General features: G+C 46.4%; 1 protein-coding gene across 3 annotated transcripts; it reads right to left on the bottom strand.

Moving 5' to 3' along the window:
- Nucleotides 1-28,745: 28,745 nt before the first annotated feature.
- Nucleotides 28,746-58,185, bottom strand: GPR20 (G protein-coupled receptor 20). Of its 3 annotated transcripts, none has more exons than XM_053395189.1 (2): nt 57,813-58,146; nt 28,746-30,593 (listed from the first exon to the last, which is right to left on the bottom strand). In XM_053395189.1, exon 2 carries the CDS (start codon nt 30,570-30,572, stop codon nt 29,535-29,537), a length of 1,038 nt encoding a protein of 345 aa, XP_053251164.1. In that variant the 5' UTR covers nt 30,573-30,593; nt 57,813-58,146; the 3' UTR covers nt 28,746-29,534. The 3 variants fall into 3 exon arrangements, 2 of the variants coding, with proteins under 2 accessions (XP_053251164.1, XP_053251163.1); XM_053395188.1 differs by lacking the exon at nt 57,813-58,146 and adding an exon at nt 44,219-44,304; XR_008331370.1 differs by lacking the exon at nt 28,746-30,593 and adding an exon at nt 44,310-44,415 and having other exon boundaries at nt 57,813-58,185.
- Nucleotides 58,186-72,089: the final 13,904 nt, after the last annotated feature.

Below are 72,089 nucleotides of genomic sequence, written 5' to 3'. Positions count from 1 at the left end.
CGAGGGATCCAGTGTACAGCTTCCGGGTCATGTGGCCAGCATGACTAAGCCTCTTCTGGCGAACCAGAGCAGCGCATGGAAACGCCATTTACCTTCCCGCTGGAGCGGTATCTATTTATCTACTTGCACTTTGATGTGCTTTCGAACTGCTAGGTTGGCAGGAGCAGGGACCCAGCAATGGGAGCTCACCCCGTTGCGGGGATTTGAACCGCCGACCTTCTGATCGGCAAGTCCTAGGCTCTGTGGTTTAACCCACAGCGCCACCTGCGTCCCTTACAGACTGCAGGAAGAGACCCATAATTCCTGGTTACCCTCCAGCTTCTCATTTTGGAGCTGTCCTTGGTACTGCAACCACCAGCCTTCCTTGCTGCCTTGACATCCACCCTCTGGGAACCTAATCTTGTACTCTCTGCATCCGTGTCCCCATGGGCCATTAGCTACAACAGGTGAATGTGGTCCCTTATATGGGAGAATAAAGGGATGCAATCAGACACACCTATGGGGCGGAGCCTAAACCTGCCCCGCCCCCTGCAGATGCCACCTATTGAGAACCCAACCTGCTCCATCTATTTGCATAGCCCCGCCTCTCCCCCTGTGCTGCTCTACCCGGGCTCTGGTTTTTGGTTCCACTGGGATGTGACAGTGCGTCGGAAGAGAAGACTGGGAACTGGCTTTGACACAGGCTAGCTGAGTACTATACAAATCTGGCAACCAGATGTTGAGATACTCACCTGACCCCCTAAAAGCTCACCTGTGTTGGTGCAGAGGCTGATCATTTCTGACCAGTGCGATGCAGTGACGGGGAAGCCTTTTCAGACGGAGGGCTATGCTCCTCCAGGGGCAACCCTGAATTCATTTATCCATTTATATACCACTTAATCGCCAAGGTGTCTTCTAAACAAGTTCACAAGTATAAAACCAATTGCAATAAATATTAAAAACACATAATTAAAATACACAAGGAAACAGTTCCGTCGTAAGGTTGCGATAAGCCATCCATGCTTAAAATATACAACAAAAGAGCCCGGTAAAACAGCACAGCTATTGAAAGAATTGAAACAGCAATTGAAACAGGAAGCTCAAGTCAGGAGATCAGGGGAATACTTGATCAGGGGCAACTTCTGCCACATGTATGGGGTGAGCAGGGGAGGAGCTCTCTAGTAGGCTACATTCCAGCCATGCAAAACATCAGAGGTTTCTATATGTATAACATCTCCCCTCCCCCAGCTGCCTAGGCAAGCATCGTGTCAGAGAAATTTCCCTTGTGGATTCTACTACTCCAAACTCCCAGTTAGTGAGACTTTATTCTGCAATGCATTACCGGAAAGAGTACAAGAGTCCATAAGAGCATTTCCAATAGCACACACCCTGTGCAGGAAGTATATACACAATTGTCAAGGGTGTTTCCCTGCCAGAGGAATGCACACGGCAGATAGTTAAGTATTTATTGTCAGAGATAATGCTTGCAGTCGTTTCTGCAACTCTGGATATCGATGCACAACAATAGGCAGCTATTCCCAGGTCTGTGATCTATGGAGCAGCTGCAGCAACAGGCGATCACTCCAGCAGTTTGTGTACCTTCTACCAATGGGATGCACACATGCAGGCAGAGACTACGCCTGCGTGGAAGTTGCCTCTGCTCTTCGCACTTCAGCTCTCTCCTGGTCCTGGGAGACAGTGGTACAGGAGAGGGTGGGGAAGCACCCAGTCCTTCCCTTGCGTGGCCTTCTCTTCCTCCAGCTCTGAAACTTCCCCTTCCTCTGATTCTTGCCTCCTGGCTGGTATAGGGCCCCACAAACCACTGCCCCCCTTTCGTGAGTCAGACACCAGCCCCCCTTCCCCAAATGCATACTCATCATCCATTACCAGTGCTGGATTTATGTATAAATGAAACAAGCTATAGCTTTGAGCCCCACTCTCTTGGGGCTCCCCCCCAAAAAATAAAAGAAAAAAATACTGGATGTACATTTCCAAAATACAAGATAAAAATAAAATAAAATGAAACCTACATAGAGCAACAGTGGCAAATGGCTTTAGATACCTATTAGGTCCATAAATTACCATATATTCAACACAAAATACAGCGACAATTTGTTGTTGACAAAGGACAGCTGGACAAATAAAGGGCCCCATTACCTTCAGTAGCTTAGGGCCTCATCAAACCTAAATCTGGCCCTGTCCATTACCCTTCCCAATTTACCTCTGGCTACTCCCACCTCTGAGAGGCACCCACAGAAAAAACGTTCTCCCCGAGAGAACATTGCGCTGGAAAATGTTCCCCACCCTTGCCTTATAGAAAGAACAACCAATATTTATGGATGAACTTCCTTCCAAAACACAACTTGTGCAACTGTGGTGGATAGACATCAGCGGACGCCTTGTTGACAGGATCAAGAAATGGGTGCAAAAAGGAAAGTTATTTCACTGTACAATCGGGTCAGGAGTGGTGAACCTCAGGCTCAGGGGCCCAATGTTGCCCTCCCGGCTGTGATCTATGGTGCAGCTGCAGCAACAGGTGACCTCTCCTCCTCCAGCAGTTAATGTGCCTTATGCTTCAGACTGAGATACTCAGCATTCACCATCCATGTCATCTTGGGAAATATGGATGTCCTGGTTTATATTGGTGCATCACTATTTCTTTTTCTTGCTATTTATTGTTTGTATGCTTTGGATGCCTGTTGTCTTTGTCCATGGAGAAAGATTGAGGTCCCAAGGAGAAGGGGACGACAGAGGATGAGATGGTTGGAGGCAGTGGAAGACAGGAGTGCCTGGCGTGCTCTTGTCCATGGGGTCATGAAGAGTCAGAAATGACTAAACAACTCAACAACAACAACAACAACAATGCTTTGTATATGGTAAGATGCAATACCCTGTGACGGCACTTTTCTGTTTGTAGTAATACTAATGTTGTTGAGTTGTTTAGTCATGTCTGACTCTTTGTGACCCCCTGGACCAGAGCACGCCAGGCCCTCCTGTCTTCCACTGCCTCCTGTGGTTTGGTCAAACTCATGCTGGTAGCTTCGAGAACACTGTCCAACCATCTCATTCTCTGTCTTCCCCTTCTCCTTGTGCCCTCCATCTTTCCCAACATCAGGGTCTTTTCCAGGGAGTCTTCTCTTCTCATGCGGTGGCCAAAGTATTGGAGCCTCAGCTTCAGGATCTGTCCTTCCAGTGAGCACTCATGGCTGATTTCCTTCAGAATGGAGAGGTTTGATCTTCTTGCAGTCCATGGGACTCTCAAGAGTCTCCTCCAGCACCAGAATTCAAAAGTATCCATTCTTCGGTGATCAGCCTTCTTTATGGTCCAGCTCTCACTTCCATACATCACTACTGGGAATACTAATACTAATACTAATACAAATGCTAATAATGCTAATAATAATAATAATGCAAATGTTAATGCTAATAATAATAATAATAATATGAAGCAGCAGCAACTGAACTTTAAACACACACACACAAGTTGTCACAGTTAAGTATTTGGGGAGGGGATGAGGGAGGCATGTGACATAGGGAAAATCTTTAGGGGCAAACTGGAGACCCACATTTGACCCTGGGGGCCTGAGGTTCCCAACCCCGATGCAAAGGCAACATCATCACAAGCAGCCGAGCTAGGGTTGGAATCACTCAAACTGCCATTATGACTCATTGACAGCAGTGTGTTGTGTTGACGGCTCACTCAACTGTCCTGCTGTTGCCCTGCAGTGAAGGGGGGAGGGAGGGAAAGCACACAAACACACACCCTTGTGTTTGTTTAATGGTTTTAAAAAGAGTAATTATTCCCAGCCCAAGAGTTCATCGTTTGTTTTTGTTTTCGCATGTGCTTCTTTCCCCCCTAAACTTGCTCCAAACCAGTTTTGCTTGGCAGATCCCAGTGAGGAAAACAAAAGAACCCATTTATCTGGGCGCAGCAATGTTAAATATAGCTCCTGCCACAGTGGAAGCGTGAAGACTGAGTTCACCCCACAACTGCACAGTGCCTCAAAAAACCCCAGGCCTCCAAAATGACAACAAGCGGTGTTTCTGTTCAGAGAGCCTGGGATCTCCTAGATGTTTGGGGTTTATGTCAGAGCAGATTTTGGTGGGAAAGGAGACGGGTGGATGACCCAGACATGCTGCCTCATGCGCATTACGGGGCAGATGTAAGAGCGGGCGCTCATCCACATGGTGCAATGCTTGGCTGGGATGATGTGCACCAGATTACTGTTGTGTTGAGTGCTGTTGCATTCGCAAGCCCCCAGAAGAGGCCGCCATGAGAACAGGAATGCAAGGGAAGATGGGCCTTTGTGCACATCTAGCAGCCTGTCAGAGAGTGAGCTGGAAGTATATTGCACTGTTCAAAGTTGGAGCTAACTCGTTATTAGCCAAAACACGATCTTAACAGACTTGGCTGAGTGTCCAGGCCAATGAGCACAGTAGATCATCCCTGGTAGGTCTGGCCCCATGAAACGGAAAGTCCCCACCTCCCCATATCTGTCTATGTCCCCTGCTCTCCAGGCTTCCACCAAGCATTTGCAGACGACGCCTGTGTGCAGCCAACCTTTCCTCTGCCCTTTTCATGCCTCTTCTGGTTCTGGGAGACAAGCTGGGTGGGGAGGGGAGCTTGCTGCAGTGCAATGGGGAGACACCCATGATTCTTCACCAGCCAGACTCATCTCTGCCTCTTGACCTCCTTCATCCCCCTCACGTACTTCCACTTCTGCTCTGATTCTTGACTTCTCTCTGCCACATACTCTCCCTGCTCACTAAAGCCTGTTATCTCTTCAGCTTCCTCCTCCTCCCTGTCTTCTCCCTCTGACCACTCACCATCGTCTTCCCACCCCCAGTCCCTGGGCTCTGAGCCTTCTTTCCTTGGTGGTTCCTCAGCTGGTTCCTCTCACTGTTCCTCTGCATCCAACCAGACCAGGACAGCCAGACTCTTTTCCTGTTTGCAGCCTCTTCAGCCAACAGCCAGGATCGTTCCCCCACCCCCAATTTTTTTTAATTGATTTTCCACATTTATCACAAAATGACATAACAAAGAAACACAAAGCACACAACCAAGAAAAACACATTACAACACAATAAAATTAAACACAAAAAGAAGTTATTTCTTCTAATACCTAATTCTCATAACATTGACAACTGACTTCCTCGAATCCCCTCTAACTGAATTTCATTATATCACATTTAGTAGTAGTAAACACTAAGGACTGGAAGATTAATAAAGGAGAAGAGATTAGTAAATGAAAGGAGTTAATATCATTAGAAATATGAATTTGGAGAACTGTTATAAACAGGCAGGATGGTTTAGGCGTGCAGAGACATCACCTTGCCAACAAATGCCCGTATAGTCAAAGCTATGGTTTTCCCAGTAGTGATGTATGGAAGTGAGAGCTGGACCATCAAGAAGGCTGATCGCCGAAGAATTGGTGCTTTTGAATTCTGGTGCTGGAGGAGACTCTTGAGAGTCCCATGGACTGCAAGAAGATCAAACCTATCCATTCTGAAGGAAATCAGCCCTGAGTGCTCACTGGAAGGACAGATCCTGAAGCTTAGGCTCCAATACTTTGGCCACCTCATGAGAAGAGAAGACTCCCCGGAAAAGACCCTAATGTTGGGAAAGATGGAGGGCACAAGGAGAAGGGGACGACAGAGGATGAGATGGTTGGACAGTGTTCTCAAAGCTACCAGCATAAGGTTGACCAAACTGCGGGAGGCAGTGGAAGACAGGAGTGCCGGCGTGCTTTGGTCCATAGGGTCACGAAGAGTCGGACACGACTAAACAACAACAACAACAACCTAGGGTTGCCATCTTTGGTCAGGCAAAATAAGGGACAGGTTGGGCAAAATATGGGACATGTCAGCAGAGGAGAAGAAAGCAAGGCAGAAATAAGGGACAATCATCCCTTTTTATAAGGGACAAGTGGCAACTCTATGCCTCACAGCTCATGGAGGTCTGGTTTTTGTCCTTCTTTATCCCAGCAAACTACCTGCCAAAAATCCAGGCCTCTTGTAAAACAACACTTTCCCCTGTCACCTCACACCCTTCCCTGTCACCCTGGCAACCCCTGTTTTGCACAGACCTGAGAACCTTATTTGATATGTGATGTGTTAGATGCCAGGCCATTGTTTCATAATGGCTTGCAATCAACCAGCCCGGCTAGGCTGGTTTGAAAAGGACAAGGATTCCTTGTCCGGAGTAGTTTTGTACTTTCTTCCTATCCCAAATATTAGCTCTATTTTTGGTCCAGTATACCTGAGTGTCTCCACCCACATCGTTCAGCCCGGACACTGAGGTCCAGCACCGAGGGCCTTCTGGTGGTTCCCTCACTGTGAGAAGCCAAGTTACAGGGAACCAGGCAGAGGGCCTTCTCGATGGCGGTGCCTGCCCTGTGGAACACCCTCCCATCAGATGTCAAAGAGATAAGCAACTACCTGACATTTAGAAGACATCTGAAGGCAGCCCTGTTCAGGGAAGTTTTTAATGTGTGACATTTTTATGTACTTTTAATCTTTGTTGGAAGCCGCCCAGAGTTGCTGGGGAAACCCAGCCAGATGGGCAGGGTACAAATAATAAATAATAAACAATTATTATTCATTAATTGATTTGGATTTTTTGGTGGGGGTCCCCTCCCCCAAACTTATAACAAGATGAATTCATACTACTACAACTAACCTGGGACATGGGTGGCGCTGTGGGTTAAACCACAGAGCCTAGGACTTGCCGATCAGAAGGTCAGTGGTTTGAATCCCTGCAACGGGGTGAGCTCCCATTGCTCGGTCCCTGTTCTTGCCAACCTAGCAGTTTGAAAGCATGTCAAAGTGCAAGTACATAAATAGGTACCGCTCCGGCGGGAAGCAAAATGGTGTTTCTGTGTGCTGCTCTGGTTCGCCAGAAGCGGCTCAGTCATGCTGGCCACATGACCCGGAAGCTGTACGCCGGCTCCCTCGGCCAGGAAAGCGAGATGAGCGCTGCAACCCCAGAGACAATCACGACTGGACCTAATGGTCAGGGGCCCCTTTAGCTTACTACTACTAATATTTATACCCTGCCCGTCTGGCTGCTTCTGATAATGATGATGATCATAGAGAGCGAAATAAACCACTTGGTGGCCTCATACATAGCTGTGTGATTTAGCAGTAGCCATATTTGAATGCATTTATTTACCCAGGCTGGGGCCTCTTCCTAGGGCGCCTCAGTCGTCACTCATCCTGCTTCTGAATGACTCTCTTGTTGGGTTTTTCCCGAAGGCTCCAGCACAACTTTCTAACGCTTGTTCGACCAGATAATTTGACAAGCCTTCAAGAAGCGACTCCCCTTTTCAGCCAGCCCTGGGTCTGAACATTTCCAAAAGGAGAGAGTTTTTTTAAAAAAGATATTTATTAAGATTTTCAAAGTATTACAAAATGAAAAAAGAAAAAAGAAAAATACAAAATAAAAATAGTTAAAAACAATTCCATCTTTCCATTACTTATCTTTCATTTGCTTGTTTCCCGGACCTCCTCACACCTCCCTTTTTTGTATTCCAGTTCAATTTGTTAGTTCAGCAAATCCTTTCCCTCTTTGTTTATCCTAATCTTTAATCTTAAAATATCATAACATTAAATTTTTACCTATTAATAATCCATTTTTTCATATTCCTTATAGCATTATAGCTAAAAACCACTTAACTTCTTATCCAGCATCATTCTAACATTCATTAATTTTACAGTATTTCTGTAAGTAGACTTTAAACTTTTTCCAATCTTCTTCCACCGACTCTTCTCCCTGGTCTCGGATTCTGCCAGTCATTTCCGCCAGTTCCATATAGTCCATCACCTTCATCTGCCATTCTTCTAGGGTGGGTAGATCTTGTGTCTTCCAATACTTTGCGATAAGTATTCTTGCTGCTGTTGTGGCATACATAAAGAAAGTTCTATCCTTTTTTTGGCACCAATTGGCCTACGATGTCCAGGAGAAAGGCCTCTGGTTTCTTCAAGAAGGTATATTTAAATACCTTTTTCATTTCATTATATATCATCTCCCAGAAAGCCTTAATCTGGCTTCTCCTCAGATCGTATAAATCTTTTGCCTTTTACAAAAGGAGAGAGTTACCTCTCCACCTGCCCCAATATCGTCCAGGGCTGTGTGGCCCTGAGAATGAGAGGGGTTGTCCCAAGATAAGGGACACCCATCGTTTCATCCCTTTGATTGATAACAGAGGACTAAAGGTGGTGGAAAAAGGAGCAAAATTGCTTCGAGCTCTGGCATTCCTGCGGGTTAACATGAAAGATGGAGACTATGTCTGCTCATATTCCACAACAAAGGGCATCATTTAGGAAAGGCGGCGGAGAATGTTGGTGCCTGGGACTGGGACCCCCAACTTAAACTCCCCCATGCTGTCTACAAAGATTCCTTCCAGTTTTTAAAATTGAGGGTGGGTTTTTTTAAAGGGGATTTTGTTGCTGTTGAATAGAGTTGACTGTTTTCTTTTTTGGGTTTTCCAATTTTTGGTGGTGGCCTGTTTCATCATGTGGTTTGTGTACAGCTATGTTGCTTTTGGGTGGGTGGGTGCATTTCCAAGCGAGCACCACCCGTTTTTCCTGTGAAATCAGTCTTTTGTGGTCCCCGTGGCAGTTTCTTAGATTTCCAGATGTTTCCCTGTACCCAAAATACTCAAGGGTCCCTGGCTTAGGAGAACGTATATTTCAGGTCAGCTGACTTGTCATTTGTCTTGAGTAATTATTGCAATTATCAACAAGACGTCAGTGCCAAAGGCACAACTCCGTTTAAAAGGGGGTGGGGGGAAAATAACAACAACAAGAAGTGATTGTTTGACCTGTGTTGATAACATTTGCCATAGTTGTTAAGGGATAAAATTAAACCAAAACAAGTGCTCTTAAAATAGATTGCTTTGACACAACAGTTTAACCTTGAATGTACACACACAGACACACAAGTATGCCTTTGAAAATGCCATGAATCTCCCATTCCTCTTACTAAAATTTCTTTGCCCTTGTCCTAAGTAAGAAACGGGCATTTTCCTGCCTCCCAGACAACACCCCCCCCCCCCGCCTCGCTGATGTGGCCCAAATAATACGTGTGGCATCAGCTGGGCTGCAGGAATTGTTGAAAGGAGGTGTACAAGTTGCTCTCTGAACATCTTAAGAACTCTGCTTCAGAATTGTGTAGGGTTTACTCCTTAGGGAAGGGTCAGCAAATGTTTTTAGCAGGGGGGTGGTCCACTGTCCCTCAGAACTTATGGGGGGCTGGACTATATTTTGGGAAGAAAAACACGAACGAATTCCTATGCCCCACAAATAACCCAGAATGCATTTTAAATAAAAGCACACATTCTACTCATGTAAAAACACCAGGCAGGCCCCACAAATAACCCAGAGATGCATTTTAAATAAAAGGACACATTCTACTCATGTAAAAACATGCTGATTCCCGGACTGGATTTAGAAGGCGATTGGGCCGGATCCGGCCCCTGGGCCTTAGTTTGCCTATCCATGCCTTAGGCTTTTCTTCTCCCAAAGACATCCTGCAAGGCAGTGGAGGTTTAGGATCAGAGTTTTCTTTCTGCTAGATGGGCTACCATCCCAGGTTGATCCGGACACTGAGGTCCAGCGCCAAGGGCCTTCTGGCGGTTCCCTTGCTGCGAGAAGCCAAGTTATAGGGAACCAGGCAGAGGGCCTTCTCGGTAGTGGCGCCCGCCCTGTGGAACGCCCTCCCACCAGATGTCAAAGAGAAAAATAACTACCAGACTTTTCAAAGACATCTGAAGGCAGCCCTGTTTAGGGAAGCTTTTAATGTTTGATGCATTACTGTATTTTAATATTTTGTTGGAAGCCGCCCAGAGTGGCTGCGGAAGCCCAGCAGATGGGTTGGGAATAAATAATAAATAATAAATATTAATAATAATAATCTAGGAAGGTAGAGGAGAAAATAAGGCACCTTCTCTGGAAAGTGGGGGAAAACATTACGGTGGTACCTCGGGTTACAGATGCTTCAGGTTACAGACGCTTCAGGTTACAGACTCCGCCAACCCAGAAATAGTGCTTCAGGTTAAGAACTTTGCTTCAGGATGAGAACAGAAATCGTGCTCCGGCGGCACAGCGGCAGCAGGAGGCCCCATTATCTAAATCGGTGCTTCAGGTTAAGAACAGTTTCAGGTTAAGAATGGACCTCCGGAACGAATTAAGTACCGTATTTTTCGCTCTATAAGATGCAGCAGACCAGAAGACGCACCTAGTTTTTGGAGGAGGAAAACAAGAAAAAAAATATTCTGAATCTCAGAAGCCAGAACAGCAAGAGGGATCACTACACAGTGAAAGCAGCAATCCCTCTTGCTGTTCTGGCTTCTGGGATAGCTGCATTCTGCAGCCTGCATTCGCTCCATAAGACGCACATACATTTCCCCTTACTTTTTAGGAGAGAAAAAGTGAGTCTTATAGAGCAAAAAATACGGTACTTAACCCGAGGTACCACTGTACATTCATGGCCCAAACGACACCTACTGCAACTTTGCAGGGATGGTGAAATTGAAATAACTATTTCAGCTCAGCTATTAAACCACCACTCTCGTTGCCCTTATTATTACCCCTTCAGCTCTCCCTGCGAATCAAAGGCTATTATTAAGGCACCATCCGTCTTTTCTTGGGAGTGAAAGTCCCCTGTAGGCCTCAAGAGCTTTCCGAGGGCAGCCAGCACAATCCAACCAGGCAGTAAATTTCTTACAGATGCTGGTGCAACAGATCCCGATATAATCTGATGTTTCATAAATGTCTTAAGAGATTAAAGCATCGTTTGCTGTCCAGCTCTCTGGGAAGAGTCACGTCCCGGCAGAATAAACTCTTGGCAACGATCTTGCGTAAGAGGCAGGAGGCGATAGCTAAAGGTCTCCTCTGTGCATCCTTACAAGGGCAATTACATAATCGCAGGCCTTCATCTATCAGAGGCGATCCTTTTCATTAAACAAAATGGCCCAGAGAAATGGAGCTCACATACATCCAATCTGGAAACAGGCCAGAAAGGGAAGATAACAATCAAATAAAGAAAAGTTTAACCCTGAAGCGTAAAACGACTCTTAAATTCTAATTCTGACCAGTTTTTTTGGTTTTTTCTTAATGTCCTACCCACTGAGAGCCCTTTCGCCTTCCATTTGTCTTCCAAGGAACTTATATTTAGGGAATACTTATGTTTAGGGAAGCTTTTAATGTTTGATGTTTAATTGTGTTTTTAATATTCTGTTGCGAGCTGCCCAGAGTGGCTGGGGAAACCCAGTCAGGTGGGTGGGGTATAAATAATAAATTATTATTATTGTTGTTGTTTTAACAAAAGTTATTTTAAACATCTTCTTCAGTTATTATTAAACATGTTCTTCACTTATTGGAGCTTGTTCTATACATTTCTGCCATTTTTGCAGGAGTAATATACCATCGATACATCCATTTCATATAATTCTCCAAGTTATACAATCAGTAAATTTTAAATTCACATCCCACTGACACCTTCTTCTTTTGCCGTAACCAAAACAGGTAGCTGGGCTTCCTCTTCTCCTTATGTAACAGGGTTGAGCCTTGTTGACTTATTAAAATTCATCGGTCAATGCCGTTCTTCTTTTTACAGATGCTCTTTTTCCTCCTCCGTGTTTCATGCCATCTTTGCAAACTATGAGGAAGCAGAATTGTTTTTCACCATAGCTATGTGCAAACTTGCACATCAGGAAGAGATCACGGGAGACTCTGGGGTGAGTTGCATAACGGGAGATGCAGATTTGGTAAACAGGTTCACAAGATGGCGGCTGGTGGTTTATCAAACCTAGTTCATTGCCAAATAATAATAATAATAATAATAATAATAATAATAATAATAATTTATTATTTATACCCCACCCATCTGGCTGAGTTTTCCCAGCCACTCTGGGTGGCTCCCACTCGAATGTTAAAAACCGTACAGCATTAAATATTATAAACTTCCCTGAACAGGGCTGCCTTCAGATGTCTTTTAAAGATAAGATAGCTGCTTATTTCCTTCACATCTGAAGGGAGGATGTTCCACAGGGCGGGCGCCACTACTGAGAAGGCCCTCTGTCTAGTCCCCTGTAACCTCACTTCTCGCAATGAGGGAATCGCCAGAAGGCGCTCGGCGCTGGACCTCAGGATGAACGATGGGGGTGGAGACGTTCCTTCAGGTATACCAAAGTCTCATAGAAAACATGCAAAATGCCCAGGAAAAATCTCCTCTGAGCAACCGCGAAACTAGATGCAATGCTCAGTGAGTACTCGCCACCGAAAGCGGCACGTTCAGAACAACATGCGAACTGAAACACAAGAGATCTTTGATATGTGCCCTTCTACTGAACTTTGCAATGCAGTTCTCCAGTAAGGTAATGGTACAAAAATGTATATACAGTGGTACCTCGGTCTGTGAACTTAATCCGTTCCGGAAGTCCTTTCTTAAACTGAGGTGCGCTTTCCCTAATGAGGCCTCCCGCCGCTGGTGCCCTTCCATTGTTCGGCTTCCGTTCTTAGACCGAGGTAAAGCTCGCTAACTGGACCAATACTTCCAATTTTGTGGAGTTCGTAACCCAAATAGTTCGTTAACAGAGCTATTCTTAAACCGAGGTACCACTGTAATACTAGAGTGAAATGTGCCTTAAAACACATACAGTGGTACCTCGGGTTAAGTACTTAATTCATTCCGGAGGTCTGTTCTTAACCTGAAACTGTTCTTAACCTGAAGCACCATTTTAGCTAATAGGACCTCCTGCTGCCACCACATTGCTGGAGCACGATTTCTGTTCTCATCCTGAAGCAAAGTTCTTAACCCAAGGTACTATTTCTGGGTGGGCAGAGTCTGTAACCTGAAGCATATGTAACCTGAAGCGTATGTAACCAGAAGTACCACTGTACTGTATATAAGTGAAAAGTTTTTTTTAAGAAAACATTTTTCTTTCTACAATTTGATTCATTAACAAAAAATATCCAAACATAACAAAGAAGAAAAACAAAGAAGAAAAAATGTAGACCATAAAACATTGTAGCTTACAAGGCTGAAATTTCAAAGATACACAGACCCTCCAAGTGTCCCTATTTTCCAGGAATAGTCCTGGATTTACAGACGCCATCCTGGTTTCTGATTTGATCCCGGAATATTCTGCTTTTCCTTAGCATGTCCCTATTTTCATCAGAGAAATGTTGGAGGGTAGGGTAAAGGTAAAGGGACCCCTGAACATTAGGCCCAGTCGTGGCCCACTCTGGAGTTGCGGCGCTAATCTCGAGGGAGCCAGCGTACAGCTTCCGGGTCATGTGGCCAGCATGACTAAGCCGCTTCTGGCGAACCAGAGCAGCGCACGGAAACACCGTTTACCTTCCTGCCGTAGCGGTACCTATTTATCTACTTGCACTTTGACGTGCTTTCGCACTGCTAGGTTGGCAGGAGCAGGGACCGAGCAACGGGAGCTCACCCCGTCACGGGGATTTGAACCGCTGACCTTTTGATTGGCAAGTTCTAGGCTCTGTGGTTTAACCCCCAGCGCCACCCATGTCCCTTTGGAGGGTATGGTATTTTGCCCTATTTTCACCAGAGGCATGTGTGACCCCAAGCCAAGGAGATAAGTAACTGTACAACCTTTTAGAAGAAATCTGAAGGCAGTCCTTCTGTATAGGGAAGTTTTTAATGTTTAATGTTTTATTATATTTTTTTATATGTTGGAAGCTGCCCAGAGTGGCTGGAGCAACCCAGCCAGATGGGCGGGGTATAATTTTTTGTTGTTGTTATGGAATAGTAAAGGTAAAAGCACCCCTGACCATTAGGTCCAGTCGCGGACAACTCTGGGGTTGCAGTGCTCATCTCACTTTATTGGCCGAGGGAGCCGGCATACAGCTTCCCGGTCATGTGGCCGGCATGACTAAGCCACTTCTGGCGAACCAGAGCAGCGCACGGAAACGCTGTTTACCTTCCCGTCGGAGTGGTACCTATTTATCTACTTGCACTTTGACGTGCTTTCGAACTGCTAGGTTGGCAGGAGCTGGAACCGTGTTATGGAATAGGGTGCTCCTATTTTCACTGGAGAAATGTTGGAGGGTATGGATACAGCACAGCTCCAAAGCTCCAAAAGTATTAACTCATGTAAATATTCCCTTTACAAATTAGTATTCTCCACCTGTGAGTTCCATTGTGGTCGAGAATAAAGATCCCGTATAGTTTTAAATGAGCCAAACATTTGCATATACCGGTGGCCTCAATATTTGTATAAGAAAGAAAATCATACCATATATGGGAGGGAGGTCATTTGAGTCCTGCCTTTTAGATGCTTTTAGTTTATGAGATATCTTTTCAAGACAGGCCATTTGCCAAACCTTTGAATGCTAGCAATCCAAATTATTAAGATTAGAGGTCTTCCAGGATTTGGCAATGCATATGGTTTTTCAATTAAAAAAAATAAATGGAAAGAAGCTGGTATATATATTCTTCTTTCTGACACAACAAAAACAGCTTTGTTTTGGGACATTTTACCACCCGATTTGAATCTGGCGTGGAGTAGAAAAATATCTCGTACCACTGCTGCATGCCAGTTTCATGCTGCGTTGCAGGTCGCTCGGGGTGGAAAATCACCCCGTAAAACTGCCTATGAATTTTATTTTCTGTTTATTGTTCATAGGCTGGAGGGCAGAGAGTACATGACTTCCACACCTCTATGGCACTGAACCAGGACTAAACAGGCACACACAAATTAGGCCCTGTTTTGCTGTCATTACCAAATAGTTAAAATTCTGGTCGGTTCAGGTAGACACCACCCGAGGCAGTGAGAAATAGCACAAAGGTAGGAACAGTCAAAATAGCCGTTTACGCCAGACAGTTTGTCCTCACCTGAGTTTTCTGGGTCACCATCTTCTTTTGAGCATCCTCTCTCTGTGCTTTGCAAGGTGTGCTTAGAGAAAGACACCAGCAAACCCACCACAGGCTAGTGTTGGAAGTTCTTCCCTTGACTGTGAAGGCATAGGATTGTGTGGCAAGTTCCCTCCTCCCCCCCAGTGGAAATAAAGGCACATGACACAGGTATTTAAGGTTAATGGGCTAAATATGGCCACAACTTTATTGGTTACAGGTGATGAGCGGTATTGGCTTAGGTCCTAACCGAATAGCCAGCTTCAGCCTGTTCTCTTGAAGTCCGGGAAGGGTTAACCACCAGAGTAATGCTGATGCATGTTAACTAGGAACTCCCCCAGGGTCACCGCTCGGGGGCGTGCCTTAGGCCCTCACCTCCCTAGGCTTTGGACAGGGCCCCACCCCCAGGAATCTTTTATCGGACTACCCTTCAATATGTGGGGCAGGTGATGGCGCTTCCTCCCCTCTTCCATCTACAGAACAATACCAATGCCTAGCCACCAATACCAAGGAAGTTGTGATAATTTGCTATGAGGTAGGTGAAAAACCAAGTGGCTGGTGCCAATTTGCCAAGTGGAAAAATTCCTACCCGGCCCCTTAACGGCGACCAACCGAGGTCCATAGCAAGGTCAAAGATGAAAAAACTTTAAAGGGTGGGAGGGTGGGAAAGTGGAGCAGCTGGAAGCAGCAAAGAGGGAGATCCCAGGCCGCCCCTGTGTTAAATGAAGCAGGCCACGCCCCCCAGGCCAGCCAGTTGGCTGGCCAGGGGATGATGTGATAGGGATTCAATTGCGTGGAGGCTGAGAGCCAGCCCCTGCGCACATGGTGGGAGGCTGAAGCCCGCAACCCCACCTCCTTCTATGTTGGAAGTGGCTTTATAGAATCACAGAGTTGGAAGGGACCCCAAGTGTCATCTAGTCTAATCCACTGGAATGCAGGTAAAGCATCCATGAAAGACGGCCACCCAACCTCTGCTTAAAAACCTCCAAGGGAGGAGAGTCTGTCACCTCTCATGGGAGTCCGTTCTACTGCCGAACAGCTCTTACTGTCAGAATTCCCCCCCCTGAATGTGCAGTCAGAATCTCCTTTCTTGAAACTTGAAGCCATCAGTTTGAGTCCTACCCTCCAGAGCAGGAGAAAACAAGCACGCTGCCTCTTCCATGGGGCTGCCCTTGAGACTGACCCAGAAACTCCAGCGGGTGCAGAATGCCGTGGCGAGACTCCTTACGGGGTCCTCGCCGCGGGATCACATTCACCCGGTGCTACACCAGCTGCACTGGCTCCCGGTGGAGTACAGGATCAGGTTTAAGGTGCTGGTTTTAACCTTTAAAGCCCTATACGGCTTAGGACCCTCGTACCTACGGGACAGCCTCTCTTGGTATGTCCCACGGAGGACCTTGTGGTCTTCAAACAAAAACATCTTGGAGGTCCCGGGCCACAGGGAGGTTTGGCTGGCCTCAACCAGAGCCAGGGCTTTTTTGGCTGTGGCCCCGATCTGGTAGAACGCTCTTTGTCACAAGAGACTAGGGCCCTGCGGGACTTGACATCTTTCCATAGCACCATAGCTGTGCTTGACATCTTTCCATAGCTGTTCCACCAGGCCTTTGGCCAAGGCACAGTCTGACCCCCTCCTTTGGTAATCCTTATGGAACTCTAGCCCAACGGTTGCCATTAATTTGATTCTGAATTGATTTTAGAATGTATTTCAATTAATTGATTGTGATTTTATGTAAACTGTGTTACTTTTACTGTTGTTAGCCGCTCTGAGCCCGGCTTCGGCTGGGGAGGGCGGGATATAAATAAAATTTTATTATTGTTATTTTATTATTATTATTACCCTCTGTCATCCTTGTTTTTCGTTCGCCGATGATCCCCTCCTGTCGTGGGGGCTGCCTCCATTAAGGCAGGCAGGACCGGAAGCCTCCAACTCTGTAGCTCTATGATTCTATGAGTTGGTTCCCATCTCCTGAGTGACCAGTGCTCTTCTTTGTCCAATTTATGCTTTTATGTCCTGCGTTCCAGGAATCTCCAGTGACACTTTGCTGCCCACATGCCTTTCCTTGGCGCATTCGGACAGAGGAACATCCCTTACGAGATGCCAGCATGCTTCAATTAGAGGGAAAGCTCAACGATAAGGATTACTCATCAGCCCTCTTTGGTGTACCTGAGCCAGGGGGCACTGCACCTGCATGTAGAGTTGCCACCTGTCCTGTATAATACAGGAGTGTCCCGTATTTCAGTGTAAAATGCTATGTCCTGCATTGATACAATTTGTCCTGTATTTCAGGTTTCTCTCCCTCCCCTCCTCTCTGCCAAGTTAGGGATCCTCCTTCTCCCTCTCCCTCTCTCTCCCTTGGTCAACTTAGATATCCTCTCCAAATGCATGTGCTTGAAATGTAATTTTCATTCATTCATTCATTCATTCCCCGCCCATCTGGCTGGGTTTCCCCAATCACTCTGAGTGGCTCCCAACAGAATATTAAAAACACAATAATACATCAAATATTAAAAACTTCCCAAAACAGGGCTGCCTTCAGATATCTTCTAAAAGTCAGATAGTTGTTTATTTCCTTGACATCTGATGGGAGGGCATTCCACAGGGCAGGCACCACTACCAAGAAGGCCCTCTTCCTGGTTCCCTGTAACCTCACTTCTCACAGCAAGGGAACTGCCAGAAGGCCCTCGGAGCAGGACCTCAGTGTCTGGGCTGAACGATGGGGGTGGAGACGCTCCTTCAGATTGTTTGAAAGGTCATGTATTTAAGCTCTGGGTAGCCAAGCACAGACAGATTTGCAAAGCCATGCGTATGTGTGTGTGCGCATGCGGCAAATTCCAGAGGGACCATCCTGTTAGGCTGCAATGAATTGCAACGGGATTTTTTTGAACTAGATGGAAAGAAAAAAAAATCACCTCCAACCGCCCTGCTCTGTCCTGTCCTGTATTTTGCCGGGACCAAGGTGGCAACCCTACCTGTGTGAGCTCACCTGGAGCCCTGCCACTCTTCCAGATGCTAATGGACAAAAAGTGGGTCAGGTAAGCCAGAAACACAAACCTTTTGCACCTGCCTGACCTGTCCGGTCGTTTGCCTTTGGGAGGATTAAGGAAGAGCCTGTTCAGAAGAGCTCCAGGGCAGGAACCGCCCAAATGCCACGAAACCTCCGCCCTGGCCTTGGAGAAAATCTTTTGTGTAGCCAAATGCCCAGAGATCACGTAGCCACTGAATCACCGCTGGGCAATTAAGAAGGTGTTACAAGATCTCCATGTCATCGACTTGACGGATTCATGCCCACCTGGATTTATAGCACAGGTTGTGTTTATGCAAGATATGCTGAAGTCAGCTAAAATCTCAGGGAGCACTAATAATAATAATAATAATAATAATAATAATAATAATAATAATAATAATTTATTTATACCCTGCCCATCTGGCTGGGTTTCCCCAGCCACTCTGGCCGGCTCCCAACAAGTATTAAAATACAGTAGTCTGTTAAACATTAAAGCTTCCCTAAACAGGGCTGCCTTCAGATGTCTTCTAAAAGTCTGGTAGTTGTTCTCTTTGACATCTGGTGGGAGGGTGTTCCACAGGGCGGGTGCCACTACCGAGAAGGCCCTCTGCCTGGTTCCCTGTAACTTGGCTCGGAGCTGGACCTCAGTGTCCGGGCAGAACGATGGGGGTGGAGATGCTCCTTCAGGTATACTGGACCGAGGTCATTTAGGGCTTTCAAGGTCAGCACCAACACTCTGAATTGTGCTTGGAAACATACTGGGAGCCAATGTAGGTCTTTCAAGACTGGTGTTATGTGGTCTCGGCGGCCGCTCCCAGTCACCAGTCTAGCTGCCGAATTCTGGATTAGTTGTAGTTTCTGAGTCACCTTCAAAGGTAGCCCCACGTAGAGCGCATTGCAGTAGTCCAAGCGAGAGATAACTAGAGCATGCACCACTCTGGCAAGACTGCGGGCAGGTAGGGTCTCAGCTTGTGTACCAGATGGAGCTGGTAGACAGCTGCCCTGGACACGGAATTAACCTGCGCCTTCATGGATTCCTGCATTTATGACCCACCTTTCCTGCGAGGAGTTCAAGGTCGTGTGCATGGCTTGCCCCCTCGCCTTATTCTCCGCACAACAATCCTGCAGAGCCTATCAGGGCAAGGGATAAGCGCACAGGGGCCAAGGTCAACCAGTGAGCTTCATGGCCGAGTCGAGATTTGAACCCTGGTCTCCCAGGTCTAGTCAGACCATTTAACTACTACACCAAGCTGGTTCTGGGCTGGGAAACTGTCATAGCGAAAGAATGTAACCCACTCCCAATTTAATCTGGATTTACCCTCCCTGGTAAATGAAAAACCCTGTTGCCAATGACCTGTTTAGTAAACACACAAGACGTAACCGGCTGTAAAAGGTAAAGGGACCCCTGACCATTAGGTCCAGTCGTGGCCAACTCTGGGGTTGCGGTGCTCATCTCGCTTTATTGGCCGAGGGAGCTGGCATACAGCTTCCGGGTCATGTGGCCAGCATGACTAAGCCGCTTCTGGCGAACCAGAGCAGAGCACAGAAATGCCGTTTACCTTCCCGCCGCAGCGGTACCTATTTATCTACTTGCACTTTGACGTGCTTTCGAACTGCTAGGTTGGCAGGAGCTGGGACCGAGCAACAGGAGCTCACCCCGTCACTGGGATTCAAACCGCCGACCTTCTGATCGGCTAGTCCTAGGCTCTGTGGTTTAATCCACAGCGCCACCAGCCTAACAGGCTGTACTTTTAAATAAATAAGGTATACTTCATTGTATCAAATTGTAGATTTCAACGGAAGTCTCATAAAGTTCAACGAAAAAGGCAGAAGACCCAGTGGATCAGTTCATTCTCTAGTCAATTCATGCATAAGGTCCACACATGTGTCTATTCCACTTGTCTGTTTACAGAGTCCAATAATGCACATGAAGTGTTGTTACAGAACGTGTCCAGAGGAGGGCAACCAAAATGGTCAAAGGCCTGGAAACGATGCCTTATGAGGAACGGCTAAGGGAGCTGGGCATGTTTAGCCTGGAGAAGAGGAGGCTAAGAGGTGATATGATAGCCATGTTCAAATATATAAAAGGATGTCATATAGAGGAGGGAGAAAGGTTGTTTTCTGCTTCTCCAGAGAAGCGGACACGGAGCAATGGATCCAAACTACAAGAAAGAAGATTCCACCTAAACATTAGGAAGAACTTCCTGACAGTAAGAGCTGTTCGACAGTGGAATTTGCTGCCAAGGAGTGTGGTGGAGTCTCCTTCTTTGGAGGTCTTTAAGCAGAGGCTTGACAACCATATGTCAGGAGTGCTCTGATGGTGTTTCCTGCTTGGCAAGGGGTTGGAATCAATGGCCCTTGTGGTCTCTTCCAACTCTATGATTCTATGATTCTATGATTCTACAGTTCCCCAGAATCCTTTCACAGTCTAAGACAAGGATTTCCAGAATATTAGCCTTGTTTCGTCATTCTAGGCCTCATCAGTAGTACAGGCTCATATGTAATATTACAGGATAGTGGATCTTATAGCATAGTAGTGGTTGCATAAGGGTCAGACTGAGTTCAAACCGAAGGCCAGGTGGAACAGCTCTGTCTTGCAGGCCCTGCGGAAAGATGTCAAGTCCCACAGGGCCCTAGTCTCTTGTGACAGAGCATTCCACCAGGTTGGGGCCAGTGCTGAAAAGGCCCTGGAGCCTAGTTGAAACCAATCTAACCTCTTTGAGACTCTGGACCTCCAAAGTGTTGTTATTTGTGGACCTTAAGGTCTTCCACGGGGCATACCAGGAGAGGCGGTCCCATAGGTACGTGGGTCCTAGGTCCACAGGAGTGCTGGGGACTCAATAAGTTTGAAAACCTCTGAAAGGCACACAAGGGAATACCAGCAGAAGTAAACTTAGAGGGGTTGGGTCCTGCAAACAGCTTAATGCCCCAAACTCATAATAGGTAAAAGTAAAGGGACCCCTGACCATTAGGTCCAGTCGTGACCAACTCTGGGGTTGCGGCGCTCATCTCGCTTTATTGGCCGAGGGAGCTGGCGTACATGTGGCTAGCATGACTAAGCTGCTTCTGGCGAATCAGAGCAGCGCACGGAAACGCCGTTTACCTTCCCGCTGGAGTGGTACCTATTTATCTACTCGCACTTTGTGCTTTTGAACTGCTAGGTTGGCAGGAGCAGGGACCGAGCAACGGGAGCTCACCCCGTTGTGGGGATTCGAACCGCTGACCTTCTGATCGGCAAGTCCTAGGCTCTGTGGTTTAACCCACAGCACCACCCGTGTCCCCAAAATTCATAATAATTCTATGCTAACTAGATTTCTAGACCACCCAGCAGCTGAAGTTCTCCGGGAAGTTTGCAGTAAAGGCCAAGACAGCCGCTCTCTCTCCTGACTGCCAGCTAGGAGATTCACCCAGGCCTCTCAGCTCTCTCAACCAAGACCTGCAGAGGATTGTAATGCCATTAAATGCAACCCAGCTGGTGAAGCGTAGCCCTTTCGCTGGCAGCTGGTAAGCAGCAAGAACCTTATTGCTCGGATCAGCAGAGAGAGAGGATCCTGGAGGTTCGCCCAAAGATTATAACCGGAGGTGCTGCGGTTACGCAAGATGGTGAGGAACATGTTGCAAGGAGAAAGCACGACCGAGCGAAATCCACTAGAGAGAGGAGGCGCAGGGAAAGGGCTGTTGGCTGAGTGGGGATGGCAGAGCAGTCCTTTATGTCGGCGCCATCTAGTGGTCAAGGGGGGGACATCACAGAGGCACAACTTATCCGAGCCAGAGCTTAATTCTCTGAAATTGTTCCTGAAACTGGCAAAAGCGCTGAAGTACTACATATCCTCCAAGCGTCCTGTTTTTCCAGGGACAGCCCAGAGTGACAGAAGCCATCTTGCTTTCTGATTTGATTCCAGAATGTCCCACTTTTCCATTTTCCTTCCCTTCACACTTCAGAGAACAATTAAAAGTGGTTTATGTGTCTGTAGAGGTATAAAAACGGACCCCTGAAAATAATATTCCTGCATGAAATGAAGGAACTGTTGAAGCCCTTCCTATAATTTTGAAGGAAAAGCTCACCAGTTGGCTTCAAATTCTTTCATTGCAATACTTCAGCAGGCAGCCATTTCTTAGGAAATGCAGAGAGTGTTTATTCCTTTAATGTAAATGGAGCCTTTCACTGTCTACACACAAGTAAGTCCCAGTACATTCAATGGAGCTTACTTCCAGGTAACTGGTACAGACTGAGCAGCCTTTCACTGCAATCCAAAGCATTTTTATCCAGAAGTATGTCACACAGAGATAAATAGGTATGTTCCTGATGCTTTTGAATTCTGGTGCTGGAGGAGACTCTTGAGAGTCCCATGGACTCCAAGAAGATCAAACCTCTCCATTCTGAAGGAAATCAGCCCTGAGTGCTCACTGGAAGGACAGACCCTGAAGCTGAGACTCCAATACTTTGGCCACCTCATGAGAAGAGAAGACTCCCTGGAAAAGACCCTGATGTTGGGAAAGATGGAGGGCACAAGGAGAAGGGGATGACAGAGGACAAGATGGTGGGACAGTGTTCTCGAAGCTACCGGCATGAGTTTGACCAAACTGCGGGAGGCAGAGGAAGACAGGAGTGCCTGGCATGCTCTGGTCCATGGGGTCATGAAGAACCGGACACGACTAAACAACTAAACAACAACAAAATGTTCCTGATTATTCTCACTATTACTGTTGTTGTTGTTGAACAATTTTTTTTCTTTTTTTGGCACATGTGTTAATTAACTTACCAATGCCATATTGGCTGTATTAGCAGCAATATTTTTGTAAATTGCCACAGTTAACAAAGTGATGATCAGCTGTCTCTGCTTTTCTGTGTTGCATTACCTTCTGACATGTTTACACTCATGCAGGCACACAGGTGGGAATTCTAAGAATATGTGTGTGCGAGTGGGGCGGTGTGTGTGTGGGGAGAGAGATTAGATTCAGTTTGCATTTAAAGGCGAACCTACCTAGTTCACATTCCCAAAAACAGTATGGGAAACAAAACCTAGCTATCCTTCAAAATTTGCATTTCTCTGAATTTTGCGATGCAGATCCCAGCCAAGATGAAGATCCCAGCAAAAATGCATAGATTTGGTGGTGGTTTGACGTTTTCATCTCCAAAATGTTTTTGATTTGAGTTTTTTATTTAAGTTCCTACTGAAATGAAGCTGCATTTTAATGTACTAAATCTTGTTTTTAAGTTGTATTTTAATCAATTGTTTTTACCTGGTGTTAGCCGCCCGTCTTGGCTGGGGAGGGCAGGGTATAAATAAAATAATTTATTACTACTACTACTACTACTACTACTACTACTACTATATGCTTAGTGCCCCCAAAATTGCATATATTAGGGGAAATAACATCCCACAAATGCACTATGTTAGAGCAATTGCTTTGCAGAAAGGTGCGAATCAGGCATATAAAAACGTGTATGTTGGGAGAACCTTGCAAAACCACTGTGTTTTGTTTTTGTCTTGTGGACAATTGCTAACTGATGCTGAGAACTGAGGAATAATAAGGAACAGAGAGAAACCAAAATTGACAGATTTGAGTATTCCTCTGTATGTGTGTGTGTTTATTATACACATATGTCATACATACACATCCTCTGTCACTCAGAGGAGACAATACTGTTAGCCACCTTCCCATGTTAGCCAAGTCAGTTCATGATAAGGAGAAGAGTTTGCAATTTTTCCCAGCAGAGGGCAGCAGTATACATTCTTCACCATTTCTATTGCTCATACCTGCTAGAGCACAATCTGCCTGGACATTTAAGGCTATGAAAACCTGAAACGGGAACAGCGGTGTTCGGCTCCCTACCCACTTCTAGCATCTAATCAGACTACGATCTTCTTCTTTGGCGATCCCTCATAGTTGAGTAAGATTGTCTTCCTTAAACACAGTTTTAACAGTGAGTCCGTAAGTGATTGTGGAGGCCAATTCTGGATCCACACGTCCTTCCACAGTGGGGACATAGGTTTCCGGGCAGGAGTTGATCCTGGTGAGAGTTTGCCAAGCATGCCTTCCTCTTAGCATGTTTCTCCCTTTCGTCCTGAGTTTGGGTGTCTTCAAAGCCCATTACACCTTTGGTAAAGGCTGTTCTCCAATTGGAGTGCTCGCAGGCCAGTGTTTTCCAATTTTCTGTGTTTATACTGCATTTTTTAGATTTGCCTTGAGGTTAACTGACTGAGGTAGAATCCTGACAAGACAGAAGTACTGTTTTGGGGGGACAGGGGGCGGGCAGGTGTGGAGGACTCCCTGGTCCTCAGGTAACTGGGCCTCTGAAGGAGTAGGTGCACATCCTGGGAGCCATTTTGGACTCACAGCTGTCCATGGAGGTGCAGGTTAATTCTGTGTCCAGGGCAGCTGTTTATCAGCTCCGCCTGGTACGCAGGCTGAGACCCTACCTGCCCACAGACTGTCTTGCCAGAGTGGTGCATGCTCTAGTTATCTCTCGCTTGGACTACTGCAATGCGCTCTACGTGCGGCTACCTTTGAAGGTGACCCGGAACCTGCAACTAATCCAGAATGTGGCAGCTAGACTGGTGACTGGGAGCAGCTGCTGAGACCAACACCGGTCCTGAAAGACCTACATTGGTTCCCAGTACGTTTCTGAGCACAAGTCAAAGTGTCGGTGCTGACCTTTAAAGCCCTAAACGGCCTCGGCCAAGTATACCTAAAGGAGCATCTCCACCCCCATCATTCTGCCCGGACACTGAGGTCCAGCTCCGAGGGCCTTCTGGCGGTTCCCTCCCTGCAAGAAGCGAGGTTACAGGGAACCAGGCAGAGGGCCTTCTCAGCAGTGGCGCCTGCCCTGTGGAACGCCCTCCCATCAGATGTCAAGGAAATAAACACTTATCTGACTTTTAGAAGACATCTGAAGGCAGCCCTGTTTAGGGAAGTTTTTAGGGAAGTTTTGGTCTTTTATCATGTTTTTAATATTCTCTTGGGAGTTGGCCAGAGTGGCTGAGGATGGGCAGGGTATAAATAATAATATATTATTATTATTATTATTATTATTATTATTATTATTATTATTTAATATATTATTATTATTATTATTATTATTATTATTATTATTATTATTATGCTCAGCTCCTGTGTTTGGGCTTCCCCTTGGGGCCCCTGAGGCTGTGAAAACAGGGCATTGGACTAGATGGGACCTGGGCTCTCCTATTGCTCCTACCATGTCGTACCATTGGTCCACCTAGTCCAGTATAGTTCAACTCAGATTGGCAGTGACCAGCTCTCTGATCTGTGTTCAACTGGTGATGCCAACGATCAAACCTGGGACCCTGCCATAGCTCGACTTCTGAGCTCAGCTGTTTTCCCAGATAGTAAAAAGCATGGGCATTCCTTAATCTATCAAAGTGTGCCTACAGACAGAGCGAAGACTTTGAATCCGCACTTGTATGTTCAGGGCCGTCTTAAGCATATACGGTGCCGTAGTTCAAAGACCCCTCCGGTGTGCTCCCCCCCCCGTTTCCCACAGTTGTCAACCTTTTCCCAAGCCTCTGTGGGGATCGCTCTCCTCCCGCGGAGGCTTGGGAAGGAAACTGCATGCCTGCCAGCCATATAGTTGGCAAGGCACAGCTTCCATCCTAAGTCTCTGCAGGGATCGCTCTTCTCCTGTGGAGGCTTGGGAGGCAAGCTGCACGCCCGCCAGCCATATGGTTGACAGGGCACAGCTGGCGGGCATGCAGGAGGGAAAAGGGAGGCCTCCTGCAAAGCCACACAGCTCCCCCACTCGCTGGGGCGCCCCTGAGAGGCCAGCGCCCTGGCACAATGCGCCAGTAAACCCAATGGGAAAGACGGCTCTGGGTATGTTACTAGACGATAGCATGGGTTTCAGATTCATTAATCCAGACCGGTAGAGAATAACTGGATGTCTGCTGGGAAAACTGGATTGTGCGACATATGTACATCCTGGCTCATCAACTCTGATATATCTGATTCCCAGATACATAGCATTTCTAGTGGCAAGTCGGATACGACTAAATGACTCAAAAACAACAACGGTGCCATAGAGGCAAGGCACGTAGTTGAGGTCCAATCACTGGCTGAAATTGCAAGGCAACGGATCAGTTTCTGCCACCCAGTGTTTGAAAGAGAGGGAAGCTGGGTTCCGGGAGGGGATTGCACGAGCTCCGCTGTATATAGTAGTAGGTCAAAAGGGGTCAGGCAACTGAGAACTTGGTTTGTGCAGTAAGAACAAACTGCCACTACCTGCTAAACAGGACATAACTCATGCCAACAGCTTCCCAGCAGATGCTCAGAGCCGTTGCTGTGAAAAGGCCGCAAAGGTGGAGCAAAGTTCACTTGACTGAGGCCAGAGCACCTTGAGAGTGTTCAGGATGAAGCATGAATCAAAATGCTGCCATTTCCCCCACATTCAGTTCAGTCTGCTGCTTAGGAATGAGAAGAGTTAGGTGCAATTACACCCTTTCTCAGAGGTTAATAATAATAATAATAATAATAATAATAATAATAATAATAATTTATATAATAATAATAATAATAATAATAATAATAATAATAATAATAATAATATATTTATACCTTGCCCATCTGGCTGGGCTTCCCCAGCCACTCTGGGCGGCTTTCAAAAAAATATTAAAATACTATAATGCATCAAACATTAAAAGCTTCCCTAAACAGGGCTGCCTTCAGATGTCTTCTAAAAGTCTGGTAGTTGTTGTTCTCTTTGACATCTGGTGGGAGAGCGATCCACAGGGTGGGTGCCACTACCGAGAAGGCCCTCTGCCTGGTTCCCTGTAACTTGGCTTCTCGCAGGGAGGGAATCGCCAGAAGGCCCTCGGTGCTGGACCTCAGTGTCCAGGCAGAACGATGGGGGTGGAGACGCTCCTTCAGATATACTGGACCGAGGTCGTTTAGGGCTTTAAAGGTCAGCACCAACACTTTGAATTGTGCTAAGAAACGTCCAAAATGACTCCCAGGCTGCGCACCTGGTCCTTCAGGGGCACAGTTACCCCATTCAGGACCAGGGAATCCTCCACACCTGCCCACCTCCTGTCCCCCCAAAACAGTACTTCTGTCTTGTCAGGATTCAACCTCAATCTGTTAGCCGCCATCCAGCCTCCAACAGCCTCCAGACACTCAGACAGGTTCTAGCTCTTAATGGCTGCCTGATAGGCAGAAGATCAACGGGTGCAGCTTCTGCTTTTTTTTTGACTGGATGGGGAAATTGGTGTCATTTTGCCTGGCATGATAACTGTTTGGAGACACAGAACCCCTCTTGGAAACTAAGAGGGCAACTCTTGGTCCTGATGCCTGATTTGGCAGAAGCAAAATCCTCTCTGTTTGGTGGCTTTTCCTCTCCAATGTTTTCCACTGGCCTGCTGCCACAATGGCCTTAGATTGTCAGGACAGTGAAGAAAGCAGGAGGTCTATGGAGGCTGCCAGTTGTTTAATTTCCTGCTATTAATGGAGCGTAATCTAAACACCCATGGCAAATATTTACCTCTGCGCTCCCTCTGCTGAATGTCCTGATGGATGATGGACAGCCCTCCACTCCTCTTCCAATCTCAATGGTTGAACTTATTCAAGAACCTGGGAAGAGTGTGGGGCGAAGCCTTCCTCCCATCATTCAATTTTAAGACTGCCAACTTTGATTGTCAACTGAATGGGCGTGGGAAGCTGGTCATGACAGCAGGGGAAAACCAGCTTCCTTTGTTCAATTTTTTTTTAAAAAGCATGATCTTTTAAAGCATGAGCAAACCCACTAGAGGTCTCCAATGCTCCACTGGTCTAGCCGTTGACATTTTAGATTTTCCACTATGCTCTATTTTGATGGGCATTTGGCGGGAAGGAGGTGAGGGATGGAGGCAGCCAGCAGTCTCTCTCTCTTTTTGTGGCAAATTCCACCCCCACAATGGTCTTTGGACAGGTGCGGTCTGGCAAATCTTAGATGGCAGTGGATGACCCAAAGGAGAACTTAAAAAATTAGTTGGAATAGTGTCTGCAAAAGCATGTACCAGTTCAAGTTGCATTGCCCTTCTTGTTCTATCCCCCAGTTTCCCTCCTTTGTTCTCAGTGATGTCCTCATGAAGCCAAATCTGATTGTCTATGTCATGCAGTGATATCATCCCTTCACCGCTGCACGATCGCTGATTGGCTGGGTTTATGCTTTTGAATTTGGTTGAGGCGCTCATCTCGCTTTCAGGCCAAGGGAGCTTTCCAGGTCATGTGGCCAGCAGCACTAAACCGCTTCTGGTGCAACAGAACGCCGTGATGGAAACCAGAGTGCACAGAAATGCTGTTTACCTTCCTGCCACAGCGGTACCTATTTATCTACTTGCACTGGTGTGCTTTCGAAAAGCTAGGTTGGCAGGAGCTGGGACAGAGCAATGGGAGCTCATCCCGTCGTGGGGATTGAAACCACTGACCTTCTAATTGGCAAGCCCTAGAGGCTCAGTGGTTTAGACCACAGCATCACCTGCATCCCTTTACCTTTACCTTTCCTAACTAACCCCAACTGATTCCCTACAAGTTGACACAAGCCCTGCAAGGATGGAAATCAGATAAGAAGGGAAACTGCAGCGAAAAATCAGCAGGCAGAGAAGGGGTTAAGAATTCTCCCTCCCTCCCTCATTTCTTTGCGGAAATATCCTGGTTTTACTTTTTATCCCCAAAATAGTCCACTGGGGTCTTTCTTACATCCGAGTGCCTGAAAAACACAGTTTGCCCACAGCTATCTTGGGTGACTTTTTCCAGAAATAATAATATTCCTGAGAAATAAGTCTCATAGTTAATCGTGCTTATAAATCTCTTGTTTATTGCTCTCTTGACTTTTTGCATTCAGTTGGGATACACATTAAAAATAATAATAATACCACCACCAATTTCTCAAAATTGTTCATCTCCTTTATTATTATCCTTCACAGTTCTAAGTCATTGGTTGCTTCCAGACAGCATCCATTCTGATTTGTTTGTGCAAAGTTTGTCGAGTGGTGAGACCATAGTGACTGTTTATTGAGTATTCCATTTTGATTTGCTTGTGAGGCGATAGTACAAACGTTGCATAAAACAATTGTTATCTCACACTCTCCACTGCATTTCCCCATCAATCTCTTTATTGCAGAAAATTAACGATTTTGGAGAGAAAAGTGGATTTGCTGCATAAGAATGCCAAAGCAGCTGAAATTTGCCGGTCCATGGCTGAATTCCACTTGAACATAGCAATAGTCTGGAAGCATCCATTGTTAACATTTCCTTCTGTCGTTGTTGAAACTGTCTATAGGAGTGGCATCTGAACAAAAAAACCAAAACACCCTTCTATGTTTCAAGTTCTCTCCAAGTGATGGTGGAGAAGTGGACAGACCTGCCAAAATATGTAGCTGCGACTGTCCTTTGCTCTGTGATTCCCAGGTTGAGGGAGCTGGTGCTGCAAAGTCGGAATGCAGACTCCGTCCTGGGGTGCAAACCCAGGAACTGGCAATGAAGTGGAGACCTTGCCATATCATTCCCACAAGAGAAAGCCAGCCTGCCATTCTTGGTGCCACTGGAGAACCCAAGGAGTGTTGCTTCATATTTGATGAAGGTCAACGTGATGTTCTAAATTACTCTTAGGAAACAGAATAGTGCCGCATAGTCTGACATTTACAACAATGTACATGGGGGCGCACCAGCCTTTAGGAGCTCACTGTACTATTTGGTGAGGGCAGGGCCAGAGGGGTCCCTACAGCATTTGAGAAGGCCATAATGGCATTCGAGCCCGAGCCCTTGTTTACGCTGATGATGTCTCCACTGGTCTGCTCAGGCTCAGACTTCCTGAAGATGTTCTTCATGGTTGACTGGAAATTGTTGGTGACAAAGCAGTAGACGATGGGGTCCATGCAGCTGTTGAGGCTGCTCAAGGTGACGGTCACGTGGTAGACGATCAAGCTGATGTCATTGCGCATGGCTGGGTTGATGGAGATGGCCAGCTGGCGCACGTGGAAGGGAGTGAAGCAGATCATGAAGATGATGAGGACCGTGATGAGGAGCTGGACTGCCCTCATCCGCCGCTCGCGACTCTGGTGCATGAGCGTCGGCTTGGAGAGGGCGCACATGATCCTGGTGGTGAAGAAGGTGATGATGACAAGGGGGAACAGGTACTCGCAGACCATGAGGGGCAGGATCTGGGCGATGCAGCAGTCTGAGAACTGCATAGCCATGGTGAGAATGGAGAAGGTGACCACGGTGGCAAAGACCCAGATGAAAATGCAGATGCCTTTGGCGTAATTGGGGTTCCTCCACCGGTGGGAGGCTTCCACCTGGACAATGGCCAGGTACCGGTCGATGCAGATGCAGGTGAGGAAGAGGATGCTGCAATACATGTTGACAAAGTAGGTGAAGATGTGGACGAGGGCACACCTCTGGCAGTTCCTGGCGCTATAGTGCATGATGATCCGGATGGGCAAAGAGAAGCCCACCAGCAAGTCGGTGATGATCAGGTTGATGGTGTAGATGACCGAGGTGGTTTTCGTCTTGGTGCGGAAGCAGAAGACGTAGAGGGCCAGAGAATTCAACACCACGCCCACCAGAAAAATGATGGCATTGATCACCACCAGCACTATCCACAGGGTATAAAACGTGTCCGACAGTTCTCCATCGAGGTGGACAAATTTGTTGAACAGGCTGTAAGTGGTGTAATTGGACAACACTGTGGAGTCATTGGAAGATACCATGGTCGAGTGTTTTACAGGCACCTGCAAGACACCAAGCAAAGAGTCAGTCTCATTTTCACATTTTCACAGAACTGTAATGTCAGATGCGGGTGGTGGTTGCTCGTGAGTAACCAGGCAGGACTCCGACCTGTCTTTTACAGGTTTTATTTGTGCAAATGATTTACAGTGCAGATCCACAAAGTTCATGTCTGTCTTAGTCACTTGCAGAATCCGGGAGTGGCCCCTTCTGGTTTCTCCCCCAACATAAGAACATCGGCACCCCAAACCTCCTCCCCCCCCTTGCGTTTCACCCGTCTGCGCAAGCTGGGCGACGGAAGGGGCGTGCGTCCCTCCTGGCCAGCCTGGCTAGGTGAGGCTCTGGGGCTCTAAGCAGCATCCTCAAGCCCTTTCCTCACTTGGCTGGCCCCTTCCCTCTGTGATGGCCTGAGATTTGGACTCGGAGGCCGAACCTGAGGGATCCCAGCCTGCACAGGATTCCCCGCCTCTACAACCAGCTGAGCCTGGGCTGGGGCCTGAGCCTGAAGGGTCCTCACCTGTGCTGATTCTCAGGTGCAGGCACCAGCTGAGTCTGTTCTGGCTCCTGAGGTGATGGAGGACCCATTGCCTGCAGGTGCTCCACTCTCAGCCCCGTCAGAGGAAGCTGAGGTTGCCTCTGGGTCCGGTAACCCTCCAGCCTCTCCTGAGCTGCAGAGGCTCAGGGCAGAGAGGCGGAAGGAACTAAGTTCCCACAGAAGGAGTGCTTGCCTCCAGGCCAGGAGAGGCGAGTCACCAGAGGATCGGGGCAGATAAAAGCTGGCCGGCCCCAGTCCCCAAGTTGTTGGTTTCTAGTTCCTGCCTGAACCCTGTCCTGCTTTCCTGCCTGAGCTCCTGACCCGCCCTGGCTCCCTGCTTGCATGCCTGTTCCTGACTTCACCCAACTCCCTGCCCTGCACCCAGCTTCAGCTACTACGGACTGCCTCCACGTTGCACCTTTGACCACGGACCGGACTTGGACCTCGCCTCTCGGGTAACCCACGGGGCCAGCACACCCTCTCTTCTCCACTGGAGGTGTGGCTTTTATCACAGCTGGAAGAGGAACTGCTCCTCAAGAGTTTTGGAGGCTCTCCGTATCCCAACAGCCCCCCCTGCCTTCCTCCCCTGTTCCAATGGCAGTCCCCTGACATGCAATGACAGTAATACATGTTGAATCCCATGATTCTTTTTCGATTTTGGAGAAGCAAGGACTCAAAGCCTGGCCTGGCCCTGCCCTTATTTCCAGATATGTCTGGATGCTCATTGGTGAGGGAAACGGCAATTTGCACATGCCCAGAGAAACTGTTGTTGCTGTTGCCATATTGTTCTTACATGAAACAGGTTGCAGGGCTTTTGTAGGGAAGCTAGGCTCAAAACCAAGTCTTGACTGTGCAAGGACTCTGGGCCAGACTCCACACAGGCAATTGATCTGAACATGTTGTTTTGTGACCCAGCATAGTTCTTGGTGCAAAATCCCTCTACTTCCATGTGCAAATCTTTCTACCTGAGTAACAGTGCATGATTTTCATATAAGGAACTGCAAATGAGGAGGGTCAGTTGCGGACAGTGAGAAATGTCCCTATTTACCTTTCCTGGCCACAATGATCCATGCAACAGTCACCTCCAGGCTTGACTACTGTAACTCGCTCTACGCGGGGCTGCCCTTGAGACTGTCCCAGAAACTCCAGTGGGTGCAGAATGCTGCAGCGAGGCTCCTCACTTGGTCCTTGCCATGGGAGCATATTCACCCAGTGCTCTACCAGCTGCACTAGCTCATGGTGGAGTACAGGGTCAGGTTTAAGGTGCTAGTTTTGACCTTTAAAGCCCTATGCAGCCTAGGATCCTCGTACCTACAGGACCGCCTCTCCTGGTATGCCCCGCAGAGGACCCTAAGGTCGATGAATAATAATAGCTTAAAGGTCCTGGGCCCTAAGGAAGCCAGACTATCCTTCACCAGGGCCAGGGCTTTTTCAGTGATGGCTCCAGCCTGGTGGAATGCTCTGTCACACAAGACTAGGGCCCTGCAGGACTTGATCTCCTTCTGCAGGGCCTGTAAGACAGAGCTATTCTGCCTGGCCTTCAATATGAATTAGCCTGATCCTCTATTCCCTTCCCCCCTTTCCTCTTCTATGAAGAAACCCGCTCTGGGACCCCATATTTATGTAAATTCTTCCCAGGTCTCCTTGCTGGCCCCAGTAGGACCAACTTGGCCAGTTAGCCCTGGTGATCACTTGATGTCTACTGACTGGGTTGGTCCTTCCTTCCTTCCTTCCTTCCTTCCTTCCTTCCTTCCTTCCTTCCTTTCTTTCTTTCTTTCTTTCTTTCTTTCTTTCTTTCTTTCCCAAAATGACCCTTGAATTTTAGAATTTTATTGCTATTGACGCTGCATTTTATGTTGTGTTTTATGCTGTTTTCAAGTCGCATTTTAATCAAAGTTTTATATTTGCTATTAGCTGCCCCGAGCCTGGTTTTTAAACCTGGAAGGGCGGGGTATAAATAAAAAATTGTTTGTTTGTTTGTTTGTTATTTTGATCTGTGTTGTGTTGGAGGGTACATGCCTAACCCAGAGACTGTGAAGTTGCAGCGCTCATCTCGCTTTATTGACCAAGGGAGCCGGCGTACAGCTTCCGGGTCATGTGGCCAGCATGACTAAGCCGCTTCTGGTGAACCAGAGCCGCACACAGAAATGCCGTTTACCTTCCCGCCGGAGTGGTACCTATTTATCTACTTGCACTTTGACGTGCTTTTGCACTGCTGGGTTGGCAGGAGCAGGGACCGAGCAACGGGAGCTCACCCCGTTGAGGTGATTCGAACCGCCAACCTTCTGATTGGCACGTCCTGGGCTCTGTGGTTTAACCCACAGTGCCACCCGTGACCTTAAGGACCTGAAGTCTCCAGCTGCCTATTGGACAACACTGGCCTAGATGGATTGATTGTAAGACCACTCTGAGAATGGCAAAGGGCACAGCGGTTCCCTAACAACTCCCAGCTCCTTTAGCAAACTGCAGCTCCCAGAATCCTTTGGGAGAAGCCATGACTGTTTAAAAAGGTATCAGAGCGAATTCAATGTATGGTGGGAACACGGCCTCAAGTATAAGGCATCTTCCTACATTCCTGAGAAAGAAGGCGAGATACAAAGATGCATGACGTGAAAACTCAAAAGAGCGCAATTTAAACAAACTGTCTGCATTAACATTTCTGGCTTCCTGCATCTCCCAGACTTGAATCAAAGTTTTTATTATTATTGCCTCTTCCTTGCTCCTGTTGCTGGGCAAATTCCCCCCCCCCCCAACCCTGTTTAATTCTCCAAAACCTCTGTATTTAAACTTTCTCCCAGTGATTTATCATTTTATTTATAAATGAAGGGTTAAAACTTTCTTTCTTTCAAACGGTTCGCTTTGTCTCTTGGCAAGTTCTTGCTCTGCTCCAGCTCAGATTGGCCAAATATGGTATTTTACTTTTGTGGAAAGTGAGAAGGGCTGGCTGTGCCTTCAGAGAGGGCTCCTCCAGTGCCCTGATGAAGGCTGAGAGGAAGGAAGAAGAGGCTGCTGTGAAGAGCAGAAGAGAGAGTCTCTGCATGAACCTGTGAGAAAGGACTCAGAGCCAGGCAGGGCAGGAAGGGGAGCTGCAACCACCCTGAAGGCAGGGGCTGCTTTTGGTAACGTGGCACCCCCCACAAGGACAAAATTTGGTGCCCCCCAAAAAATATTTCTTATTTTCACCACAATTCCTTTTGGTACAGTTGCTTTTTTATTGATCTTCTCAGTAGGTTTTTTTTAAAAAAAATTATTATTATTTTGCACCCTTTTGGCTGAGCACCATGTGCACCAACAGGACACTTTGGAACTCCTTGCTTATTAAAATCAGGAAGACGCCTTCATTGTCCCCTCTTTTGCACTGGCGCTGTGAGTTAAACCACAGAGCCTAGGACTTGCTGATCAGAAGGTCGGCGGTTCAAATCCCCGCGATGGGGTGAGCTCCTGTTGCTCGGTCCCAGCTCCTGCCAACCTAGCAGTTCGAAATCACGTAAATGTGCAAGTAGATAAATAGGTACCGCTCCGATGGGAAGGTAAACGGCGTTTCCGTGCACTGCTCTGGTTCGCCAGAAGTGGCTTAGATAGTCATGCTGGCCACATGACCCGGAAGCTGTACGTCTGCTCCCTCGGCCAATAAAGCGAGATGAGCGCTGCAACCCCAGAGTCGGCCATGACTGGACCTAATGGTCAGGGGTCCCCTTTACCTTTAAAATGTTTTTGTTTAGACAAGCCTACCTAGATGTTTAGAAAGCTGGTGTGAGTTTTCATCTGTTTCTCGTCTATTGTTAGTTTAACTTTTTGAAAGCCTTGTGTTGCATTATTCTTGCTAAATTTTCTTATCAATAATAGCATTGTTTTATCTTTTTAATAAACCGCTTTGCAGGTTGTTGTCCCCTCCCTTTTTTTAAAGTCAAGTGGTGTCACATTTTATGAAATCAACCAACAACAGACGTCTAGTGTCCAGTACAACTTATTACCAAACTGAAAACTATGGAGAGACCTGGTCTGAATAGAGATATTGGATTCTTGTCTCATTACATATGCTAAAGCTATTTTTGATCACCTGCATACTATCCCTTCCTTTTTCCTGTAGGACTAATTGCAGTCATTATCAGTCGTCAACAGGTTTAGCATACCCATTGAGCCAATCACCCATCTCCTACTACCCTTCTGAGAAACACCCTCCCACTATATATAAGGGTCTGGTGACTTCTGTTTCAGTGTATCTGAAGAACTGTGCATGCACATAAAAGCCCAACAAACTTAGTTGGTCTTTAAGGTGCTACTAGACTATTTTTTAATATTTTTAATCAGTTGAAGGGAAGTGATAGTGCCACTCTATTCTGCTTTAGTCAGACCACACCTGGAATACTGTGTCCAAATCTGGACACCGCAATCTAAGAAGTATGTTGACAAGCTGGAAGGTGTGCAGAGGAGGGCAACCAAGATGATCAAGGGTCTGGAAACCAAGCCTTATGAGGAACAGTTGAAGGAGCTGAGTATGTTTAGCCTGGAAAAGAGGAGACTGAGAGGAGATATGATGGCCATCTTCAAATATCTCAAGGGCTGCCCCATGGAAGATGGAGCAATCTTGTTTTCTGCTGCTCTGAAGGGTAGGACCTGAGAACCAATGGCTTCAAGTGACAAGAGATAATAATAATAATAATAATAATAATAATAATAATAATAATAATAATAATAAAAAATAAAATAATAATAATAATAATTTATTTATACCCCGCCCATCTGGCTGGGTTTCCCCAGCCACTCTGGGCGGCTTCCAACTGAATATTTAAAACAATACAGCATTAGACATTAAAAACTTCCCTAAAGAGGGCTGCCTTCAGTTGTCTTTTAAAAGTAAAATAGTTGTTTATTGCCTTGACATCTGCGGGGAGGGTGTTCCACAGGGCAGGCGCCACTACCGAGAAGGCCCTTTGCCTGGTTCCCTGTAACCTTACTTCTCGCAATGAGGGAACCGCCAGAAGGCCCTCGGCGCTGGATCTCAGTGTCCGGGTTGAACGATGGGGGTGGAGACGCTCCTTCAGGTATACAGGACCGAGGACAAGAGAGGAGATTTTGACTAGATACGGAAGAGATTTCTGGCAGTAAAAACTGTTTGACAGTGGAGCAGACTCCCTTGGGAGGTTATGGACTCTCCTTCCTTGGAGGTTTTCAAGCAGAGGTTGGATGGCCATCTGACATGGATGCTTTAGTCAAGATTCCTGCATTGCAAGGGGTTGGACTAGATGATCCTGGGGGCATAGATGTCAACTTTTTCCCTTTTTAAAGGGAAATTCACTTATTCCGGATAGGATTCCTCACAAGAAAAGGGAAAAGTTGACAGCTATGCCTGGGGGTCCCTTCCAACTCTACAATTCTGTGATTCAATCCATCGATCAAAATATCACAGAACTTGCTCCAGAACTTTCCCCGCGGAAACCCGCTCTTTAAAGCTCAATTGGAGCAAACACAAATCTGTGGGGAAACCGGAATGGAAATTTGATCCAATTCAGCTCCGAAGAGCGGCTTTTTGCGGGAAAGGCCCTGGTCAAAACAACCCACATACTCAGACATGGAACATTAAAGTGGGGAGCTCTTCCTGGAAAGAGCAGGGAGTGTGGCTAAGTCCTTCTTGTTGGGTGGCGCATTTGGGGTGGTGGTTGTTGTTTTTATCTCCCAAGCTTTGTCTTCTCATGGTACTTTCCCTGCTGAAGTCACAGCGGCTAAAAATATTCCCTTGATTTGAAGAGCTCTCTTAAAAGAGACACTGCGTCGGGGCTGAGTGGAATTGGTTCCTCACTCATCTCTATATTTATCGGCGCACACACTTAAAGCCTCGTAAAAAACATTTTATTGGGGAGGCTGGGACAATTATATTGTGTATACACATCCCCTCAGCTCCCACACACAAGCCCATCACAAGCTTTGGGAGGAAAAGTCAGATAGCAGCTCAGGGCCAAAACAAGACAGCCTCTAAATGTGTCACATTGAGCTACAAATCTTGATTTTTCTTCCCAAAGTAGAGGTATACATGGGTTGGGCTGGGGGAGCAGGGAAGGATCTTAATAGGGAACACAGTACACAGAGCAGGAGGAGACACATGTCTCTTCCCAGCACAGCACAATTGATTTCAGTCCCCAAACCAGGCCAGGCACCAATGATGGTCCCCAACTTGGATGACTTCCAAAGAGGATTGGAGAAATTCATACAGGAGAAAGCTATTGATGGCCCTTGTGCATGAATCCTGCTTGTTGGTTTTCTGCAGGCATCTGGTTGGCCACTGGACTAGGTGGGCCATTGATCTGATCCAGCAGGTTGTTCTCGTGTTCTATGACGAGAATGGGTCCAGATCATCCATTTTACGCAAAAACACTTGGAACCTCACGGCCACCACCTACTGGAACACCTTGCCCCCCCAAAGAGAGGTTGACCATTAGCCAATAGTAACCCAGATCTCTTTCTTGAAAGACCTACATTGGCTCCCAGTACGTTTCCCAGGACAATTCAAAGTGTTGGTGTTGACCTTTAAAGCCCTAAATGGCCTCGGTCCAGTAGACCTGAAGGAGCGTCTCCACCCCCATCGTTCTGCCCGGACACTGAGGTCCAGCGCCGAGGGCCTTCTGGCGGTTCCCTCATTGCGAGAAGTGAGGTTACAGGGAACCAGGCAGGGGGCCTTCTCTGTAGTGGCGCCCGCCCTGTGGAACGCCCTCCCACCAGATGTCAAAGAGAAAAACAACTACCAGACTTTTAGAAGACATCTGAAGGCAGCCCTGTTTAGGGAAGCTTTTAATGTTTAATAGGTTATTGCATTTTAATATTCTGTTGGAAGCTGCCCAGAGTGGCTGGAGAAACCTAGCCAGATGGGTGGGGTATAAATAAATAATTAATAAATAAATAAATAAATAAATAAATAAATAAATAAAATTCCTGCTATTGGCACCATTTGTCGATGGATTCTTTTATTTTGCTGCATTCCCATCCCACCTTCCCTGCAAGAAGCTCAGGAAAACTTGCATGGCTCTCCTCCATTTTATCCTCTCAACAACCCTGCGAGGTATGACAGACTGAGAGGCGGTGATGGATCCAAGGTCACCTGTTAATGGAGAAATCTGATGGCTCCCCAGGACAAAAAAAAACCCAAGGACATCAGCCAGGAATACCAGAGCAAAACAACAGCCAGTAGGCTTGGTCTTTATTGAAGACTGTCGCGACAGGACTCCCACCTGCCACCAGGTGGAACAAGATGGAAGCCCCAAACAAAAGAGAACCCAAACTTTTATTAGCTGCTAATCCCCATGTTACCCCCCCTCAAACTACATCACTAATACATCACGGTTACATCATGAAAGGGGTGTTCTGGTGGCAGTAATCTGAGCATCCTGGACCCTGCCCCATGGTTCCCCTTGCCCTCCACCAAACACCCATCAAGTGAAACAAAAGAGATATTTACATTTCCCTGTTGCCCAGCCAAGTTAATCACACCCTTTTGTTTTCATCTGGGTTTGTTATTTCTGGAATGGCTACCTGTCTGGCACTCAGGTATCAGGATGCCAGGAATTATCACTCAGGCAGAGGGGCTGCTGAGTAGCTGAGCTCACATGTCTATATGAATTTCTGAAGTTTTCCCTGTGAGCCAGTACATAGATACATTTATCAGTGAATTCTTACATTTGGTATCGTTCAGCAAAGGCCCTTTGAATTGACAGGAAGAAACAGATGAAGTGTTTTGTAGAAGAAGAAGAAGAAGAAGAGTTTGGATTTGATATCCCGCCTTTCACTCCCTTTAAGGAGTCTCAAAGCGGCTAACATTCTCCTTTCCCTTCCTCCCCCACAACAAACACTCTGTGAGGTGAGTGGGGCTGAGAGACTTCAAAGAAGTGTGACTGGCCCAAGGTCACCCAGCAGCTGCATGTGGAGGAGCGGGACAAATCACAAAAGTCACAAAAGTGATTGTGCTGATTTTGGTAGTGGGCTGCATGTGCATGATATCTGCTGGAGGGGCAACCCCCCCAACATATACATGAATTCCTGCAACACACCCAGTGCCTTTCATTGTTGAAAGATTCAGTACACACATAAAAGGAACTGGTTTCCCCCCTGCAGTGCAGCAACTATGGAACTTCCTTCCCCAAGAAGCAGTGAGGGCCACCAGTTTGGATGGCTTTAAAAAGAGGATTGGACTAATTCATGGAGGAGGGGAGGGCAATTGATGCCTACAGGCCGCGATGGCTCTGCTCTGCTTCTGGGTACCAGTTTCTGGAAACCACAGAAGAGGAGAATGCTCTTGTGCTTGAATCCAGCTTGATGGTTTCTCACAGGCATCTGGTCGGCCATGGTGAGAACAGGATGCTGGACCAGATGGGCCATTGGCCTCATCCAGCAGGCTCTCCTCATGTTCTTACGTAGCACAAGATGCTGAGACTCCATAAGAAAATCAGAGCCCTGCTGAATCAGACCAAAGACCCAGCCAGTTTAGTGTCCTGATTCCTACATTGGCCAACTTCGCACCAAACACGAAACCCATCTAAGGCGATGAGAAGAAGAAGAAAAAGAAGAAGAAGAAGAAGAGGAGGAGGAGGAGGAGGAGGAGGAGGAGGAGGAGGAGGAGAAGAAGGAGGTTGAGGAGTTTGGATTTGATATCCCGCCTTTCACTCCCCTTCAGGAGTCTCAAAGCGGCTAACATTCTCCTTTCCCTTCCTCCCCCACAACAAACACTCTGTGAGGTGAGTGGGGCTGAGAGACTTCAGAGAAGTGTGACTAGCCCAAGGTCACCCAGCATGTGAAGGAGCGGAGATGCGAACCCGGTTCCCCAGATTATGAATCCACCGCTCTTAACCACTCTTAACAACTACACCACACTGGTTCTCGGTGCTGCATCCTTTGCTACCAAATTCTGTAGTTTAACTATGCCAGGGGTCAGCAATTTTTTTCAGCAGGGGGCCGGTCCACTGTCCCTCAGACCTTGTGGGGGGCTGGACTATATTTTGAAGGGGGGGGGATGAACGAATTCCTATGCCCCACATAGAACCCAAAGATGCATTTTAAATAAAAGGACACATTCTACTCATGTAAAAACACGCTGATTCCCGGACCATCCGCAGGCCGGATTTAGAAGGCGATTGGGCCATATCTGGCCCCTGGGCGTTAGTTTGCCTATCCATGAACTATAAAAAGGTGACTCCTTTTTCCCTCTCCTGCATCTCCCTCCTGCCTCAGAATAAATACAGCACCTTCTTTCAACCACCAACAGGGCATCCCCATCAACAGGGCATGAAGGCCATCTCTCCCAGAAATTTGGGTGCAGGGAATCCCGGCCTCTTGACCAAGAGGTTCCATCTCCCAGTTAAGAGCCACTGATCCTCCTCTGTCTTCCCTTTGGAAGACGATGTGATGCTTAAACAATTTCCGCGCTCCCAGTTTTGTAGCATGGCATTCAACGGGGAGCGTGGCTTGTTGCCATATGGACGAGTTACCCGAATCCAGCTTTGAGCGGGGGGAGGGGGTAGTCCCCACCCTCACACCAAACTACATCTGGTCACCTCGAGTGCAACGAAAGGTGTTTATTCTAAGGACACAGTGGCAAATACATACACTGTAAACATCCTCTTGCCTCGCTAATCCCCGGACAGATGTACTATTTATATAAAACTGTTAACTGCCTAATAAGGGTGAAATGACACTGGAGAAGATTTACAGACACCACACGGACTCTCTCCCTCTTGGATGGGCTTTGAGAGGACACTTTGCAGTTGCTGCAAGGCTGCTGACTTAAAGATACACGGCTGCTGTGTTAAAAAACAACAACACAAACATCAGCACCCACAGGTTCCTCTGAGCTTGAGCAGTTTCTCATGTACCCACAGCTGATTGCCTGGGGGGCAAAGATGGAAAGATTTAGAGCAGGCTAGCATAGTATAGTTAAAGCTATGGTTTTCCCAGTAGTGATGTATGGAAGTGAGAGCTGGACCATAAAGAAGGCTGATTGCCAAAGAATGGATGCTTTTGAATTCTGGTGCTGGAGGAGACTCTTGAGAGTCCCATGGACTGCAAGAAGACCAAACCAATCCATTCTTAAGGAAATCAGCCCTGAGTGCTCACTGAAGGACAGATCCTGAAGCTGAGGCTCCAATACTTTGGCCACCTCATGAGAAGAGAAGACTCCCTGGAAAAGACCCTGATGTTGGGAAAGATGGAGGGCACAAAGAGAAGGGGACGACAGAGGACGAGATGGTTGGACAGTGTTCTTGAAGCTACCAGCATGAGTTTGACCAAACTGCGGGAGGCAGTGGAAGACAGGAGTGCCTGGCGTGCTCAGGTCCATGGGGTCACGAAGAGTCGGACACGACTAAACGACTAAACAACAACAACTACAAGCATTAATGATATGACCCTCCAAATCAAATGCCTGCAGCGGATCATGCCCTGACAGTCTCTCTGTTTGTCGAGTCCCAAGCAGGACCAAGGTCTGCCTTGCCCAGCACCTGCACACCAAGTGCCCGGGAAAGGTCCCAACAAGGCATGTGCTAAAAACCCATTGCCGAGCACTTGAGGGCAAAAACACAACCCCAAAGGCCAAAGATGGAAGATCTCAAATACACCCAAGTACAGGTATTTGGAGGCAGGGGTGGGATTCCGGACTAGTCCTGCTTCTGTACCCCTCTTCCTCCTCTCTTACAGCAGCCGCAGCAACAGAAGCCAAGCTCCCAGGAAACGCCATGGATTCAGACAGCTGGCACCTTCCTGTATTACTAATATTATTATTCCATTGACATTCATAGCCTTCAAAGAACTTCAGGACATAGGCATGGATTTCCCCCACTAAATCTTTTTTACACACACACACACACACACACACACACCAGTTCCAACAGTCATACAACATAACTTCTCATCTTATACAATATTTTAGACTTCCGTCAACACCTCTGATGATTTTCCGTTCTCTATCACTTATTATGCATTTCTTAATTTCTATATTACATTTAATTATCTTTAACTAATAATTCTCCTCATAGTCTTTCTTGCATTATTTCAAATAGTTCACCTTACAAAGCTTCTTGCAATCCTACTAGCTTAATCTGTTCGTCACAATTGCTTTTCAAATAGTCCGTAAATTTACTCCAGTCTTCTGAGAATCTCTGGTCCCGCAGGTTTTGAATCCTTCCTGTTAATTTATCTAACTCTGCATAGTCCATCAATTTCATCCTTGGATTTCCCCCACTAAATCATCACAACTGCCCTTCTAGTTGCTAAGTTGGACTACCTGATGGTCCTTCAACGAGATTCATGGCTGGATGGGGTTGTGGACAGGTGAGGAGCCAACAGCATGTGTTTGTGTACAATGGGGAGGGAACCTTGGAAGGTGACTTGGAAACTACAACTAATCCAGAATGCGGCAGCAAGACTGGTGACTGTGGACTGTTGCCTGGACCATATCACACTGGTTCTAAAGGATCTTCACTGACTCCCTGTACTCACAATTCAAAGTGTTGGTGCTGACCTTTAAAGCCCTGAACGGCCTCAGTTCAGTAGACCTGAAGGAGCGTCTCCACCCCCATCATTCAGCCCGGACACTGAGGTCCAGCTCTGAGGGTCTTCTGGTGGTTCCCTCACTGCTAGAAGTGAAGCTAAAGGGAACCAGGCAAACTCGGCGGTAGAGCCCTCCCATCAGGTGTCAAGGAGATAAAGAACTACAGTGGTACCTCGGGTTACATACGCTTCAGGTTACAGACACTTCAGGTTACAGACTACGCTAACCCAGAAATAGTACCTCGGGTTAAGAACTTTGCTTCAGGATGAGAACAGAAATCATGAGGCAGCGTGGCGGCAGCAGGAGGTCCCATTAGCTAAAGTGGTGCTTCAGGTTAAGAACAGTTTCAGGCTAAGAACGGACCTCCAGAACGAATTATGGTAAGTTCTTAACCTGAGGTACCACTGTACACACGTTTTAGAAGATATTTGAAGGTAGTCCAGTATTAGGAATTCTTTTACGTTTGACATTTTATTGTGTTTTTATATTCTGCTGGAAGCTGCCCAGAGTGGTTGGGGAAACCCAGCCAAATGGGTGGGGTAATAATAATAATAATAATAATAATAATAATAATAATAATAATAATATGCATGTTCTCCTCCACATGCAGGTGCAAGGCTGTTCTGGAACTGGCTGTCTAATTTGCAACTCTAAACCATCTTCCTTGCATGACCCATCTGGTTGGGTCCCTGACTGGCTCGTGGATGGAGGATCTGCACAAAAACTTACTTCTGGATTCTGGTTGGCTCCCTAGAGAAAGCTTTGGTAAGGGATACTGAAGGGGAGCAGCTGGCATGGGGACCAGGGTTTAAAAGTAAAAAGGGTCTTGTCCACAGGCTGTGTTATGATGATGCTTCTTGTCAAGGAGAGAGGTTTGTGGAGCCCCTGGGAGCTTCACATGGGATTCTAGAAGGGATTCAACACACATAGGCTACTGTGGATAAAATCAAACCATCAGCCCCCACTAGTCTGCTGTGACTTGCAGAACCTCTCTTCAGCTAGAGATGCAGAAGAAATTTGGTTTACCTGATTTGCACATCCTGAAACACGTTTCTGCATGTGGCTTTCACTAATATAATACATTTTTTTGCATATTACTATTGCTAACATAATGCATTTTTTCCACATATACCCCTGTTATGCACATTTTGGAGTTGGGGAACTGCGTTGGGAAATTTGGAGAATTGTGGATTTCAAAGGGAAGCTGGGTTTTGCTTCAGCTAGTTACCAAACACTGGTGACGTTCATTTGCATATCTATTGTATATTTTCCTTTTCGGTGGGGGAAATGCCAAATTAAAACCAGAAGTCATTTCTTAGATGGGGAACAGAAAGCAAGAGTGATAGACAATAGAGGTCTCTGACCAGGCTCAGATGAGGACATTCTTTCCCCCAACCAAAAGATTCTGGGAACTGTAGTTCACCCCCACAAAGCTGCAGTTCTCAGCACTAACTACAGCTCCCAGGGTTCTTTGGGGTGAGGCGATGTGTGCTTTAAAAGTCCAGTGTCGATGCAGTCTGGGCTGCGGAGAAGCAGAGACAGTAAAAACAAGAATAAAATCTTACCTGTGGAATCGGTGCTTTTCATTCAAGATGCTTGGGAGTTATTCCGAATGGAAAGTAATGCCTTCAGAAGAAGGGGGGGGAATCCCTTTCTTTCTTTCTTTCTTTCTTTCTTTCTTTCTTTCTTTCTTTCTTTCTTTCTCCCTCCTTCTAAATATAGCGTTAGACGCAAAGACAGGCAGCGGAGTGCGGAACAGGCACTGGAAACTGAAAAGAGAAAGAGGGGAAAAAATGAAACTCCTTGTCTTCTGTCTGTACTCCAAACTGCTTTGCAATCTCCTGGCTCGCTGCCTCAAATCTCTTGGAAATTTATGAAGTGGCATGGGACTTGCTGAGTATTTAAGCCTTGCGGGGTGACTCTATTTATTTATTTATTTATTCCGGGCCAAGGCATGGGGGGGGGGAGGAACCCGCTGTGTCCCTTTGCTTGTGAGCAATATGCTCAAGGTGGCTTAGAAAGACACAGAGAGATACGCAGTTAAAGCCCAATAAACATTAATCTAGAATCCAAACACACACACACACACACACACACACACACACAATATAAAGAGGGAGGCAAGGCTTAAAAACTAGATTCCAGCAGCACAAAGGTGACTGGAAAAGAAGAATGTGCTTCTGGTTTTTCTGAATGAGCGAGTGAGACAGGACTGGGAGACCAAAGGGGCCACCACTAAAAAGGCTTCTGTTCTGGAAGAACGCGCCACCCGCGTCCCTATTGTTTAAGGATCTTCAAAAATCCTGCTCTTTACTGCTGAAGTGGAGCAAATGGCAATGCATGGATAACCTGAATTGCTGTTCCGATTCAGCATTAAAGAGCAGTTTTTCAAGGAAAGGAAAGAAAAAGCACTCAGATGCAGAGCTTGAAAATGTGGACCTTTGCTTAGAAAGTACAGGACAGAAGGTAAGTTGAGAATGAAGTCTTCCTTTTTTTGTAGAAGCTTTCCAGGGGCAGACGTCTGGAGACAGGAAGAAGGTCATTCCTTCTGTCCTCCGTTTGCACTGGGAAATCAAGTGAGGACAGCAAAGCGCCTGGGGGCTGTTAGCACAGCATTAGTTCCAGTAGCAGCAATTTGATAAATGGATTTCCATGCATCGGAATTGGTTGGGTAAACAGACTCCGTCCTCAGCTGCCTCTGGAGCACATAGCAAGAGGGAGCCCTCGGTGACACCAATTAAGACGAACGAGAGCCCTTGGTTTCCTTCCGTGAGGAGTGGACCACAACAACATCCCAGCCAGGCATATTTATGGCTCGTCGTAACAAAAAAGCAAGATGGAACTTGTGGGAATAAGTGACGCAACGCCAGAGATGGGGGCTGCCCAACTTTGGACATTGCTGCAACAAACTGCTTCTGTAGGGTGTTCCACAGAACACTTTGCCATCCGGACCTCACAGAAGCTGAGAGTCAAGAGGTCGGTGGGCTGTTTTGAATCAGGCACAACATTGTCTTTTTTATATTGAGTCAGGCCTGTGGAACTCAGGGCTGCTGGTGACTCTCTGAGATCTGACTTTCCGAGATCTTGGAAGAGAGTCTTTCTGGTTCCAGCCCTGTAAAATAGTGTTGCGTGTCTGGGGGAATTCCATTGCTGAAGGAGCCAGGCAAGTTTCTTAGTGACTTAACAGGCCCTAACGGGTGGCGCTGTGGGTTAAACCACAGAGCCTAGGATTTGCCGATCAGAAGGTTGGCGGTTCGAATCCCCATGATGGGGTGAGCTCCCGTTGCTCAGTCCCAGCTCCTGCCAACCTAGCAGTTCGAAAGCACATCAAGTCCAAGTAGATAAATAGGTACCACTCCTGCGGGAAGGTAAACGGCGTTTCCGTGCGCTGCTCTGGTTCGCCAGAAGCAGCTTAGTCATGATGGCCACATGACCCGGAAGCTGTACGCCGGCTCCCTTGGCCAATAAAGCGAGATGAGCGCCGCAACCCCAGAGTCGGTCACGACTGGACCTAATGGTCAGGGGTCCCTTTACCTTTACCTTTAAGTATGTTAAAAAGCAGAGACATCACCTTGCCGACAAAGGTCCGTATAGTTAAAGCTATGAATCCACTGGGAGAGATCATCAGAGGATTTAGGGGCAGCACTGATGAAGTCTATCTGTTTCCCCTTTCCATCAAAAGCAGGTGGAGCAGAAAGGGAATAAACTGAAGCTCCTTTCCTACAATACAGAGATGCTAGCAGCAGCTGTTTCATTGGCTGCAGAGGTAGTAAATATATCTGTCCTGGAAAGGGGTGCATACTGTCATGGACTAGTTGGATGCAGAGGAAAGTTGGGAGGAACCAGCTGGGGAACCCCAAGGGAAGAAGGCTCAGAGCCTGGGGACTGGTGGTGGGGTGGCAATGAGTGGGCAGAGGGAGAAGACAGGGAGAAGTTGTCGGAAGCTGAAGGGGTAACAGGGTTTAGTTAGCAGGGAGAGTCTGTGACAGAGAGGAGTCCAGAATCAGAGGCAGAAGCTGAAGCAGGTGAAGGAGAGGGAAGATGCAGAAATGAATTGGTCTGGTGAAGAGTCATGGGTGTCTCCCTCTCCTCCCGTACCCACCTTGTCTCCTGGCACCAGGAGAGGCCTGAAAAGGGTGGAGGAGAGATGGCTGCCTGCCGGCGCAGTCTATGATTGCCCACTGGGAATGAGCTGCTGTGCTCATTAGGAATGACACTCAACCAAGTCTGTGAAGATCGTGTTTCGGCTAATAGTCAATGTCAACTTTGGACTGTGTTATTACTGACTGGTACAGTCACACCACCGGACGTGGGTGGCACTGTGGGTTAAACCACAGAGCCTAGGACTTGCCGATCAGAAGGTCGGCGGTTTGAATCCCCGCAATGGGGTGAGCTCCCGTTGCTCGGTCCCTGCTCCTGCCAACCTAGCAGTTCGAAAGCATGTCAAAGTGCAAGTAGATAAATAGGTACCACTCCAGCGGGAAGGTAAACGGTGTTTCCGTGCTGCTCTGGTTTGCCAGTAGCGGCTTAGTGATGCTGGCCACATGACCCGGAAGCTGTACGCCGGCTCCCTTGGCCAATAAAGCGAGATGAGCGCCGCAACCCCAGAGTCGGTCACGACTGGACCTAATGGTCAGGGGTCCCTTTACCTAAATAATAATAATAACGTTGGACCACCACCATAACTTGAGACAATGGATTCCATATATTAATAACACCTTTGCAAAGGGTGCCAGGCTGCATGGCTATGCACACGGCTGCATTGTCTTCACACAGCTGTGCAGGATTGTAACCTGGGGGAACAGCACTATGGAACTGCAGCTGGAGAATTCCAGGAACTGGGTGATTTGGGAAGCTGCAGTACCTCCTTCCCACCAGTCGCACTGGCGGTGCCCAAGAGCAGCAGGGCAGCTGCTCCCTCTTGTAGTGAAGTGTCACAGTTGCAGCAGGAGCATAGAAGTGGAAGGGGAAGGGTTAAGCACCAGCGCTGTCCCAATGAAGAGTTGGCAAAGCTCAAAATGCATTTGGATTAGGGCTGCAAGCATGCGTCTCTTTGACAGGTAGACCGAATCCAGGACAGTGCAGGACACGGTATGCCAGAGCAGGCAGAAAAGGACTTCCAGAGACTAAATGAGGGATCATAGAGTTGGAAGGGACCATCAATATCAATTAAATTAAATTAAATTAAAAGACTCCAGCTTCTTGGGAGAAAAGTGATGGCAAACCTACACAGCATCTTAAAAGCAGAGACATCACCTTGCTGACAAAGGTCTGTATAGTTATGGTTTTCCCAGTAGTGATGTATGGAAGTGAGAGCTGGACTATAAAGAAGGCTGATCGCCGAAGAGTGGATGCTTTTGAATTAAGGTGCTGGAGGAGACTCTTGAGAGTCCCATGGACTGCAAGAAGATCAAACCTATCCATTCTGAAGGAAATCAGCCCTGAGTGCGCACTGGAAGGACAGATCCTGAAGCTGAGACTCCAATACTTTGGCGACCTCGTGAGAAGAGAAGACTCCCTGGAAAAGACCCTGATGTTGGGAAAGATGGAGGGCATAAGCAGAAGGGGACGACAGAGGACAAGATGGTTGGACAGTGTTCTCGAAGCTACCAGCATGAGTTTGACCAAACTGCGGGAGGCAGTGGAAGACAGGAGTGCCTGGCGTGCTCTGGTCCATGGGGTCACGAAGAGTCGGACATGACTAAACGACTAAACAACAAAAGGCTGGTAAAGAAACTTTAGTTAAGATACTAACAGGAATATTATCTGCGAAACCATAAACTTGTCGATGTTTGTAAAATAAACTTGTTTTTTTGGTTCACTTTTAACAACTGACTGTTTTACCAGAGAGTAACTGGTTGGTGGCAGCGGGGAAGCGATCAGAGTGGTGGCACAGGGATCAATAGACCGTTAAACGTCTGGGGACCCTGTGTGATCGCCACACCTGCCCTGGTGAAGACAGCACCACTGCCCCCATGTAGTCCTCCTGAAGTCCTTTAGAAAGGATTTGTGCACCCGGTGATGAACAGCTGTACAGCTTCAAGCTGGCTGTTGAGGCTCTGCCAAAGGAAGGCAGGATTCCCAGGCTATCATGCCTGACAGATGCCAGGCATGTGGGAGGAGACGGCAACTCCCGATCTGCCCGCAGCTCCCAGGGCCGGGTGGGAACCGTGGAGGAGCCTTTGAGGGGCAGAAGCGAGCTGCTGTTGGAACATGGTTCCAGGCAATAATAGCTTCCCAGAGAAATGACTGATAGGGCTTAAAATACATTTCCTTCTGCTTGACTGAAACAGAGTCATATCTAGCAGTGTCTTGGAGATGTCATAAGGCAGTGTGTGTGTGTGTGTGTGTGTGTGTGTGTGAGAGAGAGAGAGAGAGAGAGAGAGAGAGAGAATGCACCTTTCCCAGCCTGAGGACCACCTGGTCTAGGGACACGGGTGGCGCTGTAGTCTAAACCACTAAGCCTCTTTGGCTTGCCAATTGGAAGGTCGGTGGTTCGAATCCCCGTGATGGGGTAAGCTCCCATTGCTCTGTCCTGGCTCCTGCCAACCTAGCAATTCAAAAAGACACATAAAAGGTAAAGGGACCCCTGACCATTAGGTCCAGTCGTGGCCGACTCTGGGGTTGCGGCGCTCATCTTGCTTTATTGGCCGAGGGAGCCAGCGTACAGCTTCCGGGTCATGTGGCCAGCATGACTAAGCCGCTTCTGGCGAACCAGAGCAGCGCACGGAAACGCCGTTTACCTTCCTGCCGGAGCGATACCTATTTATCTACTTGCACTTTGAGATGCTTTCGAACTGCTAGGTTGGCAGGAGCATGGACCGAGCAACGGGAGCTCACTCCGTCACGGGGATTCGAACCGCTGACTTTCTGATCAGCAAGTCCTAGGCTCTGTGGTTTAACCCACAGCACCACCCGTGTCCCACATAGTGCAAGTCAATAAATAGGTGCTGCTGCGGCAGGAAGGTAAACGGCGTTTCCGTGCGCCCTGGCACTCATCACAGTATCCTGTTGCTCCAGAAGCAGTTTAGTCATGCTGGCCACATCAACTAGAACTCTGTCTGTGGACAAACGCTGGCTCCTTCGGCCTGAAATTGAGATGAGCGCCACAACCCCATAGTCGCCTTTGACTGGATTTAACCATCCAGGAGTCCTTTTTAACTTTTTTTTTACCGCCTGGTCTATTCGTGCCACCCACGTTGTATGCAGGGCTGATGTACTGGGCGAATTAATTGGTTCAATTAATCAATTGAAAGAAATGTGCTGTGCTGTTCTCGTGGGTTACCCGAGAGGCAAGGTCCAAGTCCGGTCTGTGGTCAAGGTGCAACGTGGAGGCAGTCCATAGTAGCTGAAGCTGGGTGCAGGGCAGGGAGTTGGGTGAAGTCAGGAACAGGCATGCAAGCAGGGAGCCAGGGCGGGTCAGGAACTCAGGCAGGAAAGCAGGACAGGGTGCAGGCAGGAACTAGCAACCAACAATGTTCCTCCCGCAACTTGGGACTGGGGCTGGCCGGCTTTTATCTGCCCCGAGGCATAGGGCAGCCCCAATCCTCTAGTGACTTGCCTCTCCTGGCCTGGAGGTGAACACTCCTTCTGCGGGAACTTAGTTCCCTCCACCTCTCTGCCCTGAGCCTCTGCAGCTCAGGAGAGGCTGGAGGGTTACCGGACCCAGAGGCAACCTCAGCTTCCTCTGATGGGGCTGAGAGTGGAGCACCTGCAGGCATTGGGTCCTCCATCACCTCAGGAGCCAGAGCAGACTCAGCTGGTGCCTGCACCTGAGGACCCAGCACAGGTGAGGACCCTTCAGGCTCATGCCCCAGCCCCGACTCAGCTGGTTCTGGAGGCAGGGAATCCTGTGCAGGCTGGGATCCCTTAGGTTCAGTATCTGAGTCCGAATCCCAGGCCATCACATGTGCTCTTGCTAGTTCCGCCACCCTCATAAGTTCAGGGTGGTGGTGGTGGCCCAGAGGGGAAAGGCAAGCTCTGTGGTAGCCCTCAAGTTGTGGAATTCCCTCTTCACAGAGGTGAGTCTGGCTTCTTCACTATACAGCTGTTGACAAAAGCTGAAGGCTGACCTCTTCACTTTGACACCTGATATGTGTGTTTTCAGAGCCTGCCCTATTCAGCACCTCTGGTGGGGGACAAGTCATTGTCCACCTTTGGTCCCCACCCTGAACTCAGCTCTCACCTGTGGCTCCTAGAAGCTGTCAGCGTACGACAATGGCCACAATCCAGGAAATGGCTTTAACTGGCTGGCTAAAGCAGGTGAGGGTAGCCGACGGGTCTCAAACCCTCAGTCAGTTAGGGACTTTCCGTGCACGTGAAGACAAGGCTCTGGCAGTTCAAATGGATGAGACCAATGGCGGATCCATTGGTCAAGAAGACATTTGGAGTACTGCAATGCGCTCTACATGGGGCTACCTTTGAAGCTGACCTGGAAACTACAACTAATCCAGAATGCGGCAGCTAGACTGGTCCCTGGGAGCGGCTGCCGAGACCATATAACACCAGCCTTGAAAGACCTACACTGGCTCCCAGTATGTTTCCGAGCACAATTCAAAGTGTTGGTGCTGACCTTTAAAGCCCTAAACGGCCTCGGCCCAGTATATCTGAAGGAGCATCTCCACCTCCATCGTTCTACCCGGACACTGAGGTCAAGGGCCTTCTGGTGGTTCCTTCACTTCAAGAAGCCAAGTTACAGGGAATCAGGCAGAGGGCCTTCTCGGTAGTGGCACCCGCCCTGTGGAATGCCCTCCCACCAGATGTCAAAGAGAACAACAACTACCAGACTTTTAGAAGACATCTGAAGGCAGCCCTGTTTAGGGAAGCTTTTAATGTTTGATGTATTACAGTATTTAAATATTTTGTTGGAAGCCACCCAGAGTGGCTGGGGAAGCCCAGCCAGATGGGCAGGGTATACATAATAAATTATTATTATTATTATTATTATTATTATTATTATTATTATTATTATACACGTGCTGTAGAGGGAAGTGAGGGGAAGATGGGGCTCATTCACTTGGGAAAGGAGTCCATCTAGGAGAAGGAAAACTCTGAACCTCTAAACCTCCTCTGCCTTGTGGCAATACTCATTTGTGAGTAAACCCAGAGGAAACATCAGTATCCACTGCCTTGTGGGACATCTTCGGTAGAAGAAAGAGCCAAGGTTGTGGAATTATGCCTGGTCAAGCGCTCAGTTTCCTTCACGAGTGACAAGATTTCATTTTTTCCTGTCCTGTGATGGGTTTTGAGGTAAGTAGCTTGGAGGAGAAGAAGAAGAGTTTGGATTTGATATCCCGCTTTATCACTCCCCTTCAGGAGTCTCGAAGCTGCTAACAATCTCCTTTCCATTCCTCCCCCACAACAAACACTCTGTGAGGTGAGTGGGGCTGAGAGACTTCAAAGAAGTGTGACTGGCCCAAGGTCACCCAGCAGCTGCATGTGAACGAGCGAGGAATCGAACCCTGTTCACCAGATTACGAGTCTACCACTCTTAACCACTACACCACACTGGCTCTCAAGAGAATGGAAATACTTTCAGAGGAAGATGGGACAAAACGCTGGCCGGCCAGACCTCCAAATACAGAGCAAGCTGTTGTGTGTTGGGATACGATTCCATTTTTATTTCCTAGGTAGCGCATACCAAGCCTAGAGAACCTGTTGCCCTTGAGATGTTGCTGGATTATAATTTCCAGAGCTGGATTTAGGGCAGTTTTGGTGGTTCTTCCACACAGGAGGCCGAGCCGAAGGGGTACAAAATTGAGAAGATCCATTTAGGGGTGCCAAATTTTGGCCTCGCACAGGGGCCAAAATTTGTATTATGAAAGATTACCTAAGCCCACCTTGTAACCTCTCATACTCTCTGACCCTTGCTACCAGCGCTTCCACTTCCGCCAACTGCTTTGCAACAGAGTTGGTTCACACATTCAGATGCTGAGTCTACATGGACTGCGAGCCCAAGTCACCATGTAGGTGTATTTGTGAACCAGAGATACTTAGTCACAAATGCCAGCCACGATCTCTGTGTGTAAGTAGGGCACACTCTCATATTTCTCATATGATTATTCTGTTTATCTATAAAACTTACTAGTCACTCCTCGGTTGCAGAAAAAGAAGATTAAAGCAGTAAAGATGGGGGGGGGGGGAACAGGCAACCTAAGACAACCAGCCAGCACACATACAACTGGGAAACAAACTCTTGCCAGAAAGGTCTCTATATTCCTAGTAAAGTTTATCAGAAAAATAGCTCTTGTGTTGGCGGATGTTTGTGGGAAGCCTTTTCACACTGAGGCCACATTTCCCATTGGGAAACCTTTCTGGTGGCACTTATCAGTGGGGAGTGTGGCAAAAATGGGTGTGGTCTGACATACCACCATCCAGTCAAGCAAGAGTTTGAGTGTTGGAATTACAGTAGCAAGGACCATTCAGTTAGTAAGCAAAGGGTTAATTCTCTTGACAGTTACACCACCAATGAGAGAGTGGCGGAGGTGTTGCTTAACAACCCATCAGAGTGCCATGATGCTCACTGAGGTAACATGTGCTCTGATTGGCTGTGTGGTACTGAGGGAGTTTTCCTCAGTACGTGTGGTTGAATGTCTTCCTACTATGAACAAGGCCAGAACGGAGAAAGGCTAATAATAATAATAATAATAATAATAATAATAATAATAATAATAATAGTAATAATATCCTCTTCAGCATTCAGAGCATGTTGCAGCCAGGTAAAATCACTCGAGGGGAGCGCACTACAGGGCCAGAGGTATGTGTGGGCTGGGCAGGGTACCAAAGCCTGGATATATAGGTTTGGCAGGCAGCAAATGACAAACCTAGACAGCATCTTAAAAAGCAGAGACATCACCTTGCCAACAAAGGTCCATATAGTTAAAGCTATGGTTTTCCCAGTAGTGATGTATGGAAGTGAGAGCTGAACCATAAAGAAGGCTGATCGCCGAAGAGTGGATGCTTTTGAATTATGGTGCTGGAGGAGACTCTTGAGAGTCCCATGGACTGCAAGAAGATCAAACCTCTCCATTCTGAAGGAAATCAGCCCTGAGTGCTCACTGGAAGGACAGACCCTGAAGCTGAAGCTCCAATACTTTGGCCACCTCATGAGAAGAGAAGACTCCCTGGAAAAGACCCTAATGTTGGGAAAGATGGAGGGCGCAACGAGAAGGGGACGGCAGAGGACGAGATGGTTGGACACTGTTCTCGAAGCTACCAGCATGAGTTTGACCAAAGTGCGGGAGGCAGTGGAACACAGGAGTGCCTGGCGTGCTCTGGTCCATGGGGTCATGAAGAGTCAGACACGACTAAACGACTAAACGACTAAACGACTAAACAACAACAACAGCAACAAATTCCGAGTATAGATGAATATCAATAGGCAGGGGCTTCCACAGTGTAGGTCCTGCTACACTACACGATTGAATTCTTACAAATGCAGAATGGGTTTTTGTTAGGGCTACTATTCCTGGACATTACCGGGATTTCAAAGGTGGAAGTGAAGTCCGGGGGGATGTCTGGTTTGTCCTGGATCTTTGGCACATTAACTGAAAAATTGCAGGTCTTCCTACTTCCAACTTTTGGGGTGTCCTGGTTTTTTACTTTTTGAAATATGGCAACTGAAGGAGTGTCTCTACCCCCATCGTTCTACCCGGAACTGAGGTCCAGCTCCGAGGGACTTCTGGCGGTTCCCTCACTGCAAGAAGCCACGTTACAGGGAACCAGGCAGAGGGCCTTCTTGGTAGTGGCACCCGCCCTGTGGAACTCCCTCCCACCAGATGTCAAAGAGAACAACAACTACCAGATTTTTAGACGACATCTGAAGGCAGCCCTGTTTAGGGAAGCTTTTACTGTTTGATGCATTACTGTATTTTAATATTGTGTTGGAAGCCGCCCAGAGTGGCTGGGGAAACCCAGCCAGATGGGCGGGGTATAAATATATTATTATTATTATTATTATTATTATTATTATTATTATTATTATTAAACTTATCTTATGTGTCGCCTGTAATGACGATGCCACCAGCAGTAGCTGGTTTCTTTTTAACTTATTTGCCAGCGACCTAGTGAATGCTGTTTTATTCCAAATTGTTATTGAATGCTGTCTTGTTGTTGCATAGGAATAGTGGTACAGAAACAGGTGAATAATGAAATAAGTGAACTTAAAAAAAAGCCATAAAGAGTACCCAGACTTCCTCAGACACCTTCAGTCGCAGTCCAAAGTGTCGATTGTAACATCTGGAGTGTATAAGCCAGATTCTGCTTAATCTTCTAGTCATAGCTGTCAACGTTTCCCTTTTTTAAAAAAGAAATTCCCTTATTCTGAATAGGATTCCTTGCAAGAAAAGGGAAAAGTTGACAGCTATGCTTTTAGTCAACAAACACCAACTATCTTCTAATTTTTACAGGAGTGTTAAGGTTTTTTTGCAGCAAATGAATGAGAAAAAGTTTTCTGGGATGTTAAAGAGGAAACTATTTATTATAGCATGAGTATTCACGTTTTGCAGTCCCATCAGACGCACAGAGCGTTATCCTGAGTCATAAGAATGTAAAACACATGCGTTTGGGGTGTGTGTGGAGGAGGAGCGGTTGTAAAAAGTGAGGTCAGAGCGAAATGAAATCCAAAACAGTACAAACAGGGATGTGTACATACTTAGCAATTGTCATTCACAAGACAGTTCCTGTTGACAAAGGCATCCTAGTGTTGGCAAGCCTAAATTTGTTTTGGCTCAGTCCATGAGTGATATATTATTCTTATTAATTAATTAACTGTTTATACCGTCCTGTACCCCTAGATCTCTGGGTAGTTAACAACACAGAACACCAATATAAAAGAAACAAGATACATAATAAAAACGAAAACAGAAACAAAGCCCAAAATCCCCACTTCCACAATGTCTCAGGGTCCAGGTAGGTTTATATGCAGAAAAGTGGCCCTTAAGGTATTGCTGTCCTGAGCTATAGGATTAATATAGGTTTGTGGGCAGGCTTATCTAAGCAAAAATGTTTTGAATAGGTGCCAAAAATGAGCTCAGTGCCTGATATCAATAGGCAGGGAGTTCCAGAAGTGCAGAAACACTCGATGTATTGTAATTCACATTTTACACCCCCACAACCCATAATCCAGGATAACACTCCATGGATCTGGTGGGTTGCAGGCCGCGAAAGCTTACCCCGCCATCTATTTATCTCTCTCTCTTTGCAATATATTTACCTTTAACCTTCTGCAAGACTCTATGTCCTCCTACTTGCAGCAATGATAAAAATTGCAATCCGTTCACAATTCCTTTTCACTGAAAAAAAAACACCTGTCTTCTTATGAGACCCAAGTGGCAACCTCAGTTCTTAAGCTGAATCGATTCAGGAATTAGGGCACAAGACATAGCGGTGTTCTCCTCATTGCACTTTTCTTGTGATCTGATCTCCAACAACTTTCTGCTCGAGTAAATCTTTTCCACTCCACGGTGCACACAGCACGTTTAATGGATGTTCCCCAGCTTTGCTGTCTCACACATCAGAGGCTTAGTGATTCAGATACCCTCCTACTAGTCCTTTGTACCTCAAATGATGAAAATACACAGCAGAGGATTGGGGGCTCCAGACTGCCAGTATTTCACAGAAAGCTCAGTTGGTCGAGCACGAGACTCTTCATCTTGGGAGCGTGAGTTCGAATCCCACGTTGGGCAAAATATTCCTGCATTGCAGGGGGCAAGACGAGCCTTGTGGTCCCTTCTGACTTTGCAGTTCTACAATTCTATGAAACGCACACCAGGAAATGTACGTCTGTGGCACGCTCTGTCACCCTGGGCCAACACATACCCTTTTAAAAAATAAACTGACTTTCAGCAGTTTAGAAATTGATGGGGAAATGCGCTGGGAAATGTGGGGTGCATGAGTCACCAATTGTAGGATTGGTACCCAATGGTCATCTAGTCCAACCCGCTTGCAGTGCAGGAATCTCAGCTAAAGAATCCCTGACAGGTGGCCAATGAACCTTTGCTTAAAAATCTCCAAGGAAGGAGAATCCATCACTTTCCTCCCCCCCCCCCCAATTTTTTTATTGGTTTTCCAAGTTTATAACAAATATAACATACAAAAGAGAAAAAGAAAAAAAGAAAAAAGAAAGAAAAAACCATACAAATAAACACTTAATCCTTCTAAAAATCCAATTTAGTTTTCATTGTTAACTGACTTCCTCAAATCCCCCCTAACTGAATTCCATTGTATCCCCTTGTAACAGTTTTCCAATATCTTCTTTCTAACAAAATTTACTTTTTCAAATTCCTTTCTTTACTTCTTTTCATAGTTTCTCCCATAATGTTTTACAATTTAATCATATTCTATTCTTAAGCCAATTTGATAAATTCAGGTTGCTTCTACTTGTCTTATATTACAATATTTAGCTAAGTAATCTTTAAATTTCTTCCATTGTTTCTGGTGGAATCCACCGCTTTCCAAGGTAGCCTGGGCGTAGCTGTGCGGGGGCAGCGGGAGAAGCTCCCCCCCATCAAGTAATTAAATAAAAATACTTAACTAAAAGTAGAAATCGCAGAAAGATTTTGACAGATTTTTTCCCTCTGAGCACTCAAAAGAAAGTAATTTTAAACAACTGCTGTTGAGACATTTCATCATTTCGAATCTGCTAAACAGAGCCAAGCAGAGGAGGATGACCGAGGGGTGGGATCAGACCAAGGTCCTATCCAGTCCAGCGCTCTGTTCTGATGGTGGCTAACCAGAAGTCGCTGAAGGAATCCCGCAAGCAGAAACATAGCACCACAGCACCTTCCCCACCTGTGATTCCTAACAACTGTTGCTCAGGGGCTTCTCGCCTCCGACAGTGGGCTAGCAGTCAATGATACCCTCACCCTCTGTTTTTCGGTCTAATCCTCTTTCAAAGGCCATTGCTGCCTCTTGTGGAAGTGAATTCTGCCGTTTGGCAAACCAGGATGAGCAGAGGGCGAATGACTCTCGCCCTTGCCACCTGCCCACGAACAAATCACAACAAATGCTCAGTGGAATGGAACCACCACGAAAGCAAGCAATACAGCACAAACACTCAATAAACAAGTTTTCTGGTGCAGCCACTAATCTCTCTTTCTCTTTTTTCCTCTTGCAAACCCAGCTCCCCACATACTATCCAGAGAAGATCGCAGTCCTTACCTGTCTATTCAGCTTGATGGAGAAAGCATCGCTCCTGCCTCCAGATCCCTGAGTCAGCCCGGCAGCAGTCCCCTGTTACTCCAGAGTGCTAACTCAATGCTGCCGCAGCAGCCAGACTCCTTTGGTTTACTTTGACATTGACGTCAGAGTCCTTTTTCTAGCGTCCAAAAATTTTTTGGCAAAAGGAAGGGAGGGAGGAATAAATATGCCTGCTGCAGAACCTCCTTTACGACTGGGAGAGACGTTCGGCCATGTGGGGGCATTTCCAGAAAGCAGCATGTCTAATCTCTCATGCAAAGGGTTTTTATTTATTTATCCTGTGCCCTGGTCTGCGGGGAAGTCGGGAGCAGCTTAGAGTGGGCTCCTTGGGCAGATCCCAGGCCCTGATTAGCCGGGGACATGCTTAGTTTTAGCACAGTAACAGCTTTGTGCTGCTAGCAAGCCTTTTTTGTGGCAACGCATCTGAAAAATGCACCGCGTCAGAAAACATGGAGAGCGTAGTCCTGGAAATGGCAGAGGGATGGCCAACCCAAATGATCAGGATAGCTTCCTTATGAGGAAAGGCTAACACCTTTGGGGATTTTTAGTTTAATCTGGCAGAGGGAATGCCTGAGGCTGCAATCCCCTTCTTCTTTGGTGATCCCTCGTAGCCGAGTAAGGTTGACTTCCATAAACATGGTTTTAACAATGAGTCCGTAAGTGAATAAAGGTAAAGGGAACCCTGACTGCTAAGTCCAGTCCCGAACAACTCTGGGGTTGCGGCGCTCATCTTGCTTTACTGGCCGAGGGAGCTGGCATACAGCTTCCGAGTCATGTGGCCAACATGACTAAACCGCTTCTGGCGAACCAGAGCAGCGCATGGAAACGCCGTTTACCTTCCCGCCGGAGCAGTACCTATTTATCTACTTGCACTTTGACATGCTTTTGAACTGCTAGGTTGGCAGGAGCAGGGACCGAACAACGGGAGCTCACGCCGTCGCGGGGATTCGAACTGCTGACCTTCTGATCGGCAAGTCCTAGGCTCTGGTTTAACCCACAGCGCCATCCGTGTGCCTTCCGTAAGTGAATGTGGAGGCCAATTCTGGATCCACACGTCCTTCCACAGTGGGGACATTGGTTTCCGGGCAGCAGTTGATCACGGTGAGGGTTTGCCAAGCGTGCCTTCCTCTTAGCACGTTTCACCCATGCGTCCTGAGTTCGAATGTCTTCAAAGCCCATGACACCCTTGGTAAAGGCTGTTCTCCAATTGGAGCGCTTGCAGGCCAGTGTTTCCCAGTTGTTAGTGTTTATACTACATTTTTTAATATTTGCCTTGAGACAGTCTTTAAACCTCTTTTGTTGACCACCAGCATTATGCTTTCCATTTTCAAGTTGGGAATAGAGTAGTTGCTTTGGAAGACGATAATCAGGCATCCGAACAACATGTCCAGGCCATCAAAGTTGATGTTGAAGAATCATGAGGCTGCAATCCTTACTGTGTCTACGCAGTCAGAAGCACGGCCTACTGAATTCAGTGGGGCTTCCTCCTTAGGTAAACAAGATCAGGAGTGCCACCCATATTTTTCTAACAAGAGTTTTATGCTCACCGCTTTAATGGTTAAGCGGGGACGCGGGTGGCGCTGTGGGTTAAACCACAGAGCCTAGGACTTGCCGATCAGAAGGTCGGTGGTTCGAATCCCCGCAGTGGGGTGAGCTCCCGTTGCTCGGTCCCTGCTCCTGCCAACCTAGCAGTTCGAAAGCACGTCAAAGTGCAAGTAGATAAATAGGTACTGCTCTGGCGGGAAGGTAAACGGCGTTTCCGTGCACTGCTCTGGTTCGCCAGAAGCGGCTCAGTCATTCTGGCCACATGACCCGGAAGCTGTACGCCGGCTCCCTTGGCCAATAAAGTGAGATGAGCACCGCAACCCCAGAGTCGGCTATGACTGGACCTAATGGCCAGGGGTCCCTTTACCTTTACCTAGTGATGAATATTGCCAAGAAAGAGGGTTGAGAGGTTTCTTTCTTCTCATCTCTAGGGAACATCTAGCTGGCCAGACCTGACCTGCCGGGGGTCCCAATGAAGCTCATGAGGCCTTTAGTCTCAAATGTAGTGGTGTCCGGTGATATTTTAAAGTGAGTTTCCAATTGCTCCTTTGCTTGGAATAAGGGGTGACTTCACTGCTCATCAGCTGAAGGGCAGAGAGGCTGTACCTTGGTCCAGGAGTGGGAAGCGATTCCATCAAAACCGCTGCTAAATCTGAGATTTTTCTTTGCATGGCTTTTTGATGGAGGCACCCCCGCACCTGGAAACAGCCCCATTATCTTTCAACTGTGCTCCAATTTACAGCCACTTATTTTGATCTTTTTTCTCTCTCTTTATTACACAAACTATATATAACGGGACGGCAATCTGGAATGCAGGATATGTTTCTTGCTAGTCACCAGAATGGATTAATTTGCGACAGTGACGAAGTCCAGGAACAGGCTGCAGTCATCTCATTTGCCATACTGTTCTCCTTTTAGCGGGTGGTGCTGTGGTCTAAACCGCGGAGCTTCTTGGGCTTGCCGATCAGAAGATCGGCGGTTTGAATCCCCACAGCGCGGTGAGCTCCCGTTGCTCTGTCCCAGCTCCTGCCAACCCAACAGTTCGAAAGCACACCAGCCTAAGTAGATAAATAGGTACCACTGCGGAGGGAAGGTAAATGGTGTTTCTGTGCGTTCTGGTTTCCTTCGAGGTGTTCCATTGCGCCAGATGCAGTTTCGTCATGCTGGCCACATGACCTGGAAAGCTGTCCGTGGACAAACGCTGGCTCTCACGGCCTGGAAAGTGAGATGGGAATTACAGGGACAGAACTACCCAAACTGTAAAAGAAACTTATTCATGTCTGCTACTACAGCGACAAGAATGTTGCCCCAAAAATGGGAAGAAGAAGGAAGTCCCATCAAAAGAAGAATGGATACAAAAACTCATGGAATATGCAGAAATGGCGAAACCTACTGGGAAAATAAGAAACCAAGACAACAAACTTTTTATAAAAGAATGAGAACGGTTTATTGAATATTTACAAACAAATTGTCAACAGATAAGAACACGGGCAGGGTTATTGTAACAACCTGCAGTTTCGTAAGAGTATATATTTAAAGTAGATGAATAAAAGAACAAATTGAGTTAATTTGGATATGCAGAAAATATAAAAATAAATTTAAGGAGCTGGACAAAGAAGGGGGAAGGAAGTCAAGTTTTGAAATGTTAAAATGACTGTAAACTTATTGAAAAGCATAAACTTGAAAATAATAAATAAATAGCGAGATGAGTGCCACAACCCCATAGTCGCCTTTGACTGGACTTACCGTTTTACCTAGCTCCTTATCGATGGGAGTTTCAAAGAATGAAGAAGAACAGTTCTTACCACGACAGGGAAATTCTTGACTATTATTTATTTAATTTATACTTCACCTTTCCTTGGAAGAAGTTCAAAGCAGCATATTTGTGAAGGCAGGGAAGGAAGCAACATTTTGGGGGCTGGGGGGCTGGGAGCCCAAGGGAGCCGTTTAAAATATGGTTACCAGATTTTTTCCAATGAATCCGGGGACACTTTTTTTTTTTAAGCTGAGTAGCAACAGGGAGTAGTAGCAGGGACGGTGAGAGCCCAAGCACACATCCATATTGTATAAAGGTGCAAAGCCCTTCTTTCACACCCTGTGAAACATAAATGCATAGAGTTTTTAAAAAACTGGGCAACGGTGTGTTGCCTACTCGTGACTCTCAAGCCTCCCCCATCAGTCAAAACAAATGGGGAAGGGGGCAGGAGATCTGTACCGTCGGACGTCCCTGGTCCCCTTTGGCAGTGGCGCAAGACACATCATATGGGGATTTCTGCCGAGGAAAAATGTCGGGCGCCACGGCAGCAAGCAGCTCTAGAAGCCAGCCAGAGCCAACTGCACTGCCAGGCTGGCTCTGGGCTGCTGAGGCTGCCACTGCCATGTTTCCCGGGGACAGTTTTGCAAATCTGGGGACATTCCGGGTACGGAATTTGTCCGGGGACAGATTTGCAAATCTGGGGACTGTCCCCAGGAACGTCTGGTAACCCTAGTTTAAAGGAGAGTAGAAGGTGCTTCAGAGCAGTGGCATCGCAAAGGGGTGTGTGGGGGCGGTGTGCCCCGGGTGTCATGTCTGGTGGGGGGTGACAAGAAGGCACCATGCAGGGTGCTTGCCCCTGGTCGCGGCAGTGTGAGCAGCCATCGCGCTGCAGCCGCATGTGGAGGATCCCACCACTGTCTGTACAGCGCTCGGGCACCACCACCGGCAAACTGCTACGTACAACGCATGCGCAGTGTCACACGCATGCGCTGTATGTAGCAGCGCTGCACATGCACTGCACATAGCGGTTTGCCGCCGGCACCGCCTGAACGCCAGACGGACGGCGGTGGGATCCCTCCGTCGCTGCTATAGCCACGAGCAGAGGATCCCACCACTGTCCGTACGGCGCTCAGGCGGCGCCGGTGGCAAACCGCTATCCACAACTTTCGCGGTGTCGCACGCATGCGCTGTACGTAGCGATGCCGCACATGCTCCCTACGTAGCAATGCTATGCATGCGTCGTATGTAGCGGCGCAACGTGTGCGCAGCAGGCGGTTTGCCCCACTCTGGGTTTCGGTAATTTTTTAATGAAATGATTTTAGAATGTTGTATTATTTTATTGTTGTTAGCCGCCCTGAGCCCGGCCTCGGCCGGGGAGGGCGGGATATAAATAAAAATTTATTATTTATTATTATTATTAGCCTTCGTTCACCCGTGCTTCAGAGAGCAGTTTGGCAAAGCACTATGTGAAACACCCCCCACCCTACTGTAAAAGGGGTTGGGGTGAGCTTTGGCCAAAGGGTCAGCAAGTCGAGCAACGGGATCAGCAGCCCCCTAATATGTGTGTATTTCTCTGCTCCAACTTTTGTCCGGGGATTTGCTTGCAGTGAAACTTGCTAAATATTGCCTTAAATGCTCAAACAAGTCTGCTGTTGCGATTTCATCCACAGGGTTAAAAAACAAAACAAAACAAAATGAAATAAGGAGACCACTACTATGTAATCCTTTTCTTTGCTTTAAGCTTTTTCTGTGATGAATTGCACCCCTTTGTGTTTTGCCATCTTAAACCCAAAACATTTGAGTTTATTGCACTCTGCCAAAAATGTTATTACAGCAGCTTTATGTTTCAAAGGCAGTTTAATTCTTTTCTTCATAGTGACCTTTGGTTATTTTTAAGCAGATTTCCCCCCTCGCTCCCACTCTTGTCTGGCCATCGTCAGCTCCTGAAATGAAGCTTTCAATGCCTCCAGAATATTTTTGTAAGAATGGTGGGGGAAAGAGAGAGAACTTTCCAGGGTCCAAATTATTTATACGCTTCTTGTTGCAGCCAATAAAATGCTGGCTTAAAAAATAATAATCAAAAATCACCCCTCCAGATATCATGATGATTTGCGCTCATGATGGTATTGGAGTGGTTTTATGTAATCCTGCTTTCGTTACAATTCCATATATATGTATATATATATGGACGCGGGTGGCGCTGTGGGCTAAACCACAGAACCTAGGGCTTGCTGATCAGATTCTCGGTGGTTTCAATCCCTGCGACAGGGTGAGATCCCGTTGCTCGGTCCCTGCTCCTGCCAACCTAGCAGTTCAAAAGCACACCAAAGTGCAAGTAGATAAATAGGTACCGCTCCGGCGGGAAGGTAAACAGCGTTTTCGTGCGCTACTCTGGTTCACCAGAAGCGGCTTAGTCATGCTGGCCACATGACCTGGAAGCTGTATGCTGGCTCCCTCGGCCAGGAAAGCGAGATGAGTGCTGCAACCCGAGATTCGGTCACGACTGGACCTAGTGGTCAGGGGTCCCTTTACCTTTATATATACAGTGGTACCCCGGGTTACATACGCTTCAGGTTACAGACTCCGCTAACCCAGAAATAGTGCTTCAGGTTAAGAACTTTGCTTCAGGATGAGAACAGAAATCGGGCTCTGGAGGCGCAGCAGCAGCAGGAGGCCCCATTAGCTAAAGTGGTGCTTCAGGTTAAGAACAGTTTCAGGTTAAGAACAGACCTCCGGAATGAATTATGTACTTAACCCGAGGTACCACTGTATATATATATTTGTATACAGTGGTACCTTGGTTTGCATATGTTTTGGATTACAAACACGTCAAACCTGAAAGTGTGTGTCCTGGTTTGCATCCTTTTTTTGGATTACAACCTTTTTAAAATTATTATTACAAACAATTTTTGGGGGGAGGCCCCATTGGTGAAAGCACGTCATGGATTACAACCTGTTTTGGTTTACAAACGGACCTCCGGAACAGATTATGGTTGTAAACCAAGGTACCACTGTACTACCCTTCATCCAAAGATCGCTGGGCGGTTCAGAACATAAAAATATAGAACGGAAGCACATACAATACCAAAAAAAAAAAAAAAAAGCGAAGCGAAACACAAAACAAAACAAAGTTCTTAACTTGAAGCACTATTTTTGGGTTAGCGGTGTGTATAACCTGAAGCGTATGTAACCTGAAGCGTATGTAACCCTTCCGGAGGCGGCGCGAAACAGCAATGGCGGTCCTCTTCAGTTGTTGAAGAGGGGCTCCGCGGAAAAGGGTCGTGCGCTGCGGCACAGCGACGACCCGTTTAGGAAAACCACGGGTAGAGTGAGCCCGTGGCCGTGGGATTCGGCGGGCACCAGGAGCGACCTCGGATACGCAGAAGGGACCCCGTAAGGGGCTCCGGAACGTGGAGGGGGTAGCGGTGCTGTGAATCCATCGCTCTTTCCGCGGAAGCGAAGCCGCGCGGCTGCTGCTGATGAGCGCTGACCTTTCTTCTTTGAACATTTGATTGGAAACAACAAACTCGTGAGTAAGAAATTTGAGGCTTTATTTGGACATCAAATTGGTGAATTTCGGCTGAAAGCGGGAGACGCTAAAAAGGAAGTCAGTCTTCCGTCCCTGTTTAAAGTACTGAGCAAAGTTTTTTTAAAGCGGAAGCGTTGAAAGGAGTTTAAAAGAAGTTGGAACTTACCCTGCAAGTTTGGATTTGATTGTGAGACTGTGCTATACCTCTCTATATTTTGTGGATTATAAAGTTATAAGCCCCAGCTCACGGGCTGCCTGGATACAAAGTAACATCAGATTGTGGCAACTGTGTATAGAGACATAAAGTTACATTGGGCTACTTTGCAGTTACAAAAAAGGAACTGTTGTTCACACCTTCGCAAAGAACCTTTATCATCTGCAGTTTAAAGTGAATTTAGAGGGTTTCCCCCCCTTATTTTGGATTTTACCATATTTGGGAATTAAATGGTGGAAACTTTTGGGGAGCTCCCCCTGCTGGATTGTGGAAATATACACCTCTGAGAACTGCTGGTTGTTTTGGAAATCTTTTTGCCTGGATGATTGCTTTTCCCATGGGATTTACAATTTGACCTTGAAACCTAGACAGTTGTGGAATGAGTGTGGCAGGAAAAACAAGGGCTGCCAAGAAAGCAAAACAAACTGAACTATTGCAATCAACTTTGCCTGTGCAGCCACGTAGATCATCTGTTCCAATTGTGACAGGTCTGCAAGAAGGACAATTTAAACAGCCAGTTTTGGAGGATATGGCTGCAGGAGGATTAGACCCTATTTCTAAAGAAATATTGGATCAACTGGCAGCATTAAATAAGAAAGCTGATGAACAAGCGGCTAAATTTGACCAGGTTACAGCAACGATTAATAAGTTGACAGACCAAGTTGCTCAAAACACACAGGCGATAGGAAATTTTGAAAAGACTATATCAGAGAACCGAAAATTAGCTGAGGACGCAAACACGAAAGCAGACCAAAACAAAAAAAGGATTGAGGAATTAAGAGGGGAAGTAAGACCACTGAGTAGACAGGTCACTGAACAACAGGCCTATCTGTCTATGGCGGAGCTGAAAAACCGGGAAAGTAATCTTAGGATTAGAAATATTCCAGAACTAGAAAAGGAAGATTTGGCTGGCTTTTTGACTGCAGAAATATCCAAGTTCTGGGGTTTGGCAGAAGAGAAAGACTTCAAAATCGTCACCGCTTTTAGATTGGGAAGAGTGGCCAAGAAAGATAAACCAAGGGATTGCTTGATCATATTGAGATACAAGCAAGAAAAAGACAACATACTTGGCCTACATTTTAAAAACCCATTGGTGATACAGGGAAAGACAGCAGAAATCTTCAGAGACATACCAAAACAATTGTTGGACTTAAGAACTATATACAAGGATCTGGCAAGATTATTAAGAAACAACACAATCCCTTACAGGTGGGAATTCCCCCAAGGATTATCTTTTAATTTGAAAGGGAAGAAGGTGAGAATCAGAACAGCAGAAGAGCAAGAAAAATTCCTAAACGATCACGGGGAGGACCTTCGAAAAGGGACAGCAGGTACCTGGCCACCCCCCACGCCTGGTACAAAAGATCCACCTCCAGACATAGACGAGAAGGGAGACAACCCCATCGGCTAACAAGCTGATCCAGGATGTCTCTGCAGCTTTTTAGTTGGAATATTCATGGGGCAAATTCCCCTGAAAAAAGGAAAAGGATTTTTCACATTTTGAGGAAAGAACAACTAGACGTCATTTGTCTCCAGGAAACCCATGTGACTAGGCTCCACAGAAGAGTGCTAATAAACAAGCGACTAGGCCAAGAATTTATTTCATCAGCTAAAGAAAAGAAAAGGGGAGTCGTGATATATGCAAAGGAGAGCCTAGCACCAAAATTTGTGTTCAAAGATGAACAAGGAAGAATTTTGGCGATCGAAATACAATCACAAGGAGAAAAATTTTTGATAATTGGAATTTATGCACCAAATGAGGGGAAATCTGAATTTTATGGGAAGCTGCATGAGACAATGCTGGACCATATGGACTATAATAACATCATTCTGATGGGAGATATGAATGGGGTTGTCTCCACACACATGGATAAGTCACAAAATCAAAATGTGACTAAAGATGGCAGATTACCAAAGACTTTTTTTGAACTCACAGACAATATGGACTTGATTGATATCTGGAGGACAAAGAACCCCCTAGGTAGAGAGGGAACATTCTTTTCTGAGGCCCACCTATCTTGGACAAGAATCGACCAAATCTGGATATCTAGAGGACTGGCACCCAAGACCAAAAAAGTAGAGATCTGCCCTAAAACTTGCTCCGACCATAACCCCTTGAAAATGGACTTGAGACTTACACCAGCTGGATCCTTCAGATGGAGAATGAATGATGCATTGTTTAGAGACCAGGAGATAGTGAAGAAGGCCCAAAAGACGATGAAAGACTACTTTGAACTAAATTTGAACACTTCGGTGGAAAAAAAAACAATCTGGGACGCAAGCAAAGCTGTTATGAGAGGGTTTCTGATACAGCAGAATTCTATTAAGAAAAAACTCTGGAACGGTAAAAAGGACAAGATCTTGGAAAGGATAAAAGACGGAGAGAAAAAGTTGAGACTAAATCCAAAATCAAAAGAAGTTTTGAGAGAAATAAAATTCCATCAAGCACAATATGCAAAACTGATAAATCAAGAAGTTGAATGGAAAATCAAACAGATGAAACAAAGATCATTTGAATCGGCAAATAAATGTGGGAAGCTGCTATCATGGCAGCTGAAAAAGAGACAAAAACTGAACTTTGTTACCAATCTAGAGGTTGAAGGAGAATGTATTCAGAAACCAGAGGAAATTAGAAAGTGTTTCCAGAGATATTTTAAAAAATTGTTTTCCCAAGGACCCCAAGTGGAGACTGAAATAAATAAATTTTTAAAAAGCTATGGCCTACAAAAACTAACACAAGACAAACAAATTGACTTGAATTATAAAATAACCCAACAGGAAATCGAAAATGCCATTCAGAACATGCAACTAGGCAAATCCCCGGGCCCAGATGGACTTACCTCCAAATACTATAAGATATTGAAGGAATACTTGACTCAGCCATTGATGGAGGTATGTAATCAAATTATGGAAGGGAAGGGGGCACCAGAATCGTGGAAAGAGGCATTCATCACTTTGATACCAAAATTGGAATCTGAAAAGACTCAACTTAAGAACTACCGTCCCATCTCACTCCTAAACGTGGATTACAAGATTTTTGCTGACATTTTGGCAAATAGATTGAAAAAAGTCTTAAATGGAGTTATTCATAAAGACCAAGCAGGCTTTCTCCCTGGCAGGCATTTGTCAGATAATACTAGGAACATTGTTGACGTTCTGGAACTTCTACAGACAAATTTGAATACAAAAGCAGTTTTGATATTTATAGACGCGGAGAAGGCCTTTGACAATATATCTTGGAAATTTATGAAGAAGAATTTGGAAGGGATGGGAGTGGGAAGGGCGTTCCAAAATGGCATAGATGCAATATATTCAGAACAAAAGGCTAAATTGATAGTAAACAATGTGGTGACAGAAGAGTTTAAAATTGAAAAAGGAACACGACAGGGGTGCCCCCTATCACCCTTGCTATTTATTTCTGTCCTTGAGGTTTTGCTAAATTTGATCAGGAAGGATCAGCAGGTGGAAGGAATACAGGTCGGAGGAAAACAATATAAACTGAAGGCCTTTGCAGATGACTTGGTTTTGACATTACAGGAGCCGGTGTCCAGCACAAAAAGAGTATTGGAATTAATTTCTGAGTTTGGTCGGGTGGCGGGATTCAAGTTAAACAAACAAAAAACTAAGGTTTTGGCAAAAAACTTGACACCTTTAGAAATAGATGGGTTTCAGAAGGAAACAGAACTAAACGTTGTTAATAAAGTGAAATACCTGGGGGTCAACTTGACTGGGAAAAATTTGAATCTGTTTAAAGATAATTATGAAAAATGTTGGTCTGAAATTAAAAAGGATCTAGAAATCTGGTCAAGATTGAAACTTTCCTTGTTGGGAAGAATTGTAGCAGTAAAGATGAATGTATTGCCAAAAATGCTGTTTCTGTTCCAGACCCTACAGATCGTGGACAGAGTGGAATGTTTTGGAAAGTGGCAGAGGGACATTATGAAGTTTGTCTGGCAGGGCAAAAAGCCCCGAATAAAATTTAAAATATTAACAGATGCAAAGGAAAGAGGGGGTTTTGCCCTGCCGGACTTAAGGTTGTATTATGAAGCTGCATCCCTCTGCTGGCTGAAAGATTGGTTTTTGCTAGAAAACACTGATGTCCTAGATCTGGAAGGGTTCAACAATGCTTTTGGGTGGCATGCATATTTGTGGTACGACAAGGTAAAGTCTCATAAGTTGTTTAAAAACCATATTGTAAGGAAATCTCTGTTTTCTGTCTGGACTAAATACAAGGACTTATTTGAAAACAAGACTCCGAGGTGGTTATCACCGATGGAGGCTAAAGCCACAAAAATACTTAATATGGGGGGTGGCTGGGCAAAATACTGTGAAATAATAGAAAGAGTGGGTGACACTTGGAGGTTGCAGAGCTTTGAAAAATTGAAAGGGAAGGTGCGAGACTGGTTTCACTATGCCCAAATTTTAGAGATCTTTAAAAAAGATAAAAAAATTGGTTTCCAGGTGGAAAAATCAAAATTAGAACTAGAATTACTTGAACCTAAGACGAAAGTGCTTTCAAGAATGTACAACTTGCTGCTTAAATGGAATACTCAAGATGAGACAGTCAAATCAGCCATGATAAAATGGGCACAAGATATTGGATACAACATTATGTTTGAGGACTGGGAAAGGTTATGGACCACCGGTATGAAATTTACGGCATGTAGTGCCTTAAAGGAAAATATTATGAAAATGATGTACAGGTGGTACATGACCCCAGTCAAACTTGCAAAGATATACCATTTGTCTGATAATAAATGTTGGAAATGTAAGGAGGCTGAAGGAACTTTTTACCACCTCTGGTGGACATGCCCGAGGGTGAAGGCCTTCTGGGAAATGATTTATAACGAGTTGAAAAAGGTATTTAAGTATACCTTTCAGAAGAAACCAGAGGCCTTCCTCTTGGGCATTGTGGGCCAGAGGATACCTAAGAAAGACAGAACCTTCTTTCTATATGCAACGACTGCAGCAAGAATTCTCATAGCTAAATACTGGAAGGCACAGGAGCTACCCACACTGGAAGAATGGCACACACAACTGATGGACTATATGCAACTAGCCGAAATGACTGGCAGAATCCGAGACCTGGGAGAAGAGGCTGCGGAAGAGGATTGGAAAAAATTTAAGGACTATTTACAAAAACATTATAAGATATATGAATGTTAAAAATTTGCTAAGGTTTGAGGTAAATATGCTTCAGTATTGAAATTCGGAGTTGATAGAAACAAAGTTAATGATTGAGAAAAGTTTTAATTTCAGAGTGAATAATTAGATGAAAATACAAAAACACAGGAAACAAGGTATTAATTTGCTGTTTATATTTATTATAAAGAATGCAGGGATGGAGGAGATGGGGAAGTCCAGTGGATGATGAAAAAAAAAAAAAAGACTTCGAAAAATGAATTTTTTCTTGTTTAATTTCTTTTTCTTTCTGTAAAACCGCTTTTGTTGTGTTATTGATGATGGATTTAGATTCTGGAAAAAAGCAATAAAAAAATTTATAAAAAAAAAAAAATAAAAAAAAAAAACAACTTTTGTCCGGGGATTTGCTTGCAGTGAAACTTGCTAAATATTGCCTTAAATGCTCAAACAAGTCTGCTGTTGCGATTTCATCCACAGGGTTAAAAAACAAAACAAAACAAAATGAAATAAGGAGACCACTACTATGTAATCCTTTTCTTTGCTTTAAGCTTTTTCTGTGATGAATTGCACCCCTTTGTGTTTTGCCATCTTAAACCCAAAACATTTGAGTTTATTGCACTCTGCCAAAAATGTTATTACAGCAGCTTTATGTTTCAAAGGCAGTTTAATTCTTTTCTTCATAGTGACCTTTGGTTATTTTTAAGCAGATTTCCCCCCTCGCTCCCACTCTTGTCTGGCCATCGTCAGCTCCTGAAATGAAGCTTTCAATGCCTCCAGAATATTTTTGTAAGAATGGTGGGGGAAAGAGAGAGAACTTTCCAGGGTCCAAATTATTTATACGCTTCTTGTTGCAGCCAATAAAATGCTGGCTTAAAAAATAATAATCAAAAATCACCCCTCCAGATATCATGATGATTTGCGCTCATGATGGTATTGGAGTGGTTTTATGTAATCCTGCTTTCGTTACAATTCCATATATATGTATATATATATGGACGCGGGTGGCGCTGTGGGCTAAACCACAGAACCTAGGGCTTGCTGATCAGATTCTCGGTGGTTTCAATCCCTGCGACAGGGTGAGATCCCGTTGCTCGGTCCCTGCTCCTGCCAACCTAGCAGTTCAAAAGCACACCAAAGTGCAAGTAGATAAATAGGTACCGCTCCGGCGGGAAGGTAAACAGCGTTTTCGTGCGCTACTCTGGTTCACCAGAAGCGGCTTAGTCATGCTGGCCACATGACCTGGAAGCTGTATGCTGGCTCCCTCGGCCAGGAAAGCGAGATGAGTGCTGCAACCCGAGATTCGGTCACGACTGGACCTAGTGGTCAGGGGTCCCTTTACCTTTATATATACAGTGGTACCCCGGGTTACATACGCTTCAGGTTACAGACTCCGCTAACCCAGAAATAGTGCTTCAGGTTAAGAACTTTGCTTCAGGATGAGAACAGAAATCGGGCTCTGGAGGCGCAGCAGCAGCAGGAGGCCCCATTAGCTAAAGTGGTGCTTCAGGTTAAGAACAGTTTCAGGTTAAGAACAGACCTCCGGAATGAATTATGTACTTAACCCGAGGTACCACTGTATATATATATTTGTATACAGTGGTACCTTGGTTTGCATATGTTTTGGATTACAAACACGTCAAACCTGAAAGTGTGTGTCCTGGTTTGCATCCTTTTTTTGGATTACAACCTTTTTAAAATTATTATTACAAACAATTTTTGGGGGGAGGCCCCATTGGTGAAAGCACGTCATGGATTACAACCTGTTTTGGTTTACAAACGGACCTCCGGAACAGATTATGGTTGTAAACCAAGGTACCACTGTACTACCCTTCATCCAAAGATCGCTGGGCGGTTCAGAACATAAAAATATAGAACGGAAGCACATACAATACCAAAAAAAAAAAAAAAAGCGAAGCGAAACACAAAACAAAACAAAACAAAACAAACGAAACAACAATATCTCTCCTCATCCATTCTAGAGGGGCTCAATGGCCAGTGTTACAGCCTCTGTAACACACTGCAGTTTTACCCAAATTGTGGTTGGTGAGCGTC

The sequence above is a fragment of the Podarcis raffonei genome, chromosome 7 (assembly GCF_027172205.1).
Source record: "Podarcis raffonei isolate rPodRaf1 chromosome 7, rPodRaf1.pri, whole genome shotgun sequence".
Taxonomy (NCBI): Eukaryota; Metazoa; Chordata; class Lepidosauria; order Squamata; family Lacertidae; genus Podarcis; species Podarcis raffonei.
Note: the sequence above shows the minus strand (reverse complement) of the source record. Positions and strands in the feature narration are given on the sequence as shown.

Excerpts from the sequence above, each read along its gene's own strand:
- GPR20 (XM_053395189.1), bottom strand. The coding sequence starts at position 30,572 with ATGGTATCTTCCAATGACTCCACAGTGTTGTCCAATTACACCACTTAC.